General features: G+C 35.3%; 4 protein-coding genes across 7 annotated transcripts in view; 2 read left to right on the top strand and 2 right to left on the bottom strand.

The window, feature by feature from the left end:
- The first annotated feature begins 9,277 nt into the window (after window positions 1–9,277).
- On the top strand, window positions 9,278–20,847 carry LOC132116386 (uncharacterized). 2 transcript variants are annotated; one of them, XM_059525213.1, is made up of 7 exons: window positions 9,278–9,491; window positions 17,005–17,049; window positions 17,604–17,834; window positions 17,939–18,220; window positions 19,692–19,976; window positions 20,284–20,523; window positions 20,637–20,847. In XM_059525213.1, the coding sequence occupies exons 1-7, from the start codon at window positions 9,461–9,463 to the stop codon at window positions 20,813–20,815; spliced, it is 1,293 nt and encodes a 430-aa protein (XP_059381196.1). In that variant the 5' UTR covers window positions 9,278–9,460; the 3' UTR covers window positions 20,816–20,847. The 2 variants fall into 2 exon arrangements, with proteins under 2 accessions (XP_059381196.1, XP_059381197.1); XM_059525214.1 differs by lacking the exon at window positions 17,005–17,049.
- Window positions 20,848–23,181: 2,334 nt separating this feature from the next.
- Window positions 23,182–28,266, top strand: LOC132116385 (immunoglobulin superfamily member 1-like). Its single transcript, XM_059525212.1, has 8 exons — window positions 23,182–23,347; window positions 23,692–23,743; window positions 25,299–25,343; window positions 25,824–26,054; window positions 26,149–26,427; window positions 27,021–27,302; window positions 27,730–27,969; window positions 28,076–28,266. The coding sequence occupies exons 2-8, from the start codon at window positions 23,713–23,715 to the stop codon at window positions 28,264–28,266; spliced, it is 1,299 nt and encodes a 432-aa protein (XP_059381195.1). The 5' UTR covers window positions 23,182–23,347; window positions 23,692–23,712.
- A 5,092-nt stretch (window positions 28,267–33,358) lies between these two features.
- Window positions 33,359–46,960, bottom strand: slc17a7b (solute carrier family 17 member 7b). Its single transcript, XM_059525200.1, has 13 exons — window positions 46,837–46,960; window positions 40,926–41,178; window positions 39,956–40,074; window positions 39,763–39,877; window positions 39,498–39,585; window positions 38,340–38,426; window positions 38,097–38,239; window positions 37,870–38,019; window positions 36,512–36,644; window positions 36,287–36,397; window positions 35,189–35,316; window positions 34,919–34,988; window positions 33,359–34,241 (listed from the first exon to the last, which is right to left on the bottom strand). The coding sequence occupies exons 1-13, from the start codon at window positions 46,896–46,898 to the stop codon at window positions 33,925–33,927; spliced, it is 1,776 nt and encodes a 591-aa protein (XP_059381183.1). The 5' UTR covers window positions 46,899–46,960; the 3' UTR covers window positions 33,359–33,924.
- Window positions 46,961–55,022: 8,062 nt separating this feature from the next.
- The window catches only part of slc6a16b (solute carrier family 6 member 16b), an 11,966-nt gene continuing 8,378 nt past the window's right edge, over window positions 55,023–58,610 (bottom strand). For all 3 annotated transcript variants that reach the window (XM_059525196.1, XM_059525194.1, XM_059525195.1), the window contains exons 9-12: window positions 56,827–57,028; window positions 56,562–56,721; window positions 56,317–56,479; window positions 55,023–55,914 (exon numbers count right to left, since the gene is read on the bottom strand). In XM_059525196.1, coding sequence (XP_059381179.1) covers window positions 55,606–55,914; window positions 56,317–56,479; window positions 56,562–56,721; window positions 56,827–57,028 — 834 coding nt within the window. In that variant the 3' untranslated portion in view covers window positions 55,023–55,605. The remainder of the gene's footprint in view (window positions 55,915–56,316; window positions 56,480–56,561; window positions 56,722–56,826; window positions 57,029–58,610) is intronic.

Below are 58,610 nucleotides of genomic sequence, written 5' to 3'. Positions count from 1 at the left end.
TCAGCTTTCAGGTGATGTATAAATCTCAGTTTTCAGAAATTGACCCTTTTGACTGGTTTTGAGGTTCAGGGTCACATATATTATATGAAAAAAAACTTTTATTTTGATCTAATGTGCGATTTAGGTTTTGTCAGTGATTCATGTTCATTGTAGCTTGGCAACAGTCATGTTCTGTCATGTGGTTCCCTTGTCATTCTTAGGGTCATGTGTCTTGTCTCTCATTGGTTGGTTCTTGTCATGTGACCTGCATTGTTTGACATAAATAGCCCTCATGTTGCCCATGTCCTTGGTCGAGTATTGATGTTGTAACCCTTGCTGATAAAGCTGCATTTGGGTTCACCACAATTTACCATTCAGTAACTGTTACATTAGGATGCCATTACATTTGGATGCAATTAATTGCAATTAATCACAAGTAAAAGTGAAATGACATACAGCCAAGTATGGTGGCCCATACTCAGAATTCATGCTCTGCATTTTACCCATCCAAAGTGCACACACACACACACACACACACACACACACACGTTTGTTTTTGTGAAAAGTGGGTTCATCCCATAGGTGTAATGGTTTTTATACTGTAGAAACTGTATATTCTACGGCCCTACACCAACCCTACACCTAACCCTAACCCTCACAGGAAACTTTGTGCATTTTAACTTTCTCAAAAAAAACTAATTCTGTATGATTTATAAGCGTTTTGAAAAATGGGGACATGGGTCATGTCCTCATAAGTCACTCTCTCCTTGTAATACCTGTGCCATACCCATGTCATTATACAGAGTTTTGTCCTGATATGTCACAAGAGCACACACACACACACACACACTGTGAACACACACCCGGAGCAGTGGGCAGTCATTTATGCTGTGTCACCAGGGAGCTGTTGGGGTTTTGGTGTCTTGCTCAAGGGCACTTCAGTCGTGGTAGTGCTGGCCTGAGACCCAAACCCACAAACTTAGGATTAGGAGTCAAACTCTCTAACCATTAGGCCACGACTCCCCCTATATATATTATGAAATTATATTATGAATATTCATAATATATTATATTATAATATATTATGAAACTATTATCAGTAGTTTCATATAGGCAATTGCATTCACACAGAATTGCATCGAATTAGTTATTCGGAATATCTGTGTGAATTTATAATTATACTGATTATGCTGTCTATTACAGATAAGTATTAATATTTCTCAGCTTGTGTCACTCTTATTTAATGTAAATGCATTTGCATCATATCTGTTTCATTGTTTCGTCATGTTTCATTTGCACTGTAATCTATTTGCACTATTTCATGGTTTCATCATGTTTATGTTCATCATGTTTTATTTCTTAATTTTAGTTCATGTGCATTGTTGTTTTTATAAAGCACTTAATGCAAAAAAACTTAATGCATTTTCAGCTTTATTAATTGATTAAAAAAAGCTTTATTAAATATCTAAAAAGCACAGCTGTATAACTGAATACAATCTGCAATATGACATTTTTTACTGCAATGCTACTGTAATTTAATCTTTCTCCACTAAAGAGCAAATTGGTGACCATTATCAAATCCAGTCCTGTTGAGATTCACAACAAGAGGTCACTGCAGGAGTGATTTGGTTTTTGTCTTTATACCTACTGGTTTGTCATTTTAGTTTTCAAAAAACATCTCATAAATTCCTTTTGTAATTCCGAGTGTGTCAAATTAAATTGTAAATAAATGAATCCTTGGCTTCTTTCTTGGTCTTGATACCCTTTTTTTTTTTTTTTTTAACTTTTTGACCGTTTGGATTAGATTCAAATGGTTTACTTTAAACAAAAGTTAAAAACTGAACATTTTCTTAGATATATAAAAATAAAGAACAGAAAAAATGTAAATGACTATGAAAGACTCAGAAATATTAAAAAGTCTAAGACCCCAAATTTGATTAGAATTGAGTATGAGTTTAAAGACACTCTAGAAACACTGGAGTATATTTACATATCACCTAGGCCTTTGTTTTTATTATGAATTTTTAATTTTACTTGATCACTTTTTCATTATTTTATTTTTATTATTATTTTGTAGGGTAGTTAAATTGATAGCCCACTTTTGCCAAGTGTGCTAGATAAAGTGGGCTGCCTTGAACCTTCATTAATTATTACTCACATTTATTAGAAAAATTACATTTGCCAATTTTTATATACCTTTATTTATTATTTTATTTTTGGCATGTATAACTGGCTTTTTAGAAAAGAAATGGCTTGTGCAGTCAGGAAATTCAAGTAAGAAGAAGGAAGAAAGGAAACAGCAGATGCAGAGTTTAAGCAGAAAGGAAGTCCAGGCATGTGGAAACTGGAGAGAAGCCAGTGCAGAGTATAAAGCTTTAAAATACACTCCCAATTAAAGTTCATTTCATGTGTTTAGATATCTCTTCTTCTTCTTCTTCTAAATATATATTTTATATATTTCATCAAAAAAATATTTGATTGATACATTTTTATTTTACGCATGAATTGAAAAAAAAAATAGTCTTAAGCCGCATACACTGAATGGGTCAAAAGTATACATTTTTCTTTTATGCCACAAATCATTAGGATAAGATCAAGATCATGTTCCTTGAAAATATTTTGTACATTTTCTACCATAAATATATCAAAATGTAATTTTTGATTAGTAATATGCATTGCTAAGAACTTCATTTGGACAACTTTAAAGATGATTTTCTCAATATTTAGATTTTTTTGCTCCCTCAGATTCCTGATTATCAGACAGTTGTATCTCAGACAAATATTGTCCTCCTAACAAACCACACATCAATGGAAAGATTATTTATTAAGAAAAGAAAAGAAAAAGAAAAGAAAAGAAAAGGATCTGATATCAAAATTACAATTTTTTTTAAAAAAGTGGCCCACTTCACCTGAACTCACCTTAAAAACAAAGAATGTTTTTTATACTTTTTTATTATTTATTATATTATTATTATTATTTTTTATGAAACAATGGGATTATGTGTGCCAGAAGAACAAACCCTTTACTTGGAATTCGACTAGGCTCATTATTGGCAGTGTGATTGTTTATACAGTTCAAGTCATAAACATTGGCAGCCGTTCATTTTTCATCGCTTTGATCGTTCTCGCATGCCACCATTGGTCAAACTGCATCTCAACTTTCTCAAACCTCCCCACTCAACAACCCCCACCCACATGTATCACACACATATATAAAAATGTGTGTATGTGTGTGTGTGTGTGTGTGTGTGTGTGTGTGTGTGTGTGTGTGTGTATATTCATTTGATTGGAAACAAATCTTAAATGTATTAACTGAAATTATTAATAAAAAGTAAGAATTTGATATGAAAGATGACCCATACATTTGATAATGTTTGGGGAAATCCTTGTCAAAAAATCCTAAAGATTTCCAATAAAAAAAATACTACAGGATTCTTACCTGAAGTTCTATCATATTTTGGAACCATTCATAAAAAATTCATATCTATGACTTTCTAAACAAAGGATTTTGTTCCTATCCTTTCATTTTATTTGCAGCAGTTTGTTTTCTGAGACAATGAGCATAGAACAGAATAATGTAAATAGGACACCAATGGATCCTAGTAAGGGAAGAAAAAAGAAAGGAAAGGAAACTAATAGGATTTTCAAGTCCTATAAGTATCTTTTTGAAATGGTTCCAAATTATGATAGAAATTCTAAATAGAATAATTATCTAATTGGAATCATTTAGGATTTTTTGACAAGACCTGGATATCAATTTAAAAAGTAAAAAAAAAAATACAAAAGTACATTTTAGTATGCAGTAACTTTATTACATAAAAAAACAATTTCCCAATAACAAAATTGTGGCCCCTGAAAATTCTGAGTGGTTAGTAATTTTGGAAAACCACTAGCCAGTAGCCACAGTGGCTTTTAAATAGGATGCCAAAAAAAGTTAATGTAAAACATTGTTAACTCCCTGACCTAAAAGTTAACTGTCTAACTGTCTTTCACTAACAGTGGTCAAAGTTCTGACCATTATCAATCCAGTGCAACTAGTGACTGATTAAGAAGGTTTTTACACTGCAACACCACTCAAAAGTTTTTGAACAGTAAAATTTTAAAGGTTTTCAAAATATTCTCTTTTGCTCACCAAATCTGCATTTATTTGATCCAAAATACAGCAAAAGCAGTAATATTGTGAAAAATGTGTACTATTTAAAATGACTGCTTTTTATTTTAATATATTTTAAAATGTAAAATTATTCCTTTGATTTTAAAGCTGAAATTTTAGCATCATTACTCCAGCCTTCGGGGTCACATGGTCTATATATAGATATATATATATATATATATATATATATATATATATATAGTGCAGATGTCAGAGCAAGGGGAACACTGCCCCAACCAAATGTACAGACACAGGTTCGTAGAAGTATAAAAATACAATCTTTATTAATAGATAGCTGAAGTTGTTGGTTGGCCGGACAGAAAACAAAATAAAATTAAACAGATAAATCTAGAAATCACCAAGCCATCAGTATGGGAGCCAGTAAAGCGGTTTGAGAAAACACTAAGAGAAGGCTAAGTTCTCACTATCACCCGTGAACAGAGGCACAGAGCCTTTTCTAGAGCTCAATGTCTACACACTGCACACTCACAGCACTCTAATAAATGTGACATTAAGGTTCATACTACAGGACACTGCAAACGTCTTGAGCAAGAGAGAAAAAAAAAAAACACTTTCCAGTGAAGTCTCTTGCACTACCTTGGCTCTGCCCACACAGAGGCGGTTTACAAAAAATTAAATATAATAATAATAATAATAATAATAATAATTAAATAAATAAATAAACCCACTCTAGTCTGTGACGTAGAATTCATGCACTCACATAGAATAACAGCTATAGCCAACTATAAAAACTATAGAATAACAACTATAGCCAAAAATAAAAAAAAACCTTCTTATACTATAAGCAGCATCCCACAATCAAATCACACAATATGGAGAACATCGGCCAGCAACTCCGGTGTAGCTTTAAAGGTCTGTAAACACAACCATACCATTAAGAATATTTGTTTGATCATGATTTATAGTCGATACAAATCATGTTTTAGAAGCAGTCTTCACATATTACCTCATAAAATGACCTCTAACAAAGGTGGTCAAGATTACATTAAACTTTCTTCATATACAAAACATACAAGGCAAATACACTCCTATATACATATTGGTTAAAACAACAAAAGGGAAATTTTAAACATACCCGCAGCATTAACAGTGAATGGGAAACACTAGGTTAGATGCAAACATCCCACTGCAGTCACAGTATCCAGCCAATGCTCGTTAAACACAGAAGTCGTTTGGCATTACTTTGCCATAGTTCACTCGCCCATTCACAGTCTCAAAAGAAAACAATGTTGCACTGCGGCTCAATCCACTCACTGAACACTCCAAAACAGCACCTGAATCTCTGATTCACCACACCAGAGCCAGCAATAAATTGACACAGTCTCTGTCTAAGGACCCCAGGTGTCTATATATAAGCCTGCTTACTTTGTGTTAAGTGGTTCACTAAATTCCTGCTCCAGCCCCCAATTAGTGACATGATCAAACATGAAACTAAAGAGTCGGTGAAAGAGATTGAACTGAAGGATCCTAATCCTAACCCGGCCCACAGGCTACATTCCACCCCTTCCAAGTAAATCGGCGGCCAGACAATGGCAATTCACACTCCAGTACTCAGGTCAACACCCTTTGGAAGCTTCCCTTCCTCATTCCCAGTGGAAGCATTGTGGCTATGGTTCTGTCGACGTATCAGCTCATCTGACCTTTGCCAGACATTCTCCTATCCGCATACTTTGTTGATGTTTCTGGATTCAGTCCTCCAGGTTTGCTGGCGTCCTGCACTGCTGCTCCTGTCCCAAGCAAGAAATCCACAGGCAATCTCGGGTGGGTACCGAACATGAGATAATATGGGGTATGCCCGGTAGTCTGGTGAGGTGTCGTGTTGTAGGAAACAGCTGCGACAAATGGTGAGGCCAGTGTCATTTCTTGGCTGATGTCAGGGTGCGCAACAGGTCGTGCAAGGTACGGTTAAATCTTTCACACTTTCCATTACCGTGGGAATTGTAAGGGGTGGTTCTACTCTTCTGGATGCTGTTGTTGAATCAGCGTGCTTTCAAAGTTCAGCCCCTGGTCAGAATGGATACAGGCTGGGGGGCCAAAACGAAGGAACCACTGCTGGATAAACACTTTGGCCACAGTGGAGGTCCTTTGGTCTTTGGTGGGAAAGGCTTGAGAATACTTTGTAAAGTTATCAGTCAAGATCAAAACATTCTCCTGACCATCACTTACAGGTTCCAAAACTGTGAAGTCAATAGCCAAGATCTCATTTGGCTTGGTAGCCTGTAGTGTGCCCCAGTAGGCACAAACCTTAGGGCTAGGGTTAGGGTTAGGTTTAGGGTTAGTGCATCTGCATTTTGGTTGTTCTTCCCTGGGGTATACTTGATAGTGAAGTTTAAAGATGCAAGTTGAGCAGCCCAGCTCTATTCAGTCGCTCCCAAATTGGCAGTCTGCAGATGGCTCAGAGGATTATTATCTGTCAGAATGGTAAAATGATTCCCCAGCAGCTATTCTCTATAATTTTCTGTCACAGTCCATTTCACTGAGAGAAGTTTAAGCTTCATGTAGCTATAATTTCCATATTTCTCTCGTTTGGTTTCAACCCTTGGCTAGCAAAGGGGATCGGGCAAACCGATCGGGCGGAAAACATGGTTTACAAACGCCTCTTATTAAATTTCTAGTGAATTGCGGTAATCGTCAACTATGCAGATGTGGAAATAATCTACACTCATGACATGGCCTAAGTGTTTTGAAAGTAGTTATGCTTACCGCAGGCTCTACACTTTCTCATCTCTCTCCTGATCCTCCGTCCTCACTATCATCATCTGCCACAGGAGCTGATGAAGGTCAGAAAACATATATTTTGACACAGTTTACAGTGTCTGCTTTAAGGGCCTGGTTCTATTTTTTCACGCTATTTATCTGCACATTCCTTGCGCTTCTTCTCTTCTCTATCTTTTTTTACAGATACACACTGACACTGCTGCCGCTCGCTCACTCGTTTAAAGTTGTGATTGGGCCAGCCCAGTGTCAATCAAGAAAAGAGCCAATGGGCCGCTGATCTACGTGTTTCATGGGCTGGTCTGTCAAAAAAAACACTGACTTTGACCAATGCATTACACCGGCACAAACCCAGCGCCGCCAATTAAGCAAAACAAAACAAAACGAATGGGCCGCCGATGTACAAATTTTATGGGCGGTTTAATAAAAAAAAAAAAAAAAGAAGAAAAAAAAAAGTATGAGTATGAGATATCGGCCCAAAAAGCACGTTGGCCCACCGGGCAAATGCCCGGTATGCCCAATGGCCAGTCCAGCCATGCACCAGAGCCAGCAGTAAATTGACACAGTCTCTGTCTAAGGACCCCAGGTGTCTGTATATAAGCCTGCTTACTTTGTGTTAAGTGGTTCACTAAATTCCTGCTCCAGCCCCCAATTAGTGACATGATTAAACATGAAACTAAAGAGTCAGAGAAAGAGAAAGGGATTGAACTGAAGGATCCTAATCCTAACCCGGCCCACAGGCTACACTTCAGATGTCAGGATGACAAAACCTCAGATACTTTGATCTCCTGAGAAACAGACAATTCAAACATACACAAGCATCTGTGAGACAGGAAACACCTATCTCACATACTGTTTGTTATCAGTTCTATCTCATCCCCTTCCTTACCCATCCTTTTTCCACTTGGTCAATACTATAATGTTCTGTGTGAATGCAAGTAATATTTACTGTCCTGTTTGGTTTGGTGTCATTTGAATTGTCTCAGGGCGACTGGTACAATGGTCTCAATTGTACAAGTAGAGTAAAAGGTGATAAAGAACCTAAGAGTTAAGAGATATTTTTCTCAATGTAGAGTTTGTGGCCTTTCCCAGTGTCTTTCATGCAAAATGCCTTTTGTCTCAAGAGGTGATAACATGATCAATGCAAATTCCATTTGTTAGTTCCTGTCTCTATCTCTAGGGATGTTTGTCTTGGTCTGAAGTACTTAAGAAAATGTTGCAAGAGGATCATGGTCTTTTGTAGCCAGAATGAGCCCATGGTATGAAGTGTGTCCACACACTTCATACTGTGCATTTCACTGAAAGTCAGGTATGCAACTTTTTCTTAGATTCATCTTTGAGAATTTGATGTCTTGTATTGATTTAATATCTCTGAACTGGCTATGTTATTGGCATAATACTTACATGAATGATAATAAATTAGCTTAGATGGAGCATAGGGCACATCAAGTGAGATTATAAATTTCTGACTAACTGCTTGACTTTAACTAAGTTGTTATGCAGTTGCATTAACTATAGGGGGGCTAGACAAAATACTATTGGAGTATTAGCATGGTTCAGGCAAATTTCATAGTACTAGCCATAACCTCTGATTATTGTTTGAGCTTTAACGAAGTTGTTACATAGGTGACTGTAGGAGGCTAAACAGAACCACTATTTAAAGAATGACAAGCATGAGCCGGTCTATGAAATAGTTAGTCTTAACCTCTGACTAATGATCAGACTGGAGAGTTTGTGATTACATGTACATGTACAGTACATGTATACACTGGCCGGCATGATACACTCTGAGCGACATAAACTTTTAATGAACGAGTAAATATAAATGTCAGAAGAAGAAAAAGAATAAGAGACAGACAATCAACCAATTTGCCTTTCAACCTAAATTCAATGTAATTCTTAAATGAAGTGAGGAATTAAAATTTAATAACTTTGCTTGTCTACAAGAAAAGAAACATGCAAGAAACCTTCACACACCAGATACCTTCCTTGGACCGAGTGTGTGGACCTTACACAGATAAATGCTGATCTTTGGATCTTTATATTCATCAAAGAATCCTGAAAAAAAATGTACTTCAATGTTTTAAATATTAATAATAATAATAATAATAATTAGAAATGTTTCTTAAGTAGCAAATCAGCATATTAGGATGGTTTTTAAAGGATCATGTGACAATGAAGACTGGTGTAATGATGCTGAAAACTCAGCTTTGAAATCATAGGTATTTTGTTAAAATACCAGCAGACGAGCTAATCCAGCACAAATTAGAGCATAAAAAAAATCACCAAAATTATAATTAATAACAAAATGACGTGGGAAACTGCAGAAAGGTCCACTTTTGAAAAAGAAAACAGGAACTAGGCTGGCTAGGGGCCTGATGTGGGCCCACCCACTTGAATATTTCTGGCCTCGCCCCTGGTGTGAAGAACAGTTCAGACCAGAGTGGAAGACAACAGAACGTCTAACGACAAGAAAACTTATAAAAAGCATTTCTTTATCAACTTCAAAGAAACATTTGCACATGCTTTCTGTCAATCAGACAGTCATACAGCATTTCTCTTTCTGAAGGACAGCGTGGCTCAGATCAGGTGATGGACATGAGGTCTCTGCTGACACTGTCAGGTAAAAACACTAAGCTTGTTCGACAAAATCAATGCATTCTAGTTAGAAAATTTGTCAGATTTCACATGCCATCAAAGTACTGCAAGAGCAAACCCAGATCAGCCGCTGAGGTCAGGCGCTGCAGTTGCTCAGAATCTGCTGAGAGCCTTGATGACGACACACTTTAGTCTCTTTGGTTAGATTCTGTGATGACAAGCACGACGTGTTTCATGTTTATTCTGACAATTCAATTCCAATAATGCTCAAATATGTGTTTTTATATCAGTAAAAGGTTTTTATAGAAGAAGTAAATAAAAAGTGTTTATGTTGTTCATAAAAACCTTTCTGTGTATTTTACAAATATTACATTTAATTTACTTCATCAGTGATAAGATTATGCTAGTCTCAGCCCCAGACGTCACACCCACGGACGTCTGATGCATATAGGACACAAAAGTGAAAACACTTCAGGAGTGTCGGAGTCGTCATGGAATAGGCTACGTGCACGTAACTAAGGAGTTCTACTTCCGCCGCCTTGAGTGTGCGGTCGACAATTTCCGGTTCGCGGCATTGCTATAGCAGCGAGACGGCAGGTTTTGATTGCGAAACATGGCATATTTCACTCGTTGTTTACAAGGCCTCCCGAAAATTGATGTGAACGATGTCCACAGGATTGTTGACCACTCTTCACCTGCACCCGGTTGCAAGCGTGTAAAAGGATTTCGATTGTACATATCAAGTTACATCCACAACTTTGAAGGTGAGTAGCGATAACAGTTACCTCAGCTGTAAGCGACTAGATCAGCTGTTAGCGTTAGACATTGACTAGCTAGCAGCCAAGTATTTTAACTCGCATTAAATCATGTCAATATTACAACATACTTTATTACTGTTATTAAATACCTTGTAATGTTAATATGATTATCAACTGGTTGTGTGTATTTTTCATTTGGGTTTTGTATTTCCTCTCAGTGTCCAAGAAAGATCCAGTGACAGGAGTTGTGTGTGTGAGGGCGTTATGTCATCCGTCAATGGACAGATCTAAACCACCTCACAGTTTAAGTGTAGGATAAGTGTAGTGTTAAGATGGTGGTTACCCATGTTCTTGGGTTAATCGTGTTCTTTTGTTTATTTTTTCTAGGTTAACCATGTTCATTTGGTTGACCATGTCCCCCATTCACGTCAAAAACGACCAGTGTACGCTTAGTTACTACTATGTTTTCACTAACAGCAATCAGTGTTGTAGTAGCAATGTAGTGGTGCAGGTGTAGTATAGTTTGTTTTTCCAGGTATGCTGAACATCCCATGTGAAAGGTGAAACACATAAGATAGGTATAGAAGTGTATGTAAATCTGCTAAGTCTAAGGATTCTGAGTGTACCTGCAAATTAAACTGCTCCACTGACCACATTAAAAGAAAAAGATTAATCCCTTTACTAACAGTGTTTACAAGAAAAAAAGTTAGCTAACAGTGTACAAAAATAAATAGTAGTTTACTTGAGTATTCCATATAAATATATGACAAATCAGTTATGCTACTCCTGTTTAAATATATTTTTTAAACATCTTGTTACAGGTGGGGCTGAAGGACTCAATCCCTGTTGAGCTGGCCCATCACAGCTGTACATGTGTAGCTGGATCAGTGCTCTGTAACCATGGTGTGGCTCTACTTTTCCAGTCTGCACATTATTCTCAGCTAGACATTCCAGTTGTTCCACCAGTGCTGAGCTGTACGGAGAGTGAACAACAGTGGCACAAGCCAAGAACCCTGGCAAGTCTTGGAATAATGTAACAATTTCAATACTTCATCTACACACACATATATCACATACGCTCATCATTGCTTATGGCCTATATTCACAGGGTGTTAAACCAGGTCCCGTCGAGAAGATGGCTGTGCTGTCTGCCAAACCAAAGCAGAGGACCATGGCCGAGGGAGTAAGGTGAGAATTTGGCTAGTAGTTAGTAATCTATTAATTAATTTGTTAGGCCTACTTTTCTCAATCAAATCAAGAAAACTGTAGTTTTGTTACTTGTAGTCATTAAAGGAGAAGTTCACTTTTAAAATGAAAATTCTGTCATCATATACTCACCCTCATGTTGTTTCAAACTTGTATGAATGTCAGTTACCAGACAGTTTTTGGGTCCCATTGACTTCCATAGTATATATTTTTCCTACTATGGAAGTCAATGGGACCCAAAAACTGTCTGGTTACTAACATTCTTCTAAATATATCCCTTTGTGTTCAGCAGAAGAAAGAAATTCATACAAGTTCGAAACAACATGAGGGTGAGTATATGATGACAGAATTTTCATTTTAAAAGTGAACTTCTCCTTTAAGTGATTAGTGGTGGAACGGTACACAGAAGTCATGGTTCTATTCATACCTCGGTTCAGACATCACAGTTTGGTACGAGTTCGGTACAATGGAGGAAAAAGCAAAAAAAAAGAAGTTTTATTAATAAAGTAAAGGCATAGAACCAGTTTATCTGTAGTCCACTGACAATAGTTTTATATAATGAGTTTATTAATTAAATTAATAAAAAGACAAAAAGACCTTGAGATATGTTTGTTAATTGTACCTGAATGAATTGAAAATTAATTTGCTACATTTGACTAATATATTTGTTTTCCTAAAAATTTAAAATTACATTTTAATTAACAGTAACTTAAAAACTTTGCATTTTGAATGATGTCAAAAAGACGGAGTACATTTTTATGTTTACACTGTTTGATCACGCCTCGATAAAGAACCCGCGTATCTAACAGTAGTTTCGCATTACATCAATTAATTTGCACGTGAGTTTTATTTATTTTTATACCGTGTATTCTCCGTGTAAATTTAAGCACCGAACCGTGACGCCCGTACCGTTTCAGTTCAATTCGAATACATGTACCGTTCCACCCCTAGAAGTGATATACCTTACTGGTGTTTCTCAATTTGTTTCAAATAGGTCCACACTGTACAAAGCCATCAGTGGAGAGTTGCTGGACCTGTCCATTCTCAGAGTGTCAGAGATCTACAAAGAGTTCACCCCAGTTTCTGCACCAACCATTTGTACAATGGGTATCACCTGTGAGGTGCCACTAGTGGACTCTGCACTCGGTTTGGTACAAGCAGGCAGTCCCCTGTCATACCAACAACCCAAGGCAAGAAGTCGCCCTTTTCCTCACCATGACGCTCCACCACGCCCAGATTTGCCATTAGCTGGCTGCCGACTGGAGACATCATGCAGTACGTTCGTTTTCACTGAGCATCAACAGCTGCACTTCAAGTCACTTGAGGTTACCTGGGAGATGGCTAACAAAATAGAAGATGCAACTAGGAGTCAAAGTACATCAGCAGACTGGCATAGACTGAGAAAACCTAGACTCACTTCCTCACATTTTGGGGAAATATGCCATGCTAAACCATGCACCTTAGATAAGATGGCAGACCGGCTGCTCAAAGGGGTCCGTCAGACAGCAGCAATGAAGAGGGGTCTCGAAATGGAAGCTGATGCCATCAAAGAGTACTGCAAGCTCAAGACGGTGAACTACTACCCTTGTGGCTTCATAATACACCCTGATACTCCATGGCTAGGTACATCCCCAGATGGGGTTGTCTTTGAACCAACAGAAAGTACTGAATTTGGCCTTGTGGAAATAAAATGTCCAAACATTAAGAGCTATGTTGATTATCCACATCTGAAAATGAAAGATGGCAACTTGGAATTGAAGCAGGGTCATGGCTACTACTGGCAGGTGCAGGGTCAGCTGCTCTTAACAGGGATGGAGTGGTGCGATTTTGTGGTGTTTGCGGAGGAAGACACCCTGATTCAAAGAATATACCAGGACAGTGGTAGGCTGGCTGTGATTTCTTCAGGTGTCATCCAGATACACACAGCTCCCAGTACACAGTAAAGAAAGTTGGCCCAGGTTGTGATGATCCTGCTGGCTGTTGTCCGATGGATGTTAAATCGGTGGCCAAGCTCTCTCTGTGTGCATCCGGTTGATAGATAACTTAGAAAAAGAAAAAACTCATCTATGGGCGGCAACTTAGTTGATCTGTTCGATGTTGTCTTCTCTGCCACAGAGGCCGATGCTTCTCTTGCCACACGGATCATCTTTGATGTTGCTGGTTCGATGAGCCTCCAGAATGCCATCAGATGGTCATAAGAATGGAATCTTTTAAACAAAAATAACATTGCTGTTAGTCATGGTAGTCTAATTTAGTTACACATGATCAATTATCTTAATTTTTATTCACTACATTTATTTTATATGAAGAAAAGAGAATGAAAGGTTGTGTTGAGTGCTGTAGGTAGCACAAGTTTTGGCCTGATCTCATTATGTTAGTCATAAATTACATTACTTTTACTTTTGATATTTGATGTACACTTGTAGGAAAATACTCTTCCTCTTGTAAGGTGGACTTTTAGTGGAGCAACATTTTACATGTGTAGTAGCCATCTTTACTTTCACTAAAGTGCATGACTTGTGTGATTTTTTTTCCCATCGCTGTTAATATGGTACAAGATATCAGCTTCCTGCAATTCAAAACACTTAATTATGACTCACCTGGTATAAAATCGGATGTCCTCGTCCGATCCTGCAAAGCGCTTCAGTCCTAAACAACTCCGCAGCTGGAGATCCTGAATTTGTAGTTCGAGCTCCTTTATTTTCTGGTGAAGTGTATCGTTTTCCTCAGCTAACTGATCTGCGACCATTGCTGTTGTAGGAGTAATACAGTAATCATGATCTGGTGCCAGGGTAGCCAGCTCCATCTCTTCTTCTGAGTCGATGTCATGGACAGGAGGAGGGCTATCCGCTCTGGGTCTCCGCTCCCACACGCTCGCCCTCGGTGCCGGTGTTTGAAAATTATTCCAGGAAAAAAGAGCAGGAATGGCCCCTTTCTTCAACCGTCTCAATTTCCCCGGGTTGTTTACAAAATCGCCCTTTTGGAAATGCCTGCTGCAAACACGACTCGTCTTGCTTGGGGTGAAGTCGGCCCGCCGTACTCTTACCATCCATTCGGCTCTCACCAACACATCCACTGGAAAGCTATGAAAGCTTATAGTACTGTTGTACCTGGACGAATTCGCACACAGGGGTACACAACAATGGAGTGCGGTCTTTTTCACGCGTTGATACGCCAACCGCCTCTCTTTTACCCGAAATCCGCTCATGTTGAAACTTTGTCTAACTTATGTCTACTCAAAACTAGCTACTCCGGAAAATCTCCACTACAACAACAACACGACCTACCGGAAGTAGTCGACCGCACACTCAAAACACGGAAGTTAACCGGAAGTTCTATTGTGCACGTAGCCTATTGGCTTCATTCTACAGGATTTCCAGGAGACGTGTGTCGCATTCTCTAACATTCCATCTGGAAACAAAGATGAAGTGCCGCCAAACCCCCTCATTAAAATAGAAATCCTTCGTGTTTACAACTGTGGCGACAAGCGCTTATCAGGATCAACTAAATGCTGGAGTTTCAAAAGTATGTGAAATATTTAAAGTTTGCAGCATAGAATCTTTAAAATACGTCTGAGAGTTTTACTCACAGTTCTGTTATTGTGGCGACATTTCGACACCCCGAAACGTGACGATGAATGAAACAAACTGTGATTGTTTGTGTGACACGTCGGTCAAACTGCCTCATGGGTGGTCCTCGGCCAATGAAAGCTGCCATGAATTCCAGAACTTCAGCCATCAGTCTGAAGGTCTGGCTACGCGAGACTAGAGGGAGTGACGTCATCAGGTGCGCTGTCTAGGCTCCGCCTCACCCACATTCTCCACCAGTGTGGTGGCTTGGTTTCCAGGGTGACGCTGACGAGAGCTCGGCACATATATATATATATATATATATATATATATATATATACTCTAAAAAATAATAATAATAAATACCTTGCTACGTGTACTGTGTTAAGCTGTGTCAGGTATTAGGCTAACTGAGACTGGTTTGTTGCTCTTTTGTTAGTTTTTGATTGCTTCTATCATCATTTGTAAGCCGCTTTGGATAAAAGTATCTGCTAAATGACTAAATGTAAATTTCACAAGCAATGTACTTTTCTGAATATCAGTACATTATCATGTGCTATTCATTTTATACAACAGTGCATAGTAACAACAAAGACTAAGATGCTTTTAGGACTGCGCATGCGCCCTGGCTGAGCTAGCATGAGAAATCAGCTTTTTATAACGCAATTTGAGCAAAAGTAAGAACATTTATGACACAGTTGTTGTTTCTTTGGTGATTTTTTAATCCTAAGCTTAGTGAACAGTTTTGGAGATATTGATGTTTCCCCATTCAAAGAGATAGGAGCGGCACTTCAAAGATATATTTATTTATTTGTCAATGACAGGCCTAAACCAGCCAAGGTTTCAGCACAAAAGCACATTTAGCAAAACATTGTTTAATTATCAATTCTGACCCAGATTCCTAAATCTCAGGCCCAAGAAGAGGAAATTAAGCTTATAAATAACAGTCTATTTAATAATGCTAATGCTAATTTTAACCTGTTAACTGTTCACATTTTTTAACATAGACTTGAAAGTGCATGATCCCAACCTACATGTTTTAAATTGAAAAGATTTTTTAACATGATTTTGATGTATCATTTTCATGGTAATGCAATGTTTGAATTTAAAATGGGTTTCAAAGGAAGAATTTTGAGATTTTAAGTTTTCAAATGATATATAATTTCTGATGATTTCTAAAGTGTGATTCAAAGAAGACTTTTTTTGACAAAGGTCAGAACTCCTGATATAATGTAGGTTTTTGGGGTGCACTCTTACCATAAATTAATCTATTACTTTTCCTACATAATTTGTAACAAAAAAGATTGGTAAAATATCTATTTAGTCTTAGACCTTTCGAAGGATATATAGTTTGTCATGATTAGATTAGGATTTAATTGTAATATAGTGAAGTAAATGTAGGCGTCCCACCGAGGGGCCCGATGACAGTTAACAGGTTAATTTATTTTTAATCATTAAATTAAAACCTTTTTTGAAATTAGACAAATTTCGTAATCATTGTATAAAATTAGCTACACGAATGATCTCATCCGCTGGTTGTCATTTTAAATTTGTAATATGTACAAGTTTGTAGTGGATTACATTTTTTTTTTTTGAGTAATGCAGCCTGGTCACTAATTGATTGTATTTGGTTATACACATAGTGTAGATTTACACTCTTAAGAGCCCTAAAACCTGTTTATTTCTATGGTCAATGGGGATAAAAACCCAGATTTTAAACATGGTCTAAGAATTGCAGCAGGTCAGTAACTCTCTGTCTTTGATTTGGTCATGTTTTAAGTCATTATGCATCCAAAACTGACTTGGTGTGTCTGTCTCATTCCAATAAATCTGCAAGTTTAATCCTTTTTATAATGGGTTAAAGGTTGAAACTGGTTCTTATCAGAAGATTCATAAGGTGCAATTGTAATTATTTTTTTTGACTCTGCATAAAGTAAAGATGTAGTTTCATTATCCATAAAATAATCCCATTATAATTATTTTTATATCACGTTTTATGTCACAGTGTTGTTGGCTCTCATAAGGGGGAACAAGGCACAGAAGCTAACAGGTAAATGTATAAACATGTTTTATGACACGCTTTTCTGTAAACCACAAAATGAGGTCAAATTCAGTGCCTACATATGTTTTCTGCCTGATCCTCAAAACAACAAAAGATTTAATATCAAATAGTTTTAAATCTATTCTGAGCACAGAGTTGAGCGAATTCAAGTGCAGATCTGTAATAACTAATAATATGTGTAGATAGTGACAAAGACATCATAACACAAAAAGCATCCTGACGTTTCTAGCGTAGTCATGAAAAGTATTAATTTATGCATTTGTTTATTTAATGCATGCATAAACACATAAATGCATGCATGTACAAATGTAGGCTGGCATGCATGCAGGAATGTATAAATGCATGCATGAATGGATGAATGAATGAACAGATTAACCTTTTAATTATATATTCCAGGAAGTTTATGTTCTTTTTTTATTTTGCAGAGTAGACAGCACTAAATCTTTTGTTGCTAATCAATTATATTTCATAATAGTAGAGAAGTCAGACAACCTGCCATTATAAAAGATTTGTGTCTCATATGTCTGTTTTCTTTCTCTCAGTGTCTCTCCGGCCGAAGTTCCCTAAGGTGTATGCTGGAGATGATGTCACTCTGATCTGTAACCGTGAAGGAGGGAGTAAACCAACAACATGGTATTTTAACAGAACATCATCACAAACACACAAGGATTATTTAATGCTTCTTACAGCAGTGACACCAGACAACAACAACGGGGTGTATGAATGTGATCAGGGAGGAACGAAGAGTGACCCGTTCACAATCACTGTACTGAGTATGAACACCATCCTAAACGTTCAAGATCGTCTGTTCTGTTCCTCCTGCTGTGTCTCATGATCTCTGTCTCTCTCTCTCTCTCTCTCTCTCTCTCTCTCTCAGATCTGGAGCCTCACGCTCAGCTCTCTCCATCTGTTGGAGGTGCTGTGATGACCAAAGGAGACGGAAGAAACCTGGTGCTGCAGACGGATGATGATGATCTGGAGAACTGGTCTTGTTTTGTGTTGAGGGGAGTGAGCACCTTCGCTATAGGACTCGATATTAATAAGGAGATGAAGAGAGCTGTTATATTTGCAGAATTTAAGGAGGCAGAAAGAGCCACTTTCTGGTGCAAGAAAAATAAAACAGTTCTTCGAAGCAATGCAGTGACGCTGAAAATGACAGGTGACTCATTACTCCACTTCCTGTTGTATTTCAGATCATTTGTGTGTAAAGTCACTCTCACCTGTATGAAAAAAATAAGGTACTTTGAGGTTTGTCTATACAATAAAAGTCAAAACAATGCAGTGGGGTCCAAAGCAACACTGAAGCCCACTTAAAAAACAAAAACCTTCCCTTCTGTTGCATTTGTAGTGCACTTCTAATTGCATTATGCAGACTGTTATCTTTCATAAGTTATGTCAGTTAGTTCCCATCAGTCTGGCAATGCTCTTATAATTCATTTAACATCTAAACTTGACAAGTATGAATCCAAATTTCACAATAACTGCATTTGAAAGTAATGCGCTATTAAATAATCATCTGAATCATACGGTAAATTTTAATAATGGACTGAGAAACCAAAAATGTGGATATGCCTGTGAGTGCAACATGATGTCATCAATACTATATACAGTACAGACCAAAAGTTTGGAAACATTACTATTTTTAATGTGTTTGAAATAAGTTTCTTCTGCTCATCAAGCCTGCATTTATTTGATCAAAAATACAGAAAAAAATGTAATATTGTGATATATTATTACAATTTAAAATAATTGTTTTTAAATTTATTATACTTTAAATTATCATTTATTTCTGTGATGCAAAGCTGAATTTTTAGGATCATTATCACATGATCCTTTAGAAATCATTCTACTGTAATATGATGATTCATTATCAAAGTTGGAAACAGTTCTGCTGCTTAATATTGTTTCAGAACATGTGATACTTTTTTAGGATACTTTGATGAATAAAAAGTAAAAAAATAAAAAATAAAATAGATGCTATGTTTTTAAAATATAAATATTTTGTAATAAAAATATACACTACTGGTCAGTAATTTGGGGTCAGTATTTTTTTTCTTTCTTTTTTTAAAATAAAATCAATACTTTTATGCAGCAAGGATGTGTTAAATTGATAAAAAGTGATTGTAAAGAAAATATATTATTAGAATATATATAATTAGAATTTTTTTTTATATTGAATAAATGCAGTTCTTTTTAACCTTTTATTGATCAAACATATTAGACAGCAGAACTGTTTCCAACACTCATAATAAATCAGAATATTAGAATGATTTCTAAAGGATCATGTGATAGACTGATGTTACATGTGACACTGAAGACTGGAGTAATGATGCTGAAAATTCAGCTTTGCATCACAGGAATAAATTATTTTTTTTAAGTATATTCAAATAGGAAAAATATTATTTTAATTTGTAATAATATTTCTCTGTATTTTTGATCAAATAAATGCAGGCTTGATGAGCAGAAGAAACGTCTTTCAAAAACATTAAAAATAGTAATGTTTCCAAACTTCTGGTCTGTACTGTATATACAAGGAACTTCAATTGTAAAACAAATTTAATCTGCTAAAAGTTTAGATGAAGGTTTCTTTCAGCAGCATGTGCAGTCTGACCTGTGTTTGTGTTTCTCAGAGCTCATGGTGATGTTGGTTCCTCCGGCTGTTCCTGCGCTGGAGGGGGAGTCTGTGGCCCTCAGGTGTGTAGTCTGGGGTGGACCAGAGCTGGAAGAGGCTATCTTCTATAAGAATTATACACCAATCTCAAAGAGCTCACCTGAAGGCACATACACCATCCCCAAGGCCACACAAAGTGATACCGGCATGTACAGCTGCCACGCCACCTACAGGTACAGCCACATCAGTGCAAAAGCTGCACAGAAGGAAGGAGAATCTGATGCTCAGGAGTTAAAAGTCATAGGTAAACACAACAACAGCTGCATTACCTCACACTTTCATTAATAAAGAACCACTAAGAACACATATACTAACAAAAAAATATCAGAAAGTATTGGGACATGGTACTATCTATAGTGTTCTTTATCATATAAGTGCAAAAAAACTATAATGCATTTAAGGACTATATGCAAATATATTATAATTTATTAAAGCCCTACATATGTATATACAGAGGAGTAAACACACTTTTCAGTTTGAATACTATATTCATCTGAAATCATCAGTGCTCCACAGTACAGGTTTGTAAGTCATATTTCTGTGTTTTACAGGTGGACCTCCTGCTGCAGTTATTTCAGCGTCTACTAACAGTCTGAAGTGTTCCTGTCCTAACTGTCCTGCCAACTGCACATCCTACCACTGGTATCACACACCCTTTAATGACCCATTCACACGTGAAAAACGATCTGAAAACGATGAGTCTATTACTGTAGAGAAAGAAGGACTGTACAAATGCCGGTTGGACTATGGGAATGGTTTCTCCCGTTTCAGCAACATCTACACCTACAAAGGTAGGCCAACTCATACTCGTTCAAGTTGACTGCAATGATGTATAAATGCACTAATTGTCACACTCGATTTTCAATTCACGTCATTCATTTTTATCATAAATTCTTTCTCTCAGAACAACCAGGGGAGTTCGGATACATGTGGTACATTCTGGTCCCAGCCCTGATTTTGTTCGTGATCATCATTGTGCTGATCATTGTGCTGAAGTACATAAGATGTGGAAGAATGGATATACAAGCACCTGGACGGGATGCAGATCAAGACACTCTGATGAGTGTACGCTATGTACGCTAAACACAGAGGCAGTTCTGAAGGTAAAAGTGTGTCCATCCCAGTACTAGCAAGGTGTACCTAATAAAGTGGCCAGTGAGTGTATAACATATATGTTGTGCTCATCATTCTACAGTTTAGGTTGGTAGAGTGGTTCGTGTGCACAACTGGTATTTTCTCAGAACCTTTAACTTTAAGTTTGAATCTGGGGTGAAGCTTAAATATAATTATAATATATATTTGAACGTTCTGTTCTTGTAACGTGTTGCAACATCTCTCTGACAACTCTTTGTGAATATGATATTTTGGTCATGAAAAAATGAACATTAATAAAAGACATCAAGCCACAACCCCTGGAATTTTTTTACATACATTTTTTTATTTTAAATATATGAATTGTTCTGCTGCATTAACTTCACTTTATACTTTGCAGTGTGTTATGACAGTTACGTGCGCTTGTGTGGTTTGTTCCCGACCTTGTCGGTCAAGAGCAGATTCGGGTCTCGAAACACTTATGAAACAACCCGATGGTTTTGATTTGCCTTAGTCACATGACATGAGTGTTTCGAATCACAATTCAGAGCAGTGTTTAGCTTCTGGATCTCGACATTGTGTTGAAATGTCAGTTTTGTGTCAGTCATCCATACTTATAGGAGCATTGACATATTTAGTTTTTGATAGAGCTTAATTAAACTTGACATTTTCAATATACTCTCATGTACATCAGCATCTTAAAGATTTTTTTAAGATTAAAAAATCTTAAAAAAAACTTACATTGTCAATTTTCTTACCGTCACAATCCTTCATGACTTGATGTTTTCTGTGTAAGAATCTGTGGCACTTTGCATAAGGGTGAATCTCATGAGAAAATCTAATTTCTCACCCCATAATTAAACAAAACTAATCAGAAATTAAATTTTGCATAATGAAAGTTAATAGATTTTCTAAAAAAATACAAATATTGTATAATTAAAATTTTTAATGTGATTTTCATTTATGTTTTAATATATTAATATCTAATTCTAATATACTAAAATACATTAATGTTATTTTAATTTTATAATTTTTATTATAAAGAATTTTCTTGCATCAGGACATTTTTTGTCATCTTTTCATCCTGTCATGAAAATCAGCATAGATTAATATAACAAATCCTCAGATGCTGTATGCATATATATATATATATATCGCATTGAGGTGAATATATATCATATGATTTAAGACAAGAGTTTGGATATTCTGTGTAAGTAATATGGACTGCTGCTATGATTAATTATGGTGCTTTTTAAGCTTGAAAACTTGCGTCTCAACTCATTTTAGCTGTAGGTAAATGAGCATACAGCTAATTTTCTTCTTTTTTAAACCACAGAGAATTCATACAGTGAAGAAATGATGACAGAATTGACATATTGGGGTGAACTGTACCTTTAATATCAGTCAAGAAACAGATCCCATAGAAATGAAGTGATATTTCTGTGCTTTTCTCTGTTAATAATTTAAGATAAGGTTATGATGAGGACATGTTTGTATCGTGTGTGTCTTTTTCTTTCTTAGGGTTTGTTACGCATTAGTTCTATGTTGTGAAATGTGAACGTATAAAAAAACACTTGTGATAAAGTGACTTACATGATTAAACTTCATAATTGTGATTATTACTATCATTGCTGCAGTTGTGCAAACACTGAGACGAAAAGTCAAACTCCTGTTTTCGATCTACAGCATACTAAAATTTATGTTTTATCTTTATTAATAATATACATTTATTTCTACATATGTGTTTGCATTTTATCCATTTAATACCAAATAGTATAAGTAAACAACAAAAGTAAAAAGTAAAATTAAAAATGCATTTTAATACATTTATTTACTGTAGAGTTCTTAAGCTACATTTGGGTTCTACATTCACGATTTCTAGTGTATTATTGTGCAGTAAGGATCTGTTTCTGTGATCCATAAATGATGGTCAAATTAAAAGTACCGACGCCATTGAATCCGTATCGTGTACACCAAAGAAAACAGACCATTGCCTAATTTATACACTATTTCAACAGTAATGAAAACAAATCAATTCTGCAAGTGACCTCTTGTGGTGAACCTCGGCAGGACTGGGTTTGATGATGGGCACAAGTGGAGAAAGACTGAATTATAGTTGCAATTCAGTAAAAATTTAATATTGCATATTGCATTCAGTTATGCCGCTGTGCTCTATTTGATATACATCATCAATTACACTGAAAATCCATTGAAAGTTAAAAATGCATTGATTGTTATCAGGACAAGTTCTTAAAGTTGAAGCGTATTGGAATATAAATTGTTTTTGCAGATTTTGCAAAAAAAAAAAAAAAAAAATAGTATTTATAACAAACAAAACAGGAACAAAAAGGATGTTCCTGTTTCGGTTTTTGTTCTGTTTATTAACCGCTCGAGTGCCAAAAGTTACGGACTGCAGCGTTAACACATTTTGGGATCAAACACTGGACACTTTTCACTGGACGCTTCCTTTAACTTAAGTGCGACGGATTGGATTTGTCTCGCCATTGATTCTTCATAATAAAGGTATGAAAGTGGTCCAGTTTTGATTTTGCATGTTTTCATTTGAACTCACGACACAAATGTCAATGTAACTGTTGAAGCATCAAACGGAGACCATGAAGCTAAACTATTAGTCTTTTCAAAAGATGTAGACTAGCCTACATTACAAAAACTTGTGGCAAGTCTATAAGTGAAAGTGAAAGACTTTTCTGTCAAATGCATTATAACTAAGCATTTTAAAATGTGACTTAAATTTCAAGTTAAAATTGCAGTTAGCCTGTCAAGAGAAAGTCAGACCAGAGACGAAGACAACATAATGTCAAAAATAAAAGAAAACTTGTGATTTTTTTCAACTTTCTGTCCCTCAGACGGTCATATTTCTCTTTCTGATGAACATGAGGTCTCTGCTGATACTCTCAGGTAAAAACACTGTCTGCGAAAAGAGTCAAATGTTTAAGATTTATTGCATATGACTACTGCCTATGTAGTAGAATTATACTCTTCAGAACCAAAAATCTATGTTCATTTCTATGGTTAAAATGGGGAAGAATTCCCAGGTTTTCAATGTGGTCTCTCAGACCTACAACAGTTATTTGCTTTGGTCGTGTTTAAGGGTCATTTCCACGAAATCGGTGTCTTTTGTGTCCCTAACAGAATAACAACAAATACATTTGTGATTTAAAAACATAACAATAATTTAATTTTATAATTTAATTTTAAGTGGAATTTATGCTAATAATGTTTTTGGCTTGTCCCTCGCTATGATTTTTCTTTTTCAACATGACTTTTAATTTGTAGTCTCATAGTTAAGCAATGTTTTTGCCATAAGTGTAAAACATTTTCTATAAAATATACATTTTATTTTATTAATGTCCCCGTATTTCATGTCAGCACTGTTACCCTCATTAAAAAACCCTTGTAAAATACTGTACATTCAAGTGACATCATCTCTCAGCCAGGATTCCTGCACCTAAAACACTAGCATCTTTCTCTCTCACTCCTCTGTAATCCTCTCTTTTGGATCATGCAATGTCAATACTGTTACCATTTTTTAAATGTAAATTTAAACAATTACTTACTACATTTAATATAATCAATATCTACAAGTAAACGTGTGCATTTGTGAACTTGACCGTTAGCTAGCAATTAGAAAATTAAAATCATCAAACCTGTTATAATAAGCCCTGTTGTTTTTAGCGTAACAGCTTTTGACATGAAGGTAACAGGGATGACATGGATTAGGTTTTAAAGGTCATGCCTACAGTATATCATTCAGTGGTAATAAGTATTGTTGGTGTTGTTACTATTACTAGTATTATTGTTAATTAGCAGTATAAGAGGATCAGTCTCAGTATAACTGTTTTTTCTCCATAACTCATTGTCAATAATAAATCCATGTAAATTAAATTACAGAAGAACAAGGTGACTGCAGATCCTCGTCCCAGTCTTATAATGTTCAAAAAAGTGAAAAAAAAATTCCTGTGACTATGATGTCAATCCTGTTGCTGTCATTGATTTCATAAAAATGTTAAAAATTATGGTTTTCCATTGTAACTTTATATTTTATTTTGTACCTTTTTGCAATATCTCCCCTGTAAAAAATAATGTTTTAGCTAAATTGAAAATTATAATGTTTTTGGTCATCTTAATGACAAACATAACAATTTAAAACAAAAATCCAAAATGTGAAACACTCACAGTGAAAAAAAGTTACTTAAATGCTGCTTATATATGTATCGCATTATTTTTTTACTTTTCCAAGTGGAAAAGGCACAGATTTCGTGGATTGACCTTTAAAGCACATAACTGACGTAGTGTGTCAGTCTAACTCCAATAAATCTGCATCATATTTGAAATGTTGTAATTTGCCAAAGAGCTTAAAACAAACACCATTTTTTGTCTCTGCATGAATTAAAGCTGTAGAATCTTAATTCAAAAATCAAATCTAGATCTGATTGATCTCTTTATGTCACAGTGTTGTTGGCTCTTATAAGGGGGAACAAGGGACAGAAACCAACAGGTAAATGCATAAACATTTATGACACACGTGTCTACAGTCAACAACATGCGCTAAAATCAGCGTCTACAGATGCTTTCTGTTTGATCCTCAAAACAACAAAATCCAATTTTACATTTATTCCAAGCACAGCAATGAGTAAATTCAAAATTCAGATATTAATAAGTTATAATGTGTGTAGACCTAGTGTCACGGAGACATCGTCACACAACAAGCGTCCAGATGCTTGAAAAGCATTCATTTTTTTTATTTTTTTTATTTAATGCATGCAGTAATGCATGTAAGCACACAGGAATGCATAAATGTATCATGAATTAATGAATAAATTAAATTTTTAATACATCCATTTTTTTGCAAAGTGTACAGTACTAAATCTCTGTGTTTAATTACTGCCGATCAATAATATTTAATTATAGTAGAGAAGTCAGACAACCTGCCATTATAAAAGATTTGTGTCTCATATGTCTGTTTTCTTTCTCTCAGTGTCTCTCCGGCCGAAGTTCCCTAAGGTGTATGCTGGAGATGATGTCACTCTGATCTGTAACCGTGAAGGAGGGAGTAAACCAACAACATGGTATTTTAACAGAACATCATCACAAACACACAAGGATTATTTAATGCTTCTTACAGCAGTGACACCAGACAACAACAACGGGGTGTATGAATGTGATCAGGGAGGAACGAAGAGTGACCCGTTCACAATCACTGTACTGAGTATGAACACCATCCTAAACGTTCAAGATCGTCTGTTCTGTTCCTCCTGCTGTGTCTCATGATCTCTGTCTCTCTCTCTCTCTCTCTCTCTCAGATCTGGAGCCTCACGCTCAGCTCTCTCCATCTGTTGGAGGTGCTGTGATGACCAAAGGAGACGGAAGAAACCTGGTGCTGCAGACGGATGATGATGATCTGGAGAACTGGTCTTGTTTTGTGTTGAGGGGAGTGAGCACCTTCGCTATAGGACTCGAAATTCAAGAGAAGAACAGAGCTGTTATATTTGCAGAATTAAAGGAGGCAGAAAGAGCCACTTTCTGGTGCAAGAAAAATAAAGCAGTTCTTCGAAGCAACGCGGTGACGCTGAAAAAGACAGGTGACTCATTACTCCACTTCCTGTTGTATTTCAGATCACCTGAGTGTAGATAAAGGAATTGTTTACAGAAAAATGTAAAAAAATCTGTCATTTTAAACCTGTCTGAAACACAAAAGAAAGTATTTTGAAAAATGTCTTGAATGTTTTTGTTCTTGCAGTGTGTTAAAACAATGCAGTGGGATCCAAAAGAACACTGGAGCCCATCGATTTCTAAACTTACAATGGCCACAAATAAAATAAAATAAAAATTGATATGGAAGTAAATCATTATTTGTATCATACGATGTCATTTTTTATTACAATAAATAATAATAAACACAGTAACACCATGATTTGCTACTTGGTTGCATTTGGCTTTAAGAGGAGGGATGTTTTATTCTAGAGCATTTGATTGGACAAAAATGTGAATACGCCTGTGAGTGCAACATGATGTCATCAATATTGTGGTCTGTTTTCCCAGAAGGAAAACAAGTGTCAGTTTCAAAATATACTTTAATAAATACTTTAAATACTTTAAATCTGCCAAAAGTTTAGATGAAGGTTTCTTTCAGCAGCATGTGCAGTCTGACCTGTGTGTGTTCTCTGTTTCTCAGAGCACATGGTGATGTTGGTTCCTCCGGCAGTTCCTGTCTGGCAGGGGGAACCCGTGACCCTCAGGTGTGAAGTCTGGGGTGGACCAGAGCTGAAAAAGGCCATCTTCTATAAGGATAAAACACAAATCAAGAGCTCAGCTGAAGTCACATACACCATCACCAGCGCCACACAAAGTGATACCGGCATGTACAGCTGCCACGCCACCTACAGGTACAGCAACATCAGAGCAGAAGCTACACAGAAGGAAGGAGTTTCTGATGCTCAGGAGTTAAAAGTTATAGGTAAACACAACCACTAATACTACATGTACTAACAAAAAAGTACCAGAAAGTATTTTTTGGGCATGGTACCATGATGCTTTTTAACATTCATAAGAATATCATGCAGTACTATGTTTAACAATAGCATTAATATTAATAATTATAAGTTATTCATAAATAATACTTATAATAGTTTATATTTGAAGTAAATTAAAGTACACTTAAATAAAATGTCAAAGGCAACCCATTGCATCATTCTCTTTTGATGTTTATTGCACGCAGGCTTTCTTGGGTTTTTGCTCTAATGCTTGTAATGTTTTGTTTACTGCCTAATTTGGACAGTTACAATCCAGTTGTAAACCCTGGTACTAATCTGAATACTATATTCATCTGAAATCATCAGTGCTTCACAGTACAGGTTTGTAAGTCATATTTCTGTGTTTTACAGGTGGACCTCCTGCTGCAGTTATTTCAGCGTCTACTAACAGTCTGAAGTGTTCCTGTCCTCTCTGTCCTGCCAACTGCACATCCTACCACTGGTTTCACACACTGTTTAATGACACATACACACACAGAAAACTATCTAAAAATGACCAGTTTATTACCGTAGAGGAAGCAGGACTGTACAGATGCCGGAGGGACTGTGGGAATGGTTTCTCCCATTTCAGCAACATCTACAACTACACAGGTACTAAAACTCATTCAGGTTGACTGAAATGATGTATAAATGCACTAAATATCACATACAATTTTCAAAATATGTCTTTTTTTTTATCATAAATTCTTTCTCTCAGAACAACCACTGGAGTTCGGATACATGTGGCACATTCTGGTCCCAGCCCTGATTTTGTTTGTGATCATCATTGCGCTGATTGTTGTGCTGAAGTACAGAAGACTGATGTGTGTACACTATGTAGCCTACAGGCGAGCAAAGAGAAAGAATGAGGGCTCCTTGAAGAAAAAGAACCACATTTATGTTAACTAATATCAGAGCTGGGAAGTAACGTATTACATGTAATCTGGATTACATAATCAGATTCCAAATCTCAAGTACTTGTAATTAGAGTAAACTACTTTCTTTTTAAAATACTCGTAATCAGACTACTTTTTTACTTTTTTATGGATTACATGATTACATATTATTTACACAATGGTAATAAGTTGTTCGCAATTCATTGATTCTCCTAAATTTCCTTTTTTTGACGTTTATATTTTTTCCTGAAAAACCTGCTGCTTATATACCGAGCGCCAACCTCCCGCTCTCTCTCGTGAGGCCAATAAGGAAGTGACTAAAACTGCAGTTCATCGACTGGCCGCTTGAGGCTGGTTGCAAAAGGGAGTCAGTCCCATAGACTCCCCATGTTAAAATGCCCAACTTTACAGCAGGAAAAAACATGTTTACAGCCTGGTTCAAAAAATGATTTTGGTCTAAATAGCTAATTTTGCCCTTCATGACAACTGTGAGGGGGGTGAATTTTTTTTATAACTCATCCATTTAAATTATATTAAGACTTAAAGTTCTGCATAATTAAGGGCGTAGCCACTTGAGTGACAGGTGGATTGCCGCTGCTGACACTGCCGTCGTGCTAGGTGGGTGTGGCTACAGCAACTAGCTCCCGCCTTTTTGCCCATTTTTGATTGTCCGGCAGAGTCACGTGGTGACGCGCTGCCAAGATGGCGACGGCCCGCTCTACACACTTTAGGCTTCAAAAACACACTTCAGGAGACTACGGGTGACGTCACGGACACTACGTCCATGTTTTTATACAGTCTATGTTATATACGTTCGTGATTCTTCCAATTTTTTCCGGCGGAGAGGGGGAGGGGTGGCAAAATTGCTCTCAGAAGATATCAGCAACAAGATCATGGAAAATAGCGGGGATATCAGCCTTTAACCACTGGGTGTACAGACATGATTTAATTTTAAAAGAAAGTCACAGGAAAATGTCACTGTTCGGTGTAAGATCTGCCTGACACGGATTAATTTGCTGTCCACGGAAATCTTTGACCTAGCAAAGTTATTGCTGGGAATTTCATGTTCTTCAAAATATTTTTTGTAATGTTGATTTTTCTTCATTGTTACTACCTTATGCACTTCAAGGCCCCGTCCACACAGAGACGCGTAAAAGCATAGATTTTGTATCGTGTAGGGGTTTCATCCACACAGATCCTACGTTTTGCGAGAGTGAAACCGATATTTTTTATACCGTGTCCCAGAGTGAATAAATTACATTTTCGTGTGGACAGCGAATCCATATATTTTCTGAAACGATGATTTCATCAGCCCAAGTCTTGCCCCTAGTCAAACACCGCTATGTCACGTAACAGCAACAAAGACATGAACAAACACTGAATGATGGTCTTTTTATTCACTAACATTAACACAGAAACATTAATACTGTATTGTGATGTATTGTTCCATGCTTGTATGTATACCGCACCCAAGGTTTATGTACATAGTCCATGTCTTCTCCGTTTTTAGTGTGTCTCTATGGCAGAATTACAGCACCACATGCTGGTCTAGCATGTATGCTACATAGTTTTCTGTCTTTCCCTCATTGTTACTATGCACTTAAAATGTTTTGAGATGGATAGAAATGTCATTGCTGTGTGAATGTAGTCTTTTTTAGAATTCATGTTTGCAATGTAGCTATTGTTTGATGTTTTTCATTGATACAGTCATATACACTTATAGTGTTTTACTTATTAGTGATATTGCTGTTCATTTCATGTTTTTCAATATTGTTTTTTGTAATGTAGTTGTTTTCTAAATTTACTTCTAAGTAAATATGCTTTAAAATTATAAAATGTGATTGTTCCATTCAGTGTTTCTAGCAAACACTAAGAGCAAGGTAAATTAGTGTTAGTATTTTATAAGTATTCACTTTCCTTACATTGCACTTGAAAAGGAACCTATTGTGGCTCTTGTTGGTGAATTAAATATATTTTTTTGGAAGTAGGCTAATTCAATATATGTGATATCAAATAAGGGTTGGCACAAATGTAATCTAAATGTAATCCAAAAGTAATCAAATTACGTTACCAAAAATGTGTAATCTAAGAGATTATATTACTAACTACAAATTTTGTCATGTAATCTGTAATCAGTAACTGATTACAATTCATAAGTAATCTACCCAGCTCTCACTAATATTCAAATAGCTATTTATCTATCATGGACAGTATACTGTCCATGTCCAGAAAGGTAATAAAAACATCATCAAAGTAGTCCATGTGACATCAGAGGGTCAGCTAGAATATTTTGAAGCATCGAAAATGCATACATGTACAAAATGTATTTTCGATGTTTCAACAAATTCTAACTGACCCTCTGATGTCACATGGACTACTTTGATGATGTTTTTCTTACCTTTCTGGACATGGACAGTATACCGTACACACAGCTTCAATTGAGGGACTGAGAGCTCTCGGACTAAATCTAAAATATCTTAAACTGTGTCCCGAAGATAAACGGAGGTCTTACAGGTTTGGAACGACATGAGGGTGAGTTATTAATGACATAATTTTGCTATTTGGTGAACTAACCCTTTAACAGTGGTTTAATGGCAGTTATTATTAATGCAATCGAGGTTACAGCATAATGATCAGTGTGAAAAAGATTGGGATATGTAAAAATGCTTTGAACTAATAGTAATGAAAATGTACTCACCCTCAGGCCATCCCAGATGTAGATGAGGTTGTTTCTTTATTGATTTCTTCAAATTTGAGAAATGTAGTATTCCATCAGTGTCTCACCAACGGATGTTCTGCAGTGAATGGGTGCCGTCAGAATGAGAGTCCAAACAGCTGAGAAAAACATCACAATCATCCACACCACTCCAGTCCATCAGTTCACATCTGGTGAAACAAACCCATCAAGATGTTTTTAACTTCAAACCATTGTTTCCAGCTAAAATACGACTCCATGATCCATAAGATTTCCTCCGGTGAAAAAGTTCATCTCCTGTTGTCGCTCACATCAAAATCCAGCCACGTATCTGTTTAGAACTGTTTAGGCTTGATCTGTGCAGATTTCTCTCCCGATTCAGACAAGACGACTTTTACACCGGAGAAAGAAGTATTATGGATTGAGGACTCCTATTTTAACCAGAAGCAACAGTTTGACAGTAAAATGATTTCTTTGTATCATCATGTTTATTTTTTGATCCTAATTCTACTAGTGTTTTTATGAGAGGCTGTTGTGTTGTTTTTAAAAAGCACTTTTAAGAACTTCTCAACTATAACGAGCAATGCATTTTCAGCTTTCTGTGCATTTTCAGTGTAATTGTGGATGTGTGTCAAATAACTCAATGCAATGTGCTATATTAAACTTATTCCTGCAATGCAACTGTAGTTCAGTGCTTAGACGCTTGGAACTTGTGCCCATCATCAAACCCAGTCCAGCCGAGGTCCACCACAAGAGGTCACTGCTTTCCTGCTTACACACGTTTCAATTAAATAGTGTATCATTTAGGCCATGGTCTGTTTTCTTTGGTGTAACATGATCTGGATTTAGTGCTTTTTCTATTTGCTTGCTGACGTTAGTAGTTTTAGTTTGACCACCATTAATGGATCACAGAAACAGATCCTAAATACACAACGATGCATTATCAACACAATAGAAGTGATAAATGCTGATCCCAAATGTAGCTTATGAACTCCAAGAATACCTACTGTAAAAATGTATTGAAATGCATTATTTTTAATGATTTAATATAAATGGATATTGTTTAAACAAACACGTTTATATTATAAATAATAACATAACATTAGTTTTAGTATGCTATAGTTTGAAAACAGAATTTTTACCTTAAGTCTCAATGTTTGCACAACTGCAGCAATGATAGTCATAATCACAATAACGAAGTTTAATCATGTAAGTCGCTTTATCACAATTTTTCTTTTTTTATACATTCACATTTCACAACATAGAACAAATATGTAGGAAACAAATCCCAAGAAAGAAAAAGACACAAACGCAGTGACGTGATACAAACATGTCCTCATCATAAGTGAATAACCACAGAAATATCACTTCATTTCTATGGGATCTGCTTTTTGGTTGATATTAAAGGAACACTTTACCCAAAAATGTCAATTCTGTCATCATTTGCTTGCTCTCATGTTGCTCCCAACCTGTACAAATGACTTTCTTCTTTGGTTCGCAAAAGAAGCACATTTGAAAGCTTAAAAAGCACCATAAATTACTATAACAGCAGTCCACATGAACATATCACCTCACTTCAATAAAAAAAAAATCTAAATAAAAATTTAAATTGTCAGTTCATTTAAAACTATTATTTTAATAAAAAAAAAATTTAATGTACCGATGCAAGAAAAATCTATAATAAAATTAAATAAAAAATATCAATATTAAAATTATTATACATTATATTAAAATATTAATTATAAATATGTTTGTTTTTGGAAAATACTTCTATTAACTTTCTTTATGTAAAATTGTATTTCAGATTATTTTTGGTTAATTACGGGGTGAGAAATTAAAGAATCCCCCTTATGAAAAGTCCAACAGATTCTTGCACCGAATAAAGTCATAAACGTTAGCGAGGGTTAGCAAATGATGACAAAGCTTACATTTTTGTGTGAACTACCTCTTTAAGATGCTGATGTGTGAGAGTACATGAGAGTATATTGAAAATGTCACGTGGCATGCTGGAGAGAGAGAGAGAAAGTGCTGAATAACATCTGAATTTAATTAGAGATAAACTATTATTTCTTTTTAAATCATCTAATCTTCTCAACTACCACTGTATGGTTCTGCTTTAATGTGAGATTAAACAGCTAAATGGTGAAAGAGAAACAAATGTGTTTCTACTAGTGATCTTTCAGTTTCACGTTGTTCTGGTTGAGCTCAAGCCCTTCACGCAGACAATCAGCGCTTGGCATCGTCTTCGTTGAACTTTAATCAAAAAAAAAAAAAAGGCTGAACATGATGTTTGAATAAAACAAATTACAAATAAAAGACATTTTTCAGTTTCAATAAAAACAAAACTCTATATATTGTCAGCATTTGAGGGAAAAAGTTATCTGCCACATTTATTTGCCAATAAATCTGATTATGGGTTAAATACATAAAAAAACGAATGGTTAAAGAGAATTCACTATCAAAAACTATGTCAAAGCTTCTACAGTATAAGCTCAACCAAACAGTTGACATGACTAGTCTTTAAATGTGTATTTTAAAGGAGGTTCACATTGAAAAGGGACCGATACTACACACACCTCACAGTATTGGCACATGAGATCAATTCCCTAAATCTGGTTTTGTTTCTGAATTGAAATTATACTTTAGTTGTTCAGCAAAAGAGGACTTCATTTGTAAGAACCACCTGTTACAATTATCTCTCACAATTTATGTAGAATACTTCCGAACTCTTGGTGATCCATTTAATTGCTGAAATACATGTCCAGGGAGTCGAACGTTTGGACACAAGGACTAAAATGATGTTATGAATGTCCAAACACTTGACTGGTCACATTTCAAGCTTTCATACCTAATGTCCTCATGCACACATTCAAGATTTTATGTTATGTTACTTTTCTAGAATTGGATCAAAACCACTTCCTCCATCCCAGTCAGTTTCTGTAGAGGAGGAATATCGAGTCCCGTTCCCATCCAGCTTTACTGTTGATCTCTGAGCCTCACAATCATTGGCTCATTGCCCTCTCCTCTGTACAGGAAGCTGTTCGTTCCCACAGGTTGGACGTATTCCTCTGTTCTGTCCCAGTCTGAGACCCAGCTTCCTCCAGCTCCGCCCCCTCCAGTCCCCGCCCCATTGTGGTCACCTGATTGGACGGTCGCGCCGTAGCCGCCGCCCACTGGGCGGTACAGCTCTTCCGTTTCATCCGCCAGCTCATCTTCTCCTATTATTCCACATTTCTCTTCGCTCATGTTCTCTGGCTCCGCCCACGGCTGCTGCTCTCCTGATGCGAAGATGCCTGAACAAAAAGAAATGGTCACTGTGAAGCGAGATTCATGGTGTCATTAATTCATATTAGAGGTGCAAGAGTTATTGTCCAACCCCTTTAAACCAAAAAGAGAACACTGTCTATTACTAATTAACTAAAATTCTATTTTAGAACAACACAATTGTTTTCAAATTCATTGTTTTTTTATATATATATATATAGCTTGGATACATTTTTATTTTAATTTTTGTTATTTTAGTGCATCAAGATAAACTAAAGCATATAAACATAAGTATATAAAATATAATATTTATTATTAAATAAGTATATACAGCAAGGTAGGATTTGTTGAATTAATGCTAAAAAAAAAATGTCACGATGCAAAAAAGTTTTATAATTTAATTCAGTTTTTGAAATTATAATATCATAACAATAAAATACTTAATATATACAAAAAAATTATATTAATTTTTATATTAATTTCTATTAATATTTTTAATTATTAGTATTATTATCAATACAAACATTTCTTTATGTAAAATCATGTTTTTATTTTTTGGGAGGCAAAAAAATATACATTTTTTCATGAGATTCACACTTTTATCCAAAGTACAACACATACTACACAACACACGCAAAAATTGAATTACAATAACTCTACAAGTACAATCAGAGACAGATGGAAGGAAATGGACAGAAATATTCACCGTAGAAGATAACGCCACCGTAATGAACAAGTGATGCAATGAGAAACACATACTGCCACTCCTCCCGCGTCTACAGAGAGAAACACACAGGACGAGAACGGAGGTTTATATGTGTGTGTGTGTGTGTGTGTGTGTGTGTGTAGATCTTTGTTTTTAATCATGTGCACAACATGCATATGATCTCTGTAGAGTAAAAGCATGAATCAGCTGTAAACACATGCAGCACAACAAACGCTCTCTTCCTCTTCCTCTCTGGTTTAAAGTCAGTACCTTGTTTTTGGTCATGGCACCGACGATCAGAGGACACACCATGCCAGAGAGCGTCCCGACACCGTTAGAGATGCCCATCAGAATACTGGCATAACGTGGAGCGATGTCCAGATGATTGACATTGAACCCTGGACGTTTGGACAGAGGTTGAGAAGACAACAGTAAAAAAAAGCTCACCAAGGCTGCATTTATTTGATCACAAATACAGAAACAGTTGTAAAAAAATTTAAATATTATTGCAATTTTAAATAATAGTTGTCTGTTTGAATATTTGTTAAAGTGTAATTTATTTCTGTAATGCGCGGCTGAATTTTCAGCATCATTCCTCCAGTCTTCAGTGTCACATGACCTTCAGAAATCATTCTAATATGCTGATTTGCTGCTTTAAAGAACATTTTCAATGTTAGAAACAGTTCTCCTGCTATTTAATGTTTTTTGTGGATAAAAATAAATATAAAAACTGAAGATATAAAAATAAAAGCTAATTACTATAAACTATAAACCTTTAATAAATATAGTAAATAACACTGTAACATTATAAGTCACTTTTTAATCAGCTGGGTTTTACATTATATTTTATTCCAGTTAATTTGTATTTTATTTTAAGTAACATTTTATGGTTTTAGTTTTAGTTTTTCTGAATAAAATTATTCATATAATTAATAAAAGTATTAGGACTGACCAATTCATTGAATTTCTAAGCAGTTCAAAGCTGCAATTAATCGTTCAAAGTCCACTTATGTTATTCTGCGTGCTTAAGATATGTTTTTTTAACTTTGTGTTTTCTTAAGGGTTTTTCCCATTATTTAAATGTTATTTTTGGTATAACATTATAATAACATGACAAATGACATTTGAGGCTTGATACTATAAAAAAGTAGTGTTTTCATATAAAATAGGGAATGCAGTTGCATCAAACAATGGTATAAACATCTTTCAATGTTAATTGTGATAATTGTAATTCATAATTTGCAATTACGATTTCAAGGGAATAATCGACAGTTATGATTTTTGTTATAATAGTGCAGCCCTAAAAAGTTTTAATTCAAAGGAAATCTTAATAACCTTAGACTTATGAAAGAAGGTGTTTGTTCTTACCTGAGATAGCAAAACCACTGAATCCAACAGCAAGGACCAGAAAGGAGATGGCGACGCCCTTAGTGTGAGAGAAACCCACCACCAGAAGAAACGTGGCCTCCAACCCGAAACCTGAACACACAGAACAAGTGACGCTCCGTCAGCCAATCAGCAGCTCCGGTGGGGTCAGTCACATGACATTCATGGCTCATTTACAGCAGACCGCAGAATGAATACAGGCTTCACCTCCACAGTTCATGAGTTTCCTGACGTTGGTGGTGGTCATGATGTTGTGACTCCTCAGGTAATCGGCCAGCTGTCCTCCGATCGGCACCACTATGGTCATCACCAGATGAGGAAGAGCCGAGAGGATTCCCACCTGAAGAGAGACAGGTGTGTTTAACGCTCTCAGATGTCTCTCCTAAAATACTTTGGGCCACTAGTCATTATTCAGTAAGAGTATATCAACAACAATAATGATGAGGATTAGGAGTATTATAATTGTTCAGAACACTGAATAACCATCACTGACTTTATCGTCATAAACATAACAACAATAATGATATTAAGATTATTATTGGATTATTCAATGTATATTTTAATAATAATAGTTATTATTATAAAGTGTTATGATTATTATTAATTAACTCTCAATAACCAACAATAATCAAATTATTATTATCATTTTTATTATTATTATGATCAATGAAGAAAACTCAATAACCAACACAATCTTATCAAAACATTACTGTTATTATAATTTTTACAGTGATCAACACTTACCCAACACTAATCAAGTGATTATTATTATTATTATTATTATTATTATTATAACAATGAAGAACACTCTATAACCAATATTAACTAATCAAAATATTATTATTATTATTATTATTATTTCAGTTATCAACACTTAACCAACACTAATATATTATTATTATTACTACTGTGATTATTATTAACACTGAATAACTATCTATAAACTAAATTATTATTATTATTATTATTATTATTATATCAATGATCAATGAAGAACACTCTACTATAACTAAAACTAAGTAATAAAAATATTATTGTTAATATTATTATTTCGGTGATAAACATTTAACCAACACCAATCAAATTATTATTATTATTACTACTATGATGATTATTATAATTGCTATTATTATATCAGTGATGAAAACTCAATGACCAGCACTAACTAAAATATTATTATTATTATTATTATTATTATTATTAACACTGAATAACCAACAATAACTAATTTAATTATTATTATTATTATTATTATTATTATTATTATTATTATTATTATTATATCAATGAAGAACACTCTATAACCAATATTAAATAATCAAAATATTATTGCTATTATTATTATTTTGGTGATCAACATTTAACCAACACTAATCAAAATATCATTATTATTATCGTCTTTGAGATCTTTTGATTTCAGAGCACAGTTTGAGACTTTAGTCTTTTTACAGCAGAAACATTTAAGACTTCAGCAGAGGCCTGTACTTTGTCTCCGTTTAGTCTCATTGCTGTCTAGGAGAAACATCTGAGCTTTAAACGAGGTGTTCACATGCTCTCTCTCTCACCTTGCTGATCTCAAACTTAAACACCTCCTCGAAATACGCCGGCTGACTGATGAGCAGCAGGTAAAAGGTCCAGCTCCTGCAGAAATTGGCCACGATGATGGCGTAGACGGGCATGGATGTGAAGAACCGTCTCCAGGGAGTGTTGAACTTCTGCAGAGAGGAGAATGAGAGAGTTCCTTACACTGCATGCGTTTCAAGCATCACTATATAAACCTGTGTGTTCATACCGTCACCGGGTTCATCAGTCCAGCCGATTCTCCGATGGCGTCTTCGATGTACTTCCTCTCCTCCGGAGTGATGGTGGGATGAGCTGCTGGACTCTCATACGACACCAGAATCCAGAACAAATACCAGCAGACCCCGAAACTACCTACAGACAGAGAGAATCCACAAGACACAGACACTGTCAGAAACATGAGATGAGAGTCATGCATGTGTTATTAGTGCAAGTGTGTGCTGGTTTTCCTCACCGTATACATAGAAGACTGAGGACCAGCCTGAGTACTGCACCAGAACTCCTGCTAATGGCATCGCTATCACAGCTCCTGCATACGAGCCTGACAAAATATCACACACACTTCACATCAGTGCATGGAGAATACACTGAACATATGGATTCATAAAAACACACACACATAAGTGCTGTAAAACAATTAATCGCGATAAATCGCATCCAAAATAAAAGTTTCTGTTTGCATAATATATCTGTGTGTACTGTGTATATTTATTATGTATATAATAAATACACACACATACAGCAGATATTTCTAAAATATTTCCAAGTATTTACATGTGTACATTTATATTCATAGAATTTATATTAAAATACAATTTAAAATACAAACTTAACATATTTTTCTTAAATATATACATGCATGCGTCTGTATTTTATATACATAATATATATAAACAGTACACACACATATACTATGTAAACAAAAACTTTTGTTTTGGATACGATTAATCGCGATTAATCATTTGACAGCACTAATATATATATATATATATATATACTGTATATGTACACACAAATATATACATTAACAAATCATACAATAAAATAAAACAACAATAATAAATACTTTGATAACTATTATTATTATTACAAACACTGACTAATAAAAATTATATTTATTAGGATTAGATTTTACTGTTTCCATAATATTATTTTTACTAATATTAATAATAATAATAATTATTATTATTATTACTACTGCTACTACTAGTACTACTGAATAACAAAAGTGACATAATCATCAATTGGAAATTGATTTGACAACTACAATAATATTAGGTTATTCAGCATTCATAACAAGAAAAACAACAACAATGAAAATAATAATCATTCTTATAATTATTACTATTATTATTAATAATAATAACACTGAATAAATAACTAAAACTAATCAAAATTGACAACAACAACAATAATAGATTTTTAAGTTCATTTTCAACTTTATAAGTTGTACACAGTTCAACTCTTTTAAGCCAGTTTAATGTAATTTATAATTTTTAATTGTACTAAAAGATTTAAGGCAGCAAGAATTTAAGTAACAATAATTAAAAATGATGATAGATTACTGACAGTTTTCCACAGATATTAAACTGCTAAAAAATAGTGACCTCACCACAGAACGCTGTTGTGGCCAATCGGCTTCTCTCGAGGGGAGGGGCCCATTTCGCCCAGATCCCGTGGCATGCTGGGTAAGATACGCCCTGAGCAGCAATGACAACGACAACAGATGAAGTCATAGACTATAACCAGAGCACCACTGCATCAGACAACACATTCAAAATGAAGTTTCAATGTGACACATGAACTGGAAGCCGGAAACATTTCATGGAGAGTTTTGCTTTTCAGCAATGTAACAGTACTAGAATATATTTATTTACCTCCACCAGTCCCTGTAGTATCCTGACTATAATCACACAGCTGAAGTGAATCCGTGCTGCTGAGGGAATCATCATATTCAAGACAGACGTGGCCACGACCGCAAAGCCAAAAACCCTGAGAAACAGAGAGAGCAGCTGTGTGAAGAGTGTTTTATTCTTCTGTGCATCTTTGTTCAGTGACAGCATGACTGACCTGTTAGCTGCAAATTTCTGACAGATGAAACCTCCAGGAATCTGAGTGACTATATATCCCCAAAAAAACGAGCCATGAATCATTCCTACAGTCTCTGGATCCCAGGTGAACTGAGCTTTCTGAAACGCAGACACATTTGCTATTTATTTATTAAAAATTTTTTTTGGTGCATTTTGTTAATAAAAGCAACATATTAAATAATTAAATTTAAGCATGTTTGAGGCAATGCAATTATACCTGAAGTATTTTTTATGCATTATTATTTTTAGCTTAGTTTATTTGTTCATCAAACTATGCACATAACTGCATTATGCAAAACTAAAATGCTAAATTTTAGACAATACTGTAACATATTCGTTTGAAATGTTTATTGTTGCATTATGTTTTACATTCTACTCTTTTACTATACAAAAAATCTGTTGAAATAAAACAATTAATTGAACATTTAATTAACTTCTAATTTAGTTAACTGAAAATAAACATTAACCGAAATAAACTTAAAATTAAAAAATGTTGCATTTTCATTTAGTTTTTTCATGATATACAAAAATAAGAAAGCTGAAATAAAAATTAATAAATACATATATACACACACACACATACATATATATGTATACATGTATAAAATAGCAAAAACACAACCTATTACAAATTACTAATTATTAAAATCAGTAACTATTAAAACTTTGGCAATATTTTATGCAAAATGGAAATTTTATGCCAAAATATTCAATTCTAGACACAACAATTTGATAAAAAGCTGACTAAATTGCAGAAAATCTAGTTGGTCGAAAATGTATTTGGTTGTTGGTTGTATTTAAATTTGTTGCCATATAAGCTATTACATGACAGACACAGATTTAAGATTCAACCATGAAACAATAAATTAACTATATTGTTAATTGTTAACTATACAAAATTTGGCATTGAAGAACTTGAAACAGGTGTGGAAAATTCTGTTCTCACTCACCACAATGTACGGTTTGCCTTCTTTATAGACGGTGTGGTTGTTCACCATGCTAACGACGGCGACGCCCAGATTACAGCGGATGCCAAACGAGATGCAGAACCCCAGGCCTGATAATATGGCAATGATGTAGCGGCGCGGCAGACCGAAACACGTGCAGTCCACAACAGGAAGCTCCTTCTCCTCCTGCAGCTCTGGACGACCTTCTGCAGACAACTCGATCGTTTCTCCATTCTCCTGGCGCTTCTCTAGGACCCTGTCAAACACACATCAACACATGAAACACCACTAAAACCTTCAGAATCAGCTTCCTGTGGAAAAGAAAACTCATATCGGAATATAGTAACAGGTTCCTGAATCATTTCGCGAACCGAAACATTCAATATACATGCTCCGAAGTCCCAAAGTTTCATCAAAGTTAGAACCGTTTTTATAAATCTTTTTATTCAGATTTGAAATTTGGAGCGCTTGTTGTGAATCATTTGATTCAAATTGAGACTTTTAAACAGGTTCGCAAATCTTTTGGTTCAGAACGGAACTTCGAAGAGTGTATCGCGAATCATTTGATTTAGATTGGAACTTCAGAGCGGGTTGGCAACTTGTTTGGTACAGAACGGAACTTTGGAACATGTATAGCGAATCATTTTATCTAGATTGGAACTTCGGAAGGGGTTCGCAAATCTTTTGGTTCAAAACGGAATTTCGAAGAGTGTATCGCGAATCATTTGATTTAGATTGGAACTTCAGAGCGGGTTTGCAACTTGTTTGGTACAGAACGGAACTTTGGAACATGTATAGCGAATCATTTGATCTAGATTGGAACTTCGGAACGGGTTCGCAAATCTTTTGGTTCAAAATGGAACTTCGAAAAATGTATCGTGAATCATTTGATTTAGATTGGAACTTCGGAACGGGTTAGCAACTCGTTTGGTTCAGAACGGAACTTCGAAGAGCGTATTGTGAATCATTTGATTTAGATTGGAACTTCGGAGCGGGTTAGCAACTCGTTTGTATTGCAGTCGTTTGTATTGCAGTGTACTTTGAAGAGTGTATCGTGAATCATTTGATTTAGATTGGAACTTCGGAGCGGGTTCCCAAATCTTTTGGTTCAGAACGGAACTTCGAAGAGTATATCGCGACTCATTTGATTTAGATTGGAACTTCGAAGCGGTTTCGCAAATCTTTTGATCCTTCTATGGCATCGTGAAGAACTTTATTTTAAGAGTGTTCTACAAATACCATGGTTGAACTATGGTTAGTGTAGCAAAAGCAATGTTAACTTGTGGTTACCATGTTTTTTTTTTTTTTTTTTTTTAAGTAAATCTATGGTCAATTTTCAGAAGAGATGTGTTGCCAGGTTAACAAAAAAGGTAAAAAAAAAAAAAAACACTTTAAGAGGACACATAAGATGAATATATATATATATATATATATAGGGTTTTTATTGCTTTAGGATTAACAGAGCTTTGGATAGTTTATATATGTGAAATTTAGCTGGTAGAGAATGCAAATTAAATAATATTTAGCTGTATTCTCTTTTGAGAAGTCAAACAATCAAAACATCTTTGAAACCACTGTAATGTTGTTGGTTTTACATAATCAAAACTGTGTCCTTATTGTCAGATTAATCTGCTAACATGAAAAAGCTCGCTTTATAAATTATGAGAATGTTAGCTAACATAGCTATAAATAAAGACTTTAGATGAAATGAAACTGGTCAAACGTTGATCATAAAAGCAAATATTTTGGGGTAGTTGGTTGGAGATGCTGTTATGTCTGCTGCTGTCTCACCAACGTCAAAATACCCAATATTAAAGTAGTCCCATATCAAAAAGATGATTTAGACAACAACTTTATATTATTATTTATATTAATTTACATAGCGATAAATGTATACCACTAAACTCTTACTAAATGACAATAATTGCATTTTTTTCTGCTAAGGGTTTAAAGAGAAACATCTGGAATTATTATCTATATAAAACAGATGGAAAATAACTCCAGTAAATATCCTGAGCTCTGAAAGAGCAACATCTGAGCGATCAGTTCCCTTTTTGACTACTGTAGCTTATTAAGTAACAAAAGTCAATAAAAAAACTGCATTTTATTAGTAATATTAGATGATTTTAGCTTTTTTGGCAAAATGTCTCTGTTGGATGTTCACCAGCATTCATAAAACAAAAATATGAAGCAGAAATGAAACATTTCCCAGATCACATTCATAATGAACCGACATGTCACATCAAATCCAGATTAAACACACCCATAACATGCTATGAGAGCAGCAGTTTCCACAAACAGCACACAATCACATTAAATATTCATTATTTAATCAAATTATAGTTTTTTTTGGTGTTTGTCTGTACAAAATCCATTGTTTTTATTGTGCATGGTTGCAAAAGTGTTGCTATTTAGTTCCTAAAGTGTTTCGAGTGGCTTTAGCACATCACTATGTGGTTGTTAAGGTGTTTCTGATCACTTAGTGAAGTAAAAGCATGATTTGAGGAATAATTCATGTTTGGAGACAAACGCTAGAGGATGATGCCTTTATTACTAAATGTTTGAGCATTTCTCTAACCCTAAATATAAACAAAAGCTTGACTTGAAGACCACAAAAATGAATTCTATTGTAACATTTTTATATGAGATGCGTCACATGTGACCTTTAAAGAACTGACGGTCCAGATGAATCTGTGATGAGTGTTAAGTACAGGCATGCAGCGCTCTTACTGTCAGGTTACAGCTCTACTGCAGCGCTGCTGATGAAATAATAATGTTCCTCAGAGCCTGAATTATTGATCAAACTTTCTATTTTAGTCTTTTTCTGCCTCCCTTCTCCTCCTCCATCTCCCTCCCCCTTCATCTATCCATTCTTCCCTTCTGTTCTCCTCAATCAGTTCTGTACTCAAGTTTCTGACCATCTCTTTTACAGTTATAGAGGTCAGTTCACTCGCAGTGTAAGAAAGGCCTTGATTGAGAGATCCTGATGGATTTGACTGAGATTACAAACACAACAATCCTGTTTAGGTTTGAGTTTAGAATTGAGATGTATAGTTGTATTTAAATATACAACTATTACAAATGTTTTTGTTCATTCAAAAGATGAAAAAATATATTTATATTATTATGATGATGATTATAAGTCGATTAGATATATAGTCAAAGCACTAAAATGACCAATTGAAACTATAATAATTCTAATAAAAAAAAAATAGTAACAATAAAACTGAACTGGGGGGGGGGGGGGGGTTAATATGAATATATCAGTATTTAATGCAAATATATTCCCATTTCATTATTTTTCTTGTTACACTGCAATAAATAAATTAATAAAATATATATTTCAAAGTGGTAATAAAACAAAGACTTATAGCATTACATTTCACAAGAAAATACTATTTCAGTCATTTACATGTTTCTTTGCAATTATTTGTGAAACTTACTAATGAAAATAATTTCAAAGTAAATCTTACTTTACATTATTTTCTGTGTAGTTTTATATGGACAGAAATCCTGAATTTTCACACATTTCTGCCAATTTTCAGATTTATCTGCCTTTCAAATGTCACAAAAAACACCAGCTGTGGCTGCTCACTTTATATGTCAATCTCATTACTATATATATTATTATTTTGTTAAGCTAAAATTATTGTAGTATAATTGCACATTCACAGAAGTAAATTTACCAAACTCAAAGAGGGTACACTAGTGAATGCATTTGTTTCTGGTGACTTTATATGTCAGTCACCATCACTTCCTGTTTAAATCTTCAGTTCCTGTTCAGAATAAGCTGCGAAGCACACCAGACTTTCTGCTGATGCTCAAAAGTCTGGCGAGACACTTTTATCTGACAGGACTTACACTTAGTACAGCTTCAGTCCGCTGGAGTAACGCGGTGTTAAGTGCCTCGGTTAAAACTCATACAACACAAAACCTGAGCTTTACCCCAACACCACACCACAAGACTCAACAAAGAAATGTTTAAACAACAATAGACAGAAAAGCCATTAAAGCCAGACAAGCATGGCATCATCTCGAGAGCAGACAGATACAAGTTTCTATCACTGCCGAAAGAGAGTGTTTTGGCTGATAGAATAACCTGTTGAACTGATTTGATCTGATTACAGAAGAATCAATGCGCGAGAATCAAGCTTTTAAATGGCCATTTATATGTAACAACATCCTTGCTTTGTCCAGGAAGAACTAAGAGTTTAATGACAATGTCCAAACCAGTAATAGCAGGCATGACATGGACGACCGAGCGCTATGACTTATGGGGCTTTCCAGGAGCGAGCGAGCGAGAGAGAGAGAGAGAGAGAGAGAGAGAGAGAGAGAGAGAGAGAGAGAGGATTTAACTAGCAGCAGGTTAGTTGGAGATCTATTTCAGGACTGGATTTACGTGTTAAAGACATGTCCAGAGAAAACAGACTGAGAGAGAGAGAGAGAGATTGTGTTTTTCTCCATATGTTAATGAAAAGCTGATTCCATCCTTACACTTCACTAATTTAAAATACTTACATATTAATCTGTTTATACCATTATTTAAAAATGAAGGCTTTTTGTCCTTCAAAATAAATAAAAAAAGAGCGGTGTACTTCATCAATCTTTAATCAAAAGTTTACTTTAAATGTGCATTTTTATCTAACTTTTTTTAATATACTCATAGAACATCTCGCAGGAAGCTATAATGCAGTTCTTTAACTTTCTGACTTATCAAACAATCTCCATTTCAGTTCACTTTAATACATCTTTCGCAATTAATTATATGCATCATCTTAAATGATCTAACGTTTGTTATAAATGCATTATTTACAGATTACAGAGTTCTTTTGAAATACATTATGAACACTGTTTGGCTTTTCCAAATTATAATGAAAATGTGAGGGAAGCATACATTATTAATTGTAAATTATTTAGTATAATTTCCTATTCTCAAATGTAAATTGACAAAGAAGTGATAATCTCACAATAAATAAATAAATAAAAACGGGGAATAAATGCAGAAAATCCCCCAAAAAGTGCATCTATCTGTCTATCATTTAATTTTACAGTATTTATGCCATTATTTTATACATGTAACAATAAAATTATATATATTACTGTTTATATTACTAGTATTACTATTATTTACTGTAATACTGTTATCATATTTATCACTTTATATATAAACATAACGTCAAATTCTGTGATTTGAAAAATGCATAACTATATATTACGCATATTTTAAATATATATTAATATGAATAAATAAAATATGACTTAAATATGTAGTTAAGTCATGTTACATTAAGGTCATGTATATTTGAATAGTCAGACTAAACAAAACTGTATCGTCATTTTGCCAGGAAAGTTTTTGATTCTTCTTATTAACAAACAACCTATCGAGCGTGTTTCAACGTCAGCATCTTTAGACAGTCATGATGCAGAACGGAAGTGGTCACCTGACAGGTGAAATGTGACGACACAAACCGGACAAGAGTCGCTATTAATAGAGTCCAGTGTTGTTAATCTGGTCGTTCCGAACACACGCGTTAACCAAGACACACACATTAGACAAAAACTACACAAATGAGCATCTTCTCAACTTATGATGACCGACACAAACACCAGCACTGACAGACTGACAAAAATCACATCTTCAGTATACTCTGTCTATATTGTGTTGACGGTCATGGAGTACACTAATCCACCGACATCTAGTAGCCTACACTTATTTTTTATACTAAACACTTGGTTAACAACGATCATTATTAGACCTATTATTATTATTTATTTATTTTTAAATCAGAACTCAATCTCATTAAGCTGTCTTTATGCTTTAAATATGCATCATTTATATTTTGCACTAATAATACGAGCATATAAACCAGCTTCGGTATCTCTTTTAAAAGTTGAATGAAGTTTCGTCTCTTACCGGTTTATCCGTCCAAGTGTTTTCGCCGCCGCTGCTTTAAAGCGTTCAGGTCTGACCTCCATCCTCTACAACTCCACCGACGGGATTCTGTGTGCTCCTGCTCCCCCTTCCACCTACAGCTCACACACACACACACACACACACACACACACACACACACACACACACACACACACACACACACACACACGCTAATACTCTCACAAACATGCGCAGGCGCACACATACACAAACTTCAAATGTGTAACAAACGCGATTCCAGGAATAGCGTTCTCTAAGGAAAACCAGTCGATCGGCTCATGGAAAATATGAAGTGGAGGACCGATCAAAGACAATGAGAGCAGCATTAGTGAGTCTAAACAACTTTATTTTGCGAGTTGCACCAAGTAAACACTGTTATAGAGTGAGAGAAAAGAGTTGAAGTGTTAAACGGAGTTTTAGAGCCGCTGTGGTTTAATTAACATGAATGGAGTGTCACTGTCCGTGGTGCTGAAATGAGATTACAGTAAATCTGCAGGAGTGAAGAGCAGCGTGTTCACATGACTAAACCCGTGTGTGTGTGTGTGTGTGTGTGTGAGACCGAGAGAGAGAGAGAAATCCCTGTATCGAGAGAGACCCTAGTGGATAAAATACGCCACTACAAACAACTGACAACTCAAGAAGAGCTGAAAATGAGGCTGTTTTACCAGCTAACATAAAATATATTCTTAGAACGTTTTGCTGACGCACGAATTAAACTATGAGAAAAAAAATACAAAACAAAAAAAATTTTTTTTTAAACAAACAAAAAAAATATATTTCTTAACGTTCTCTGTTCTGACCGTCCTTTTTTCTTTTCTTTTTTTTATGCAAGTCATTATACATTAAGGTGAAAAATCAGTCAAACTGTTAAGCAGTTTTTCACTCACACACACACACACAAGAAAACATCTAGAAGTGTTTTTTCTTGGTTATGTGAATTTGTATCATTATGGGAATATAGTAACAAACAGTAAAATTTAAAAACATTCCAAACATTTTAAAAACATTATTAAACACCAAAGAACTTTCAAAAAACATTCTGTTAATGTTACTGAAAGAACATATGTACACATAATTTTACATTGGACACATTTCACTGCGCAATTACAATTAAAGAAATGGTTTACAAAGCTCCAGAGCTGATCTACTGGGTCTGAACGGGGCTGAGTATTTAAAGACAACTATGCAAAAAGCTTATGAATGTTAAAAAGTTTAACATGCATTTAAAATGCATTAGTTGTAATAAATTAGCATTGAACAAAATTATTTTGATTAATCAGTCAATGCTAATGTACATTCATAATAAACTAAAGGATGATGTGACACTAAAGACTGGAGTAATGATGCTGAAAATTAAGCGCTGCATCACAGGAATAAGTTACAGTTTACAATATATACAAATAGAAAAACGCCATTTCAAATTGTAATTATATTTCAGAATATTATTGTTTTTACGTTGGATTAAATAATGCAGCCTTGGTGAGCAGAAGATATTCTTTAAAAATAACATCTATTGATAATTCATGTTTGTAGATAATACATTTAACAAATTTAAATTTGTACGCCTTGAAATGCAACTAGAAATTAACAGTAAGTTGTATTAAGTAATATAGAATAACCGTTTACTGTTAGTTCATGTTAGTACCAACTCATGCTTTTTTTTCAATTGTTTTGATATATATTGTTACACATTGATATTTTTTGCTTTTGTTTTACGATATATTGATACATACAATTCTAATAATCAAATCTTAAACGAATAGAATATAACATTCTAATCTAATCTTTAAGGAATGTTATATTCTGCAAATTAACAGCAAATGAAACAATAGAACAAGGAAAAATTAACAGAATAGACTACTATATTAAATAGAAGTAAAAATAATAAAACCGAGAGAACATTATAAATCACTAAATATGTAAGCAATGTTACATTCTGCATATTATTAATAGCAAAGAAAATGAATAGCAAACAACAGAGCTAAAAGAAATGAATAGAACACGCTAGAGAGAACAGAACATTCTGATGATTCATTATTTAAAGATGGTTACATCACGCATATTAACAGCGCTCAGATCTGGAGAGGTTAAAGGTCAGGTTTGAGTGTTTGCAGCAGAGGTTAGAAGCCGTTTAAGGTGTCAGGAGCCACATCACTTCGGCATACAGCTGTAAACTGACCCAAAATCCCCTGCAACCACACACACACAAACACACACATGCAGTCTCAGAGGAAGCTCTTCTCCAGATCCTGGGCTGAAATAGTCCTCAGAGGCGGTGGTCTGGACAGAGAGAGCGAGTGAAAGGGAGACGCGCGCTGAGGAGGTGAAAGAGGAGGAGGAAGCGTGATTATTGAAGGAGTGTCAGACAGAGAGCCGTAACTCCTTCCTCTTTTCTCCATCCTCTGCTGCATCCATCCCTCCATCACATAACCAGAAAACACCGATGAGGACGAGCTGCTCAGATCCAGAGCGATATCTGACAGACAGAAGCAGAGCGAGTACAAAACCTGGTTATGTGTGTGTGACATTATAGTTTCATGAATCTATCCAGAGCTCTTTAAAAGAATAACCACTCCACTTTTAAGTGAAATAAATAATCATTTTCAAATTAGATGAAACATTTTATTAGCCCATGCAATACAGAATGATTTAAAAGTATATTTATTATAGTTTATAATCATCTTGGATATTTTTTCAGCATTGGCTGCAATGCATTGTGGGATTGTGAGGGATGAATGCTGCTGTTTATTTTGCGAGTACCCGATTCATGCAGCTGAGTGTGTGAGTAAATGTTTTTGGTGTAGAACTGGTTGTAGATGCAGTAAACCACAGCCATCAGCGTCAGAGTTCCTATAGCGGCAGCGATGAACACACCCAGCTTATTGTTGTTCTTCATCATATGAACATCTGTCAGTGAAAAACAAACACACACAGGTCAGTAAATCTTCAAAAGAATTCATCATACAAACAGCATCTATTATGTTCTGGGAGACAAAAAAAAATTATATATATATATATATATATATATATATATATATATATATATAAAATGGAAAGAAACTACTAATAAATGTTACTAATAAAATAGAATTCGATTAAAAATATGAAAAAACCTTAACCTAACAAGTCTTATTTGTGACCCTGGACCACAAAATAAGTCTTAAGTGTACATTTTCCAAAATTAAGATTTATAAAACATCTGAAAGCCAAATAAATAATCTTTCCATTGATGTATGGTTCATTAGGAAAGGACAATATTTGGCCGAGGTACAACTATTTGAAAATCTGGAATCTGAGGCTGCGAAAATTGCTTTTGAATTTGTGCAAATGAAGTTCTTAGCAATGCATATTACTAATCAAAAAATTTGTTTTGATATATTTACTATTGACAATATATATTTATATTTACTAAATATCTTCATGAAACATGAAATTTTTTTTTTTTTTTTTACTTAATATCCTAATGATTTCTGGCATAAAAGAAAAATGTGTATTTTTGACCCATACCATGTATTTTTGGCTATTGCTACAAATATACCCCAGCGACTTAAAACTGCTTTTGTGCTCCAGGGTCACATTTATCAATTAATATATCATAGGAACAGCACAGAAATGAACACAACGGAAAACACCAGAGAAGAGAAATTAATAAATTAGCGAATAGTTGGCATCATGATCAACTGTTGTGTGTGTGTGTGTGTCTCTTACAGGTCTGTTTGAGTGTGACCCGGTTGTGCTGATCAGAGGTCAGTTCAGTTTCTTCTGCTGGGTCAGTGTTGATCGGATTCTGACCCAAACACACACTCACACACACCACCAACAGCGTCCACTTCAACATACTGCAAACAAAGAGAAAGAAATCATTACAACAAACAAACATGTCAGAATCACTGGTCCTGACACCTGATCCAGCAGACTCTCAGCGTCCTCTAGTGGCTGTGAGATGAACTGCACTAATCTTTTCTTTCATCATCCTCCTCTGAGACTTTCCTTCTGTAGCTCACATAATGACTCGGAAATACACGATTATTTACTACCAGTGTTGTTATTGTTAACTAAAACTCAAGCTAGTTTAAGGTATAAACTTAAGACAATGAAAATTAAAAATGCTGCACTGGCATCTGCTAAACTGACTAAAATTGAAACTAAAGTAAGTTCATAAAAGTGTACATAAAATAAAAATGACAAAAGCACATTACGAATATAATAAATATTTAGCCTAAACCATGAGGTTTTCCTCTTTAACAGCAGGCTGTGATCTGTGCTTTGGATCTTATACAAAACTAAATACAAATACACACAAAAAATAATGTTCAGAAACCTACAGTTGTCTTAAAAAAAATAGGGGGAGATTGTGTTAAGATGCATTATTCAATCCATTTGACATTGTTGAGACATAACAGCAGACAATATTCAACTACCCCAACATTCACATAACCCAGTGGTCTCATAATTTAATTATTATTCCCTACTAAATGCATGTGACATATTTAGAAAGGGCCCATCATATTGAGATGTACATGATGAAAAAATGCGGTGAAAGTTAAAAAAAATAAATAAATAAATGCATGTCAGAATAAATTATCTGCATGGAAGTAAAATAAAATAACAGATTTGGGGTAACATTTAAAATACATGTACCCAAATACAAACAAGTCACTATTAAAATATTTTCAGTATCAAATTTTCCTGGCTAGTTTATGAATTATGTCATACATGTTATAGACACTTACAGTTAAAATCAGACCAAAATATAGATTAAACGCATCACAAATAAGCTAAACCCATTATCTCTTGATAGCAAATTTACATCAAGACAAGAAACACTCAGTTCTAAATCTGGATCATATGCAGACCAAAGCATGTTCTTAATATTAATTGTGAATAATCAGACTGGTGCATTGAGAATCAGTGTGAATCAGAGCTCATGGTGAAGTACTTCAGCGGCAGGTTTTTATGCTTGAATTCATTTCTCATGTTGGCATTCCAAATATTTTGATAATAAATACATCACACTTCAGGGTTGAACACAAGACCCAGAGCTCAGGTTCAGCAGGTGAACACAAAAAAAACAAGACTCTACAAATTATTCTGATTTAAACATTTTTTTTCCACATACCTGATCCCTGTTTCTTGGAAGCTTCCTCCTCCAGTGATTTGTCTTTCAGCTGCGCTGAGCATCACTTTGTTTGTGGATCGTCTCTTTCCAAGGTGGAGCTTCACACCATGACAACAAAAGTCCCAGGACTATTAGCTCCCACACGCGTGACAACCAGCACAAAACAGCTAGAGAGGACTACAGAATTAGGATTTTAAATCATCTTTAAAAAATGACAAAGCTCTGTGTAAAAAAAAAAAAAATATATATATATATATATATATATATTAGGGATGCACCGAAATGAAAATTCTTGGCCGAAACCGAAACACCGAAAAAGAGAAAACCAAGGCCGAAAACCGAAACCGAAACACCGAAAGAAATTATCCCAATTATTAGTACCATTGCATTTATTGCTATGACCGTGTACTAACTTTACTAAAATTAAAACATTGCAATTGCATAAATTAATATTAAAGTTTCAAAGATAATTACAATTACATAAATTATAAAAAAACATAAAAATGCATAATTACAAATTATGCAAATATTTATTAAGCACATTGCAACAATGCACAGTATGTATGTCTCTGTAGGACTAGAAAGTGCATTACTTCTCCAGTAGGCAAGACTGTTATCACTTCTGGGGATGGGGACTTCAGACAGATAACCATCTAGCTGTTGAGCAGTTGAGCTTGTCATCTGCCTGACATTTGAGAAATATTTGAGAGAGTGTATTTAAATAGGGCCAGGGCATAAATAAACATTTTTATCAAATTAAAGCAGAAATCTAGCAAAAAATCTAGCAGAAATATGGCTACAATCTGATATTATGCATGTATATGTATATGTGTGTGTATTATATATGCAGAGACGAGTCTTTTTTTTTTTTGCGCTCTGATCTCAGTCTCCTGCGCTTGGCGCTTCTCCGTCTCCACGCGGGTTCTCCGCATCCAGCGCGGCCTGGAGCATTTCTCGTGTGCTCTGCCATATTTCCGCGTCCAAGTAATGGTCTTTATAACGCGGATCAACCACATTCGCGATGAAGTGCGGAGGATCCGAAAAGATCTCAGTGAGACGTGTGCTAACAGACTCTATAAGACTGTACTTTTCTTTGTTTTCACTTCGTGGTCCGTCTCAATCTCTTTGTTAGGAGACGCTTTAGTGCTGCGAATAAAGGAATAAGAATAGAGAGAATGTTCTCTATTAAGACCCACTGGTGTGAAGTGAATGACGCGGGGAGCTCGTGGTCTGCGCTATGCAGGTGCACGTGCAGGTCGCGGTTTCTGTTTGCGTCATCATAACATTTCGGCCGTGTTGTTTCGGTAATAAAAGTGTTTCGGCCGAAAACCGAAAATGCACTTTTTGGCCATTTTCGGCCGAAAATTTTCGGTGGCCGAATATTCGGTGCATCCCTAATATATATATATATATATATATATATATATATACAATTTCAAAATTAAATTTTTCAATTGAAATTTTACATTTAAAAAGGGGGAAAAAAACATTTAATAAAAAAAAAGTTAAAAAAAAAAAACTATACACAGAATTTCTAAATTAAATTTTTCAATTGAAATTTTACATTTAAAAAAGGGGGGGGGGAACTAACATTTAATAAAAAAAAAAGTAAAAAAAAAAAAAAAAGTAAATATTTAAAATCAGTCAATCAATTTTAATGTCTAACTGGGCAGATATACTCTTATTCTGGGTCTTTTAATAGAAATAATGTCCATTTCATCCCAAAACCAAACCAAGGTAGTCTTTTTTTTCTTCTTCATAAAATGTATCAAATCACTAAGTTCTTTTTTTTTTTTTTGTACATTTCAGTTTCAATAATGATTGAATAATTCAAATAACTGTAAATGAAACCCTAAAGTATTAAACCTCTAAAGCAAATAAAAAAAAAATTTAAAACAGGAAAATTTCTGCAAAATAAAAATAAAACAAACCAGATGTTTACAACCCAGACAAGATTGACCTGTACACAGAAAAGAAAACAGAAGTCATATGAAGGTCTCAACCATTTATACAGAAACAAGATCATCATGAGGCAAACTGTACAATGACCATCAAACAACATCCACACAAACTGAAGACCTCAGCATCAGGTTTCTGACTGACAGGAAGCAAAAGGAGGAAATACTGAAAGCGTACCGTAACATATATACAACAAAGACAATCAGATTAGACTTCAAGATCAGAGACATCTCAAGCCTTCTACATGAGGAATAGAGTTAAATTACATCATTTCATCATCTATATATTACTGAACAGAACTACTTAAGAGTTCAAGCTACTGAACAAACTCAGAAGACCCATTAAACCCCTGTGAGAGGCAAAGATAAGTTGACTTCACAATGACTATAAGCCATAAAATGTCTGGCCGGCGGGTCAGATGTTCGCTTTTAAAAACGTGTCCGAGATGTTGTTTAGAAAAAAAAAAAAGGGGGAGTATTTTACAAATAGCCACAAAAATAATTCTGTACAATATAAAATTAATAGCAAAAACAGTAAAATTGTTCTGAAAATGCTGATTTGAAATACTTCATAAGAAATCCCACGTGTGTCCAACAAACTACGACTGAAGCAAGCTTAAAAATGTCTTATTTATCAAATGATGGCTGTAGTTGGTGCTCAAATAAGGAAAATAAATAAAGAAATGTCCATGTCAATATTTGGCATAATTCAATCTGTTTTTAAGATTAAATATGACTCGAGACATTTCTGTTCAGAAAATACACAGCTTCTTTCCATGTTGTAGATCCGAAACGGATTAAATAATCAGTTATGGGTGATCGTTTAATGGTTCAAAACGTCTTCTGAACACACAATGAATTTTTGTACTCACTTAAATATTGACGTAAACACATCAGAATGGACCAACATTAACCCTTTGATGCCCAAGCAGCCATTATCTATTATGACCCGTACACAAGTCAAATCAGCTGTCCTCTTGAAATGTCAATGCGTTTTTATTTATGACAACAAAGTATTGATGCACAATGCAAACTAAATTTGTATTTTGGAAGAAAAGATTATTTGGAATGTTATTTTTTTTTCTTAATTCATGCATCAAAGGGTTAATGACATCAATGGAGATGAAGCACTGGATGCTTGTTCAGCATCGTAGAGTTCAAATAACACCGACAGGTCAAACCCATCATCAACACCTTTATGCAAAACATGACGAAAACCTGGTCAGGTGACTAAAGCAGCAGGATTGTCAGTTAACAAATGATTAGACCACTGTAACAGGAAACTAGTGTTGTTCATCGCTCACCTGGACCCACCAAACACAGGTCCAGACTCAGGTACCATTATTACACTCTACTTAAAGTAACAGTTCACTCGGAAAACAGGAAATGGTCATCAAAGCAGCTATAACATGTAACTGAGTTTGAGAAGCCAAGAAAAGAGCAGCCTGAACAAGCGGCTAAATAACTCATGAGGACTATCAGTGATGTTTAGAGTGACGCTGATGACAATTTTGTTTTTTGGGTTGAACTAACACTTTAAAAGCTGTTATTTTAGTGCCCGTATGCAGAGATACAAATGATTGTTCCCAACAGTAAAGTATGCTCATAAAATGGTCTTGATTTAAACAGATCCTTCTCAGATGTTTGTAAACTCACAGCCGTAGTTTCTTCTCATAACACACTTGTTTCGAAGTGTTCAATGTGACCGTTCTGCAAACGAGTGTCTTGGTTTTCCTCAAGCAAAGGGGAAAATGAGCTGGGGTCGCCTGCTGAGGGCGGTAGCGTGTCGAGAGGGGTCAGGTCTGTGTCTGTGGTGGCACACGGGACATATCCCGCCTCGGCGTCTGCCGGAGACTGGCTGAGCCGTTCCAGGAGGAGGGAATGAATGAATCCGATAGGAACGGGAAGAAATGCGACAATGATGAGTGTGCTCAGGACAGCAAGGGCCCAGCCCGGATAGGGCAGATCTTCCTTTGACGCCTGGGAGAAAAGGATGGAAATTTAAAAAAAAAACAAAAAAAAACAACAACAACAAACAAAGAACAAGATAAACTGAAAAATAGTTCTAAGAAAAAAAGAACCGTACACTGAACATTAGAAGAAAAAAAAATGTATTTTTAAAATTTGAGTTCCATATTTGTTAAGTCTTTTATGGTTACTATAATATAAGGGAACATAGAATATGGAAGAAAGATGCAATTTGGTTCAGTTGCTGATATTTTTATGATGAAATTCTGATAGATTGCAATGTAAATGAATGAGATCTTTATAACAGACTATTTCTAAGAGAAAAACGCAACATGATACATTAAGGCTTTATGAGGTTTAAAGGCTGTATAAGTTTAAAGTAAAGCTTGTTTGAAAGAGCACAGGTGATTTTACCTTTTCTCTGTTCCAGGCGATGTATGTGGGACGCTCCAAGAACATCTTTAGCAGACTGGCCCCCAAGAGCCCCAGCATTGCAACCGGACACACGTACTTCCACAAGTACTTGTACACCACAGGAACCGGCCGACCCAACATCAGCTTCAGGTCCTCCAAAAACCTGCATTGAAAACACATCACGTTTATGCACTTCAAACCACAAATAAAGGCATTTCTGCTTGAGCTCGGAGGGCTTGTGATACCTGTCCGCTCCATAAAACCACGCCAAGCTGATGGTCTGGAAGATGACGACCATGATGAGGGGAAGTGTGGCGGAGTAGTCATCAAACATAGTCACAAAGTAGTTTCCACAGCGCTGAGTGAACATGAGACCGATCAGAAAGCCCAACGCACAGCTGCACGCTGGGAAAAATACAAAACAACAATACTGATTAAAACCAAGAGACAGACAAAACCTAAACAACAGCTTTTAAAAATAAACCCAAATCTAAAAAACAACAGTGTTACCTGTAAAGAGGAATTTGTGGTTACGCAGGGTCTTAAAGGTGTCCGTCAGTGGGGTCAGTATTCCTGCCATGGTGCCGAACATGGTGGACAAACCCAGATTGAGCAGCATGAGGAAGAACAGCGCTGACCAGAACGGACTCCCAGGAAACAAAGTCATGGCTTCAGTGAATGCTATGAACGCTAGACCGGTTCCCTCCACACCCTGAGAGAGAGAGAGAGAGAAGATCGCAAACTTAAACATCCTAACCAAAGAAATACTGCAGAATTGAGCAGAACTACAGATTAATTCATTGCGATGACTTTTCTTAGACCTGTCATCATTCCAATAACATTCCAATAAGACCCCAGCAACCACCCAAAATAATGCAATAATGCACCCCATGCTCACGGACCGTTGACAAAAGTGAAAACACTTCAGGAGTGTCAAAGTCGTCATCGGATTGGTTGAATTCTACAGGATTTCCGCGAGGCTTGAGTAGCGTTCTTTTACGTTCTGTCCGGAAACAAAGATGTGCGGCGCAAAACCCCCTCACGAAAGAAGAAAGCCGCCATGCTTATCAGGATCAACTAAATGCTGGATTTTCAAAAGTACGTGAAATATTTTAAGTTCGCCGCGTAGAATCTGTAAAATACATCCGCAAGTTTTACACAGCGGTCTGTTCTTGTGGCGACATTTCCACGCCTTGAAACATGACGATGAACGAAACGATCTGGGATTGGTTGTTAATCATGTCATCAAACGGACTCATGGGTGGGCCTTGGCCAATGAAAGCTGCCATGAATTCCAGAACTTCAGTCTGAAGACCCAAAACATTCCAATAATGCCCTAGCAACAACCCAAAACATTCCAGAAAAGCCCTAGGAACCACCCAAAACATAGAATAACCTAGCAACCCCCTAAAACATTCCAGCAATAATCTAGAAACCACCCAATATATTCCAATAACCAACTAGGGGTGGGAGATATAGACAAAAATGAATATCTTGATATTTTTTTTCAATATTGATATTCAGACAATCCTTCAAAGAAATGTGTGCAAACTGGCAAAGAAGGTCCAGTTGGTCTTTTGTAGGGAAGCATCGAAATGAAAATTCTTTGCCGAAACCGAAAACGAGAAAACCAAGGCCGAAAACCGAAACCGAAACACCGAAAGAAATTATGCCAATTATTTGTACCATTGCATTTATTGCTATGACCGTGTACTAACTTTACTAAAATTAAGACATTGCAATTGCATAAATTAATATTAAAGTTTCAAAGATAATTACAATTACATAAATTAAAAAAAAACAAAAATACATAATTACAAATGATGCAAATATTTATTAAGCACATTGCAACAATGCACAGTATTAAAATAAAATTCAAACTAAAAATGTATCCCACTCATGTGTATATTAAATAATAATTTACAGGCCTACTGTCCTCCAGAAAGGTTTTAAAATGAACTGTTCTCTCATAAAAACAAAGTGCATTTAGGTGAAGTGCATTTGAAATTTTTCTCTGTAGGACTAGAAAGTGCATTACTTCTCCAGTATAGGCAAGACTGTTATCACTTCTGGGGATGGGGACTTCAGACAGATAACCATCTAGCTGTTGAGCAGTTGAGCTTGTCATCTGCCTGACATTTGAGAAATATTTGAGAGAGTGTATTTAAATAAACATTTTTATCAAATTAAAGCAAAAAATCTAGCAGAAAAATGGCTACAATCTGATATTATGTATATGTGTGTGTGTATATATATATATATATATATATATATATATATATATATATATATAT

This window comes from Carassius carassius, chromosome 35 (genome assembly GCF_963082965.1).
Source record: "Carassius carassius chromosome 35, fCarCar2.1, whole genome shotgun sequence".
NCBI classification, from domain to species: Eukaryota; Metazoa; Chordata; class Actinopteri; order Cypriniformes; family Cyprinidae; genus Carassius; species Carassius carassius.
Note: the sequence above shows the minus strand (reverse complement) of the source record. Positions and strands in the feature narration are given on the sequence as shown.

What these genes read in the sequence shown, in the direction of transcription:
- slc17a7b (XM_059525200.1), bottom strand. Translation starts at nt 46,898, where the DNA reads ATGGAGGTCAGACCTGAACGCTTTAAAGCAGCGGCGGCGAAAACACTT. An exon ending in CAGAAATTTGCAGCTAACAG is followed by an intron (nt 39,878 to 39,955) that starts GTCAGTCATGCT and finishes TCTGTTTCTCAG; the next exon opens with GGTTTTTGGCTTTGCGGTCG. An exon ending in GACTGATGAACCCGGTGACG is followed by an intron (nt 38,020 to 38,096) that starts GTATGAACACAC and finishes TCCTCTCTGCAG; the next exon opens with AAGTTCAACACTCCCTGGAG.
- LOC132116385 (XM_059525212.1), top strand. Translation starts at nt 23,713, where the DNA reads ATGAACATGAGGTCTCTGCTGATACTCTCAG. An exon ending in GTTCACAATCACTGTACTGA is followed by an intron (nt 26,055 to 26,148) that starts GTATGAACACCA and finishes TCTCTCTCTCAG; the next exon opens with ATCTGGAGCCTCACGCTCAG. An exon ending in TCAGGAGTTAAAAGTTATAG is followed by an intron (nt 27,303 to 27,729) that starts GTAAACACAACC and finishes TGTGTTTTACAG; the next exon opens with GTGGACCTCCTGCTGCAGTT.
- LOC132116386 (XM_059525213.1), top strand. Translation starts at nt 9,461, where the DNA reads ATGGACATGAGGTCTCTGCTGACACTGTCAG. An exon ending in GTCTCTGCTGACACTGTCAG is followed by an intron (nt 9,492 to 17,004) that starts GTAAAAACACTA and finishes TTTATGTCACAG; the next exon opens with TGTTGTTGGCTCTCATAAGG. An exon ending in GTTCACAATCACTGTACTGA is followed by an intron (nt 17,835 to 17,938) that starts GTATGAACACCA and finishes TCTCTCTCTCAG; the next exon opens with ATCTGGAGCCTCACGCTCAG.